The 72,089-nt window shown below is 36.7% G+C and overlaps 1 protein-coding gene across 1 annotated transcript; it reads left to right on the forward strand.

The window, feature by feature from the left end:
- The first annotated feature begins 3,449 nt into the window (after nucleotides 1-3,449).
- fbln2 (fibulin 2) lies at nucleotides 3,450-58,533 on the forward strand. The gene is made up of 17 exons (XM_016253226.1): nucleotides 3,450-3,517; nucleotides 5,666-7,595; nucleotides 24,502-24,604; nucleotides 25,774-25,900; nucleotides 27,177-27,357; nucleotides 33,813-34,019; nucleotides 36,086-36,196; nucleotides 37,890-37,991; nucleotides 44,949-45,083; nucleotides 48,440-48,577; nucleotides 48,752-48,895; nucleotides 49,865-49,993; nucleotides 50,435-50,560; nucleotides 51,400-51,516; nucleotides 51,868-51,996; nucleotides 53,244-53,367; nucleotides 57,161-58,533. The coding sequence occupies exons 2-17, from the start codon at nucleotides 5,768-5,770 to the stop codon at nucleotides 57,516-57,518; spliced, it is 4,059 nt and encodes a 1,352-aa protein (XP_016108712.1). The 5' UTR covers nucleotides 3,450-3,517; nucleotides 5,666-5,767; the 3' UTR covers nucleotides 57,519-58,533.
- Nucleotides 58,534-72,089: the final 13,556 nt, after the last annotated feature.

The raw sequence follows: 72,089 nt of genomic DNA on the forward strand, positions 1-72,089 counted from the left end.
AGACCCGTCATAGCAGAGACCTCGACCTTATTTTTACTTTTATTATAAACATACAGAAATTGATTTCTATCACAGTGGCTGCAAAATTGATTTGAAAACACTATTTACTTCATTCTCTTCTCTTCCAGAGTTTTATGATCTGTAGAATATTGCATGTGGATTAATCCTGCCTCAGCAGTAGAAGTTTATAGCAGCCCTAATTGCAGTCCCAGATGCTCTCCTCCATGCTGAACAATTGGCTTTTATGTGCATAATACACATGGGAATGACCCGTCATATTTTGAGCAGTTTGCGGTGCTGAAAGGTATTTTATTTGTAAAATCAGCCTAAAAGTCAAGGAGACAGCATGATTCAGAAGATACATCTCTTCTATACCAACTTCTAATGAAAGTGCCATGTGCCTCAGATTTACAGAAGCTCTCCATTTTCAGGGGAGCAAGTGTGGTATGTGTTGTATTTATATAAATCCTTTAAAAAAAAAACACCGGGTCATGCTATCGCTTCTTGTTGACTTTTTGAAACTGTGTCTGATAAATTTCTTCTTGAGATCAAACAGGGAATCCACAAATCTCACTAGTATGCCTGTAAGCATGGGTGTCAGATTAACACGGTCAATTCACACAAACACTTTTCTGATTGTTGCCCAAGTCAGTATCACCGTAACTGTCTCTATAGGCCTTCTTTGACCATTTTCGAGTTCAGTTTTATTCGCCAACAAAACAAACTTGCACAATTTCTTGGTAAATGTCATTGCACTGAATGCCCTGAATTAACTGGCACACATAAGCTTTGTAGATGTTCATTACAGCTTTGCATTTCAGCACATTTGCTTCAAGAATTAATCCTACGTTAATGCGGATTTAATGGTGGACCTTTTTTGCTCCAGTTGAGCAAATCAAAACAGAGCATCTAAATGCATGGAGGAGAGTAGACCTGGAAAGAGAAGTATCAATTACAAGGATCAGAGTAAAACTCGTTTATCTTTGCAGCAGAAAGCCTGCACTGCTCTCCTAAAGCCTGGTCATTAGAGGGGCCTCATCGGAGCCCTGGGTCAGAATCCTGATCAGGTCGATGCCTGAGCAACATCATTTAGATCTATTCAAAGACAAAATTCCACCACTGAAATTCCTACCAAGTGACAAATTTATGATACCCTGCAGATAAAAGACATGGCTGTTTGAGTAAAATGTTGAAGGAAATGCTTTTCTTGGCGTCGATGGTGGAAATAATTTAAAAAAGTGTTTCCCAGAATTCCTATGTACCCCCAGCCCCATCAGTACAGCTTCAAAACTGTTTTGCTTTTATTTATTTATTGTAATTTTTTACTTTTTTTACATACATAAATTGCAACAACTTGCATAAAAACCAATTGGTTTGTATATTCTTGAAAAGTTTTCTTTTAAAGAAAAGGAAAACATTTGATATTTATCATGATTAGTTACTAAAATGTATTAACATGCATTAACATGCCTAATATTTTATGTTGCAATTTCTGTACAAAAACTGAAAAGAAGAAAAAAAATGAACACTAGATGATTTAAAGTATACCCCATGTTAGGAATCATAGGTTTAAATTATTTAATTTATTTCCTTTATCAATTTTGTTTGTTTGTTTGTTTTTGTTTGCACGTAAATCTATAATTTTGAAACGAAATTTATGCAGGTAAATATATCTTTTTTTAATATATATCAGACTTTCCATATAGAAAAATAATACTCACTTTGTGTTAAATTATCTCATTGAAATGGCTTTTGGATGTCTTGAAATAGTCAGGACATTAAGTTTGTATACATGATGTCAAATGTTTCCCTGTAATGCATTGTGTACTGGCCTGTAAACACTTGAAATAGGAAATATGGAGTCAGTCATGTGTGCTGTATTTGCTTGGAACAGTTTCTTCTTCCTGCCTGAATTTCATGGCAAAGCTGAGAATTAAATGAGAATTTTGTTGGATTTCTAAGAGGACTTTGTTGAGACTCTGGAGAAACACATTTTAGATCACAAAGTTCTCCTGAGGAATTTTTAATCAATGTGAATAATTTCACTTTATTCCTTTGATGATGTCATGCAGTCTGATTGTTTTGGACCAGTCTCATATGAGTGCAACACGATAATACTTCTGAAGCCAGTTGAATGACCCAATGAGGTGACGACTAATGGGCGTATGCTGGTATAGAATAAATCATTGGAGGTTGCCAGTTGGCTTCTTCATAACTGTTTCAGGTGGCAAATAACACTCTTCACTTCCATTGGCTGTTTTCCCACTGCATCACTGCTCATTTGCATAAGATCTCCTTAACTGTTGCATTACTGTCACTTTTATCATTGGAAATCCAAATTCTCATTGATAATAAATGACTTCAGATCGCTTTGTTGCTGCAATTTGCTGACAGCGTGAATGCTCATTAAAAGCTGTGCTGCTCACCGCTGATCAACCACACTGAACAGAGAAGTAGGATGCACATGATGAGGGAATAATGCATGGCGACGACAAGCACATGTGTGTTTTAAATGGAAATGAATCAAGTTATCAGGAAAGACAGATAAACTTGAGTGCCAGTGTAGGCGCAAGGCCTTTGTTTGAACAAAGATGTCCTAAGAAATACATGTAAGGCTCCTTAAAACAGCGCCTTGGACAGAAGACAAGCTCGCCATGGTGTTGATGTCCAAAAGCCCAAAGCAGGCTTTGCTCTGAAGAGAAAACTACAGTGCAAAAGCTACAATTTAACAAGGCAAACAAAACCAACTCATATGTAGTGAGGAACTCACCTGAGTTTGGTTTGTTTGTGGTGTAAAGAATTTCAAACAAGTGTTTGAGAATCTCAACTGAGACATGATGAGCTGAATGTCTTTAATCTAAGATTATCAAGAGCTACAGCCTGAATTAAAGAATAATGGTGGCTGCTACTATTTACTTGTAAATACAATAAAACAAAGTCTTATAAATAATATTAAGAAGAATGAAATTACAAGGGGCATTTTAATTGATTTTTTAAAGAATGCAATGAGTTTGTTTGTGTTTACATCATCATCATCATTTTTTATTTTTGTATTTATGTATTGCAGTTTGGGTGTCCATCATGTAAAGCACACTTTTCCCTGTGTATTCACGACTACATCAATTTATTGTGCAATTATTTCAATAAATAATTGAAGCAATGTAAAATGTCATTTTGCTAGGATGAATATTAATTCTAAATGTATATTAACATTGCCTAATTAACATTAAATGAATGCATTTTCATGTTTTCAGTAAATAACGTGGTATTTTTTTTATATATAGGTATAATAGCTACTATCAACTGATTAATCGTTAATGGTCTTATGGTTAAGGTTGAATGAATGGGGCTGCTCCAGAAAGTAGGTAGGTAGCCTACCGTACGTTTGGAGGTCTCCAACTTTGTCCCTCCCCTTTACAATTCTCAGCGCTCTCTGCACTGTGGAGGCTTGATAAGACAAGTTAGTTGGCTGCAACTTCTAACCTATGGACGCACGGAAGAACATGACTCCAGCGAGGTAAAACCTCAGTTTTTAACGCTTTTTATTTTGTAACATCAGCAAAAGAGCGCTGCTCACGTTTATTATAAGACATCTATGCTCTGCAAAACTAGTTTAATGTTGCAGTGGCAGATTTGTAAAGTTAGACGACCTACAACATTGTTTTTAATGTTTATTTAGCTGGTTTTACCTTTGTGCAAAAAAGTTGAACTAAAATAGAGGTGGTGCTACTTTTGGTACTTGAGCGCGCGCTTGAGGTGTCTTTCATATCAATTGGTTATTCTCTGACAGCACCTATCATAATTTACCATGGTAACCGCGGATTTCGCCAAAATGTCTATACTAATACTACTGTAAAACAATAATAAATTATTTAGAATTGGCATATGTTTCATTTATTTTCTTTTGACGACAGTGTTGTCTAGTTACCACTTTTCACCAGGTTTTGACGGAAAATGTGTTTATCATAGTATTTTTCATAGTAGAGGCATCTGCAAGGTTTGTGAGGCACATGCCATCTTCGTTGTAGTTAGTTTTAATTTAATTTAATTTGCCTCTTACCATTTTATATGTTTAAAATGATAAAATACACATTCAATCATTTAATCTAAAAAAAAGTTGTTATAGTTTTGGTCTCATTTCTATAGACTGATAAAGGGATAGTTCTCCCTAAACATAAAAATTATTTCATTATTTACTCACCCTCATGTCACTCCAAACCGGACTGTGTTTCTTCTGTTGAAAGATAAATATACACATTTTGAAGACTAATATATTTACCATAAAAATGTAACTAAAGTGTGTCTAATGTACTATTTTTTGAGGTCATATGGTGCTTGTATTAGAAACAGAGCCTAAATGTATGTTGTCTTTCAATAATCTTTCCAAACAGTAAACTGTTAACCACAGCATTGCACCATCGTAGTGAGTTGAACTTGAGAACAGATCAATCTGATTCATGAACAAATCGCTCAATTTTATTTTATTTTTTTAAAGGATCAGACTCATGTTATTCATTTATGAATCAGACATTGCTACTTTAATGAAAGAGATAGGGGAGCTAGGGGAGATACCAAATTGTGTAGTGCATATCAACTGTACTGTATCATGCACACCACTTTTGCTGTATAGCTTTATGGTAAATTATCATCTTTTTAGAAGCTTGACATCTCTAGTCATCACCATTCATTAACATCCTTTAAATTTAACTTTTTGTGTCCCACAGAACAAAGAACATCAAACAGGTTTTAAAACAACTCTCCCTTTAACATTTCATACAGGTTATAGAATCAGCCAGACCTGTTTTTATAAATCAAAGGTAGACTAGACCTTGCAAATGGCATGTTGGCGTGTAGTAGAGACAAATACTTTGCTCAGACTTTAAGATATTAAGGTTAATGGTGTTTTTTTGGAAACAATTAAAGCAGTTCCTTTCATCTGCCATGAAATCTAAACATTCAGGGCCTCGGGACTCCAATGGTTTTCCAAATTAAACAGAACGTGTTTCTCAGCTGCTGAATGGAAAGCAATTCAATACAAATGGCTTACAACGCTAGAAACAAGTCTTGTACTGCTATAGTCTGCTGTAGTCATTGCAACTTCAGAGAAACACAGCTTTGCTGAATTATTTTAAATCCCCTCTATGTTTAACCCACAAAACACCTCATCAGCTACAAAAATGACTTTGTGTCTGCACCGAATGCCTCAATTTGAGTCCTTTCAGTTGGCTTTGCTATTTGCAAATGAGAGTTCAGTATGACTTCCTTCATTACAGACCTGCACTAACTGAGGCAAATCACAGTTGTCCCATAAATGTCAAACAAATCAGAAAAAGCAATAAAAAATAACAGAGAAATTGTATGGCGTGGTAAGGCTTTTAAGACCCATCAAATGGAATATTACAAATTTAATGGCGCTGAATACACTGTTCGTGTGGCGGTCGCTTAATGGTAATGAGCTTGAATGCTGGTGCTTCATGATTAAGGAGAACCTTGCTCATGAGATCAGGCTTGGACAACCCTGTGATTTTAAAATGTGGGATGGTCTTAGAAGGGTGAGCTCAACTGTGAAGCCAGATGTTGGCTTTTACACACTGAGTAAGGGCTGGCTGGAAGAACTCCACAGGAAATTTTCAGAGTGCTCTCTAACTTGCATCTCTCTCTCAAGGTTTCACTGACTGCTTGCCGTTCACAAGAGGAGAGCTGACTGTTTGGGATCTGGAGAGGTTGGACTTTACTGGAGACATTTATCAGCAGGTACCAAGTCAAAATGGCCCGTGGCCTCTTGAACTTGGTGTTTTTGCTAAGTATAACCAGCTGCCTTTGTCAAAGGGATTGCACCGGGGTGAATTGCCCTGAATTGCGCAATTGCATCAAAGAGGTTTTGGACACTGGAGCGTGTTGTGCTACCTGCATGCAAATGGGCTGCATGTGTGAGGGTTACCAGTATTACGACTGCATCAGTGCTGGCTTCAGAACCGGCAAGGTTCCAGAAGGTGAGTCGTACTTTGTGGACTTTGGAAGTACTGAATGTTCCTGTCCTCAAGGAGGTGGACGGATCAGCTGCCATTTTATACCATGCCCTGAGCTTCCGGCCAACTGCATAGCATTGTCGGAACCGTCGGATGGGTGCATTCAGTGCGAGCGAGTTGGATGCGTTCACGAGAAGCAGAAGTACGAAGCCGGACACTCGTTCCAAATTGACCCTTGCCAAGTATGCCATTGCCCAAATGAAGGCGGAGACCTAATGTGCTATCCGGTTCCAAACTGCGACCCAAATCACGCTTCAAAACCCATGCTAACCACAACAGCTGAGGACAGCACATCAGAGAGACGGTACCGAGACCCAATACAACACATTTTTAACCCTCAAGGCTCCAGAGGTCCCTTTAACAAACACTTTTCCTTACACAGCGATAGTAATCGTACTTTTAAGCTACGTATGAGAAACGTAGATGAGAAGGAAGAGAATGAAGAAGACTATGATTATTCACCCACCGATTCCTTAGCTCCATCTCTGCATGATTTTGCTGCTCCCACAGAGTCATCCATCATCTCTGTGTCTCGTTCAGATAATTTTACCCCTCGCCAGGGTGTGCACAGGGGAGCCAAGCAAGAGCTGAGAGAGATGTTTGGTATTCGTAAGTCCACAACAGACAGGCCACAGTTTCCTTTCCATAAGGACATTACTGACAGGATGAGAGTCGGCATTCATAACGACAAACCAAAAAACGAGCTATTCAGCCCTCTGAAATATAAAACAGACCGGGAACGATTCATCCTTCCTGTGGAAACTACACACAGAGTGGGATTCGTCACTCATAAAGATACCTCAGAGATCCAGAGCTTTAGTCTTTATAAAGACGACTCCAATCAAGAGGCTCTAACAGATGACGAACAGCTTGAATTTCCTTCGGAAACTACTGATGGGGATACATATACCTCACAGGAACACACCGCATATAGTGAAATGGTTACTGACTCTCCGATGGCTGTTGAGCAAACTACATCTCTGCTTCGGGAAACCACAACTTCATCGCAGACCGTTTTGGATGGTGTATCCGAGAGTCAAATTCATTCGCTTGACATTATCCCCAATACTGTGGAAACAGATGGCTCCAAACAAGAAGAAACCATATCAAGAGGGTCTAGTAAGGAAAAAGCAGCTGTTTTGAATGAAACTACTAGCATTGATGGCATTCAGAATGAACATATCCTAAGCAGTCCAAGTCCTGTTAAGCAAAGTGTGACCATCCCTACCAAAACTTTGACAGAACATGGAAAATCAGAAGCAGAACTTGAAGAGGAACACAAAAGGCTCTCAGTGGACCACAGAGAACCTTCTGTAGACCACAAACAACATCTTGTTGAACACATAAAACCCCTTGAGCGCCAAAAATCTGAAGCAGAACATGTGCAGACCCTAGGAGAACACAACACAGAGTTTGAAGGGAAACATCAGTGGCAGTTGTTCTCTCCAGCTGAGTTCAGTCCAACCAGCCCACCTTCAAGCAATCAGTCCCACAGTCTGTTTAACTTCAGAGAGGAGGAGGAAGAGGCAGGCAACACCCTCAGAGCTCATTCTAGATTGGAGGAGGGTGAGTTAACAAGCAATGCATGTCATTTATTCAGTGTTTCGAGTGCTGAACTGTTATGCTGAAGAGTTTTAGTGCATAATTAATGCTAATGTGATTTATAGTTGACATTCACCTGGTACTATAAACTCTTTAAATGCTTGGCAACGTGCCATAGACAATCACAGCTGTGTAAAGATGACTGTAATACATTGCCGGGGAACACACCGGGCCTTGCACCCTGCGGTACAACAAGACAAAACAAATAGGCCCCTCTCGAGATGTCTACGGTGGCTTGTTTTCACAGATCACATGGCAGGGTACCAATTAAAGTATTTCTGGTGTCACCTAGTGCTTAGGAAAACTGTTTGCTGTCATGTTTGATTTCAACATGTAAATGGTAAAGACTCTTGCTAGTCCCTGGAATTGTGAGCTGGAGCATAAATATTCAACTCAGAGGGGCCGTCTGGATCGTGAAGCCAAACACTGCACCCGCTGGGAACATCCTCCTGGCTCAGTCATCATATTCACTCACTCACTCACCACCTAACACCCTTGTGTCGTTTATCACGCTCAAAGCTTCAATTAGCAGAAAACGTTGCTAGCTATAAACACACCATTGACTGGAAAATGGCTTGTGACTTTGAAATAAAAGGTGTTTATAGGTTTTGTCTGCATAATTCGTCTTGACTTGTACTGGAACAGAAATATTTAATTGGGTCTTTGAATGAGGCACCAAGGTAACTCAATATATTCCAGGGCCTTCTAAATATCGCGTGACAAAATCACTGGCTTCAGATTTTTTATATTTTCAGATGGTGAGGCCAGACTATAATAGTGAAACATTTTTGGCTGTTATAATAATATGTTGTACTATGACAGTAAATCCAATACAGTGGGTGAATATGACTGAACATGCCAAGGTCATATTTCATTGCAAAATTAAAAGGAAGAAATTATTTAGCCTTTATATTATTACATACTATAATATATATTACATATACATTATTTAAATTGTAAAGTATTAAACATTTTATCGTAGTGGTGTTTCTTTTAGTACCTTTAAATGCTGATGTTTCTCGCTGCAAGACAGTAAAATAAATGATTGTGTTATAACAATGAGAACCTGAAGAGAATCACTATTGAAATAAACTCAACTGTAAAACATCTGGAAGCATTACAGTAATGAGAAATTGGAGTATGAGTATGTTTAATTGTCATGAAAATAATGTCACAATGCAAAAATTCTTGATAACAGGCTTTATTTTCTTTTGGTACAATAATTTATTTGATTTGATTTTGGAGTGAAATATGACCTGGACATGTTTAAATGACATTCAACCGTGTAGTTCAGTTTTAATCCAGAAGTTTCTTTTATTCTCCTATTTCTTGTTTTTCTAGAACTGTTGTTTGCATAACATTGATAGATGTAACCTTTTGAATAGCATCGAATAACTCAATCCGTTATCGTTTCTTATTGTTTAGTTACTGTTTGGCTGCCAAGATCAGACCGATTTGTCTTGTCTAGCTTTCATTGTTTAGGCACGGTCACCCCTTGTCTCTGTAAGATTAGTGAACTGCTATTTTTGTTGTGACCAAGACAAGAAGCTCTAAAGTAATGCTTGTAAAGCTTACCCTCTCAGTCAAATGGATTCCCTGATAATAGTAAAGAGTTAAATCTTAGACTGGAAGGGTCAGTCCAGATCACTGTGACAAGGCTACTTCAACCAAAAGGCAACATTTCACAATTAGTTAGATAAGGAGAAGAATTAGTTATCTTGCAGGATGCCAGTTGGCGATTGCTCAAAATAAGCAGCTCTCACCGGATAGAAACACTTGGAGCTCTCAACAGTTTGCCTTTCTGCATTGCATGAGTATGATAATCAGGGAAAGTGGAGGCACACTGTACTGATAATATGTTTGGCAGGAAAGCGGTTTATCATTTTGTGCAAACCGGCATTACCAACATGTGCACTGAATTTAAAGTCAGAGGTTCAGAGGTTGCAGCCTAGACTGTTTGTGTTGCATGATGCATCTCACCCGCCGATCATGAATCTATGCAATGGAGATAAGCATCGTCCAATGGGAAACTTTTTTTTAGGAACCAAGGTTTTTTTTTGTGACTAAAAAGATGGGGGAAAAAACTGCTTTAGCCCCGTTAAGCCATGGCAAAATCCAAAGCATGACTATATATAAGTTTTTAAAGATAAAACACAGGACAGGGGAGTTAAACATGCACTTAAGGGCTCATGGACTGTCTGCCATGAAGTTTTATTGATCAGTTTCTCCTTGAACCAAGGCAGTTATTAAAGGAGAGTATTTGATGTAATTCCAGCTGGAATATGTGAACCAATTTTTATTTTGAAAGTCGGAGCATCTGTGTTCTCTCGCTATAAGATTGAGCTCCATTATAAGCATAATATGCTAATTGCAAGAATGCACCATTTTAAACAGACTATCAGCAGACAGAATGATCAAACATGGAATTTGTGGAGGAAATCAAGAATATGAATCAAAATCAAACTGCAAGAAAAAACACTGGTCTCCTATTTGGTTGGGATGAAAAGATGCTAGTGCTAATATGTGTGTATGTGCATGTGTTGTCTTGCTATAGTGAGAACTTTAGCACTTTGTTGAAATCCTCTTTTACATCTGAATGTTTACTGCCAGCAGTAATGCAGTGATTTGTGATCCTGTCTTCTCCTCATTCAAATGCATCTAGGCTCTGCTCACATTTAAAGGGGTCATATGATGCGAATTAAATTTTTCCTTTCTCTTTGGAGTGTTACAAGCTCTTGGTGCATAAAGAAGATCTGTAAAGTTGCAAAGACTAAAGTCTCAAATCCAAAGAGATATTCTTTATAAAAGTTAAGAGTCAACCACGCCTACCTAAAACGGCTCGTTCTAACACGCCCCCACATGTCTACGTCACGATGTGGGAAGATTTGCATAACGCCACCCAAATGTTCACGCAAAGAAAGAAGGTGTGACTTTTATTCTCATTGTAGTATTGTTGTTGCCGCCGCCGCCATGTTGTGAAGGCGCGCTGTGTGTTTCGTTGTGAAAGCGAAACTACTTTGTTTGGCCTTCCAAAAGAGGACGATATCCGCTTCGTCATGCCTAGAGCTGATCCGTGCTGGTTGCTGAGGAAATACATCAATTTCGCGCTGTGGATCGCCGGATCGGCTTTCACCGTGGACGAAGCGGAGTCCAGCCCGGGGTCGTCACATGTGTTTGCCGCAAGACCGTCGGTCGCTCCTTCATCGAATCTGCCGACCGCGCCGTTCTCAAGCCCGCCGCCTCTGCTCACTCAAGCCGGCCTTCGCTCACTCTAGCCCGCCGTGTGTTTCGTTGTGAAAGCGAAACTACTTTGTTTGGCCTTCCAAAAGAGGACACGACTAGAAATCAGTGGTTAAGCTGTATTTACAACACTGTTCCAGAACACTTTAAACCAAATGTTCAGATGTGTCCAGCACATTTTATGGAGGACTGTTTCCTGATCCTGGTAGAGTAGACTACAGTGCCGGCTGTTCTGACTCACAGACTGTAAGTACATTTTTTATATTTAAAGAATTTGCCACTGACGATTCAAACGTGAATTTTGAACAGTGTAGAGTAGCACTTGTTTGTCATTTCTCCGATCCCAAATGCAGACATGGTTTTATGTTTACGCAGCGCGATGCAACGCAGTGTGTAAAAAGACAGTATAAGTCATTATAATGCGTAATTATGTCCCCACTGGATGCAACAAATGCCTCGTTTATAATGGGTTTTATTGTTTTTGTTTCGTCGCACACACGGCATCACAATATGGTAAGGGGCGTAACATTTACGTCACACGCTTGAGGTATTCGGCCAATCACAACGCACTGGATAGCTGGCCAATCAGAGCACACCTTGCTTTTCACACCGATGAGCTTTATAAAAATCGATGCGTTTCAGAAAGGCAGGGCATAGAGGAGAAACAATAATGTACAGTATGTGGAAAATAATGTGTTTTTTGAACCTTAAACCGCGAAAACACATTTCATTACACCAAATACACAAAATAATGTTCTTTTTAGCAACATCATATGACCCCTTTAATATGTGGGTCAGATGACAAAGACTGGGCCATAAAGAAGTTCTAAAAACAAGAGATATTCCTGATCAACCCTTTACTTACTCGTTTAAGCCGAACACTCCAGGCTTGATAAATGCGGCCCAGGTCTCCTGCCATTTGTCAATCCAGATCATTTGAATTTCACAACATCAGTGTCTGTCAAAACATAACATGCACAATACACACTAGTATTTATGAGAATCAGAGATCTAGGTGATTTATTGACAGGTGATTTAAAAAAAATGTTTGATCACTGCCTTCTCAGTTGTTTAAAAGATTAAGGCAAATTATCAAAGTTTAATAAATTATATTTAATTTTCCAATAAAAGATTATACATTTTTACATGATTTGTTACATTTAATTGCCCTTTGCAGATTTTATATATTATAAGCAGATTTCTTAAATATGATTTAGTTTCTCTTGTTTCAGTCTGTCTCCATTGTTATAAAAAAATGTAAAACAGTATCTCCAAAAAAAAAGTGATCGATAAAGGGTTTTTGATGCTTTTGATTTGTTCTCTTCCTGGGTGATTCTCACATATGCATCAAAACATATCCAGATCAACCCCACCATAGTCATGTTAATTTACTGTACTTTTACTGCCGTTACTGCTTCTAATTTCAGTCGGTGACTTTTTTACTGTTGCACACATTTCTCAATACAGCATAGTTAGATGGCTTTAATCTGTAATGCGAGTGCTGGATTGCATCAGTGAGAACTTCATGTTAAAGCATAATTGATGATAATACTTTTACCTAAACATTATTAAATAAATTATACACTACTGTTCAAAAGTTTGGGCTCTATAAGATTTTGATCAAAAAATGCAGTCAAAACTGTTATATAGTAAAATAATGTTCTAATTTGAATGAACTGTTTTCTATTTGTATATAATTTGTAATGTAATTTATTCCTGTGATGCAAAACTGAATTTTCAGCAGCCATTCCTCCATTCCTTCAGTGTCGCATGATCCTTCAGAAACCATTCTAATATGCTGATTTGCTGCTCAAGAAACATTCCTGATTATTATCTTGTTTATAACAGTTGTGCTGCTTAAAATTTTTTTGGAAACGGATTTATTTGAAAATTAATTTATTTGAAATTAAAATCATTAGTACTAACATTATAAACATATTTACTGTCACTTTTGACCAATTTAATGCTTCCTTGCTGGATGAAAGTATTGATTTAAAAAAAAGTCTTATGTCCAAATTTTGATTGTTATTATTCATTTAAGCAATAAATCACTATTATAATTATAGTCACAGTTAACAGGTAGTTGCACTAGACTGCACATTCTCTTTCAGTCATATGCATGATGTGAGCGCAGAGGCTGGCATCCCACTAGGGCTGTCAAAATGAATTTGAACAGAATTTAAAAGGCATAATTTCAGTTAGGGGGAAAAAAAGCTTTTGGCTTCTCTCCTGAGGCCACAAGAGGGCGCATCGAGCAAAATATTATGCACGTTTCTTCAAAGCATAATAAAATAACACAACTATCTTTGAAAAAAAGTGCATAATGTTTAAAATAATGTTTATAAACCATATATAATTAATACATTTGCTTAAACAATTAGAAAAAAAAACCAGCACCATGCATGTATGTATAGTTTAATATAAAGAACCGAAAACCAATCACAAAGAGTAGGCTACTTTCTTCATTTAAAAACTTGAGAAACAGTGGGATGGGGGAAAACCACCATAACACTGGATGCAACAAATGCCTCGTTTATAATGGGTTTTATTGTTTTTGTTTCGTCGCACACACGGCATCACAATATGGTAAGGGGCGTAACATTTACGTCACACGCTTGAGGTATTCGGCCAATCACAACGCACTGGATAGCTGGCCAATCAGAGCACACCTTGCTTTTCACACCGATGAGCTTTATAAAAATCGATGCGTTTCAGAAAGGCAGGGCATAGAGGAGAAACAATAATGTACAGTATGTGGAAAATAATGTGTTTTTTGAACCTTAAACCGCGAAAACACATTTCATTACACCAAATACACAAAATAATGTTCTTTTTAGCAACATCATATGACCCCTTTAAGAATTAAAGAGACTCAGAGCCATACAGAGATAATGATAAAGACGGGGATCTGGACATTTATTTTTCCCCTCAAGGCTGACACTTACTGAAGGAAGTCGAGTCTACATTTAAGTTTATACTCAGATTTGATGCACACTCTCATAAGGAAACATCACTTTAGTGACTTTCATCCTGTAAAACCAAATCATCATGCTTGTACTGCATTTAAAATATCACTATGGTAGAGTATTCAACTTGTTTCCATTACTTTAACCAAGGTTTAACTTCGATTTCAACAGGAATAATAACTAAATTAAACACAATATTTTTATTTTTTAAATTGCTGTTAATATACATTTAACTGCAGTTGACATATTAATAATCCTCTGAGAATGGGAATGTCACAAGAGCAACATTTTGGTGGTGCAGGATATAAGTCACATTTCTAGCTTCAAAATCCCATCTGAGTCTCACCTCTAACTCTGTTTATATCTGAAAAGATATATTGCTGAATCCACACTGATTTGATCATTTGAAGTGTTTAATAAAGTCAAGATTCACAAATATAATGCACATAGACAAACTACTAAAGTTGTGTGGTGCATCAAATGCTCATATGGCAACACAATGTGACTCATCACCACTTATAATGTATTACTTGAGCATTAAAATTCCTGTTATTCCCTCTTAACAAATCAACCATGTTTAAACTAGAAAGATGGATACTTCCTTTTAATAATGTTGGCTAATTTTCCCAAGAGCTGATAGAAAAGATTTTGTGGAGACGTCAATAGATTTGGTGATTTCTGAGATGAATGGCCTCTGTGTTTTAGCCAGAGTCCCAAACATATGGAATCGAACAAACAGATCATTGTGGCTAATGTATGCTTTCTGCATCCTTGAAAATATGAGTTTGTGCTAAGATAAATGGCAGCAATCCTCATGCATGGTAGATTTTATGGTGTTGAAATGCACATTAATTTGAATCTTGCCTGTCAGCCTCAAAGCCTGTATTCTGCCCAATGTAAATTGCTGATGATTGACTCTTACACACTTCCATGAATAAGATATCTACAGAGTTCTTTCTGTCCATAATACATGCAGATCCAGATTCAGAATATGACATGTCTTCATATTTTAGAGATAATAGTATAGTTTTGTGTTTTGCAGCCAAAGGTTTCTGAATATGAGAAGACACTCAAAGTAAAATTAGCAAGATACACTTCATTATTGTGTATGCATTTTGTTTATCATACGTTTTATTCTTTGGTCAATGTTTTCCGTCTTTTTGTAACATTAGCCTAGTTTCCATGGAAAAAAAGCATAGAAATTCACGTTTTTATTGTGCTTATAGCTCAACTACTGCTGAATAATGTAGATGAGTTGAGGTAAACAATATGTCCACAGACACGAATGATCAATCATCTGACATCAAGGACACACACAAGGCCGTATATAGGTAGTGTTGTCTGATGGAGGAGAGCTTGGAGATTAAATGTCCAACAGAGACTCCAACAAGCAAAGCCCAGAATCGCACAAAAGACATCACTGTGAGAGTCAGTGGATGTCAATCACAGGTTTAGTGCGATCACATTTTTCGTTTGTGATAAATATTACAGGAGTGTCAGAGTCTTTTGTGGAGTAGGTTTTTGTTTTTGGCCTGTATATGAAAGATTGAACTGAATGTGAGCTTGCTTTTTGGTGTTTATTTGTTCATGTTCGACAGGACTGGGACCAGATTGTCATGCTTGTTACAGCTGAAAAATACAATTAGATCAAGGGTGTGTCAAGTCCCCTGACAAAGTCTGTGTTCTTGACAGTGTATCTAGGCCATACGAAAGAGTTGGATTGGCACGTACTTTATGATTTTGAATTTTCACATCCTATATTGCATGGATCTGTTTTGTGCATTCACATGTTACAATGTCATTTACTGGTCTTTCAGGAGAATATGCTATTTAAAACATCAACAATAGAGAAATTTAAAAACATAATGACATGCAAAGTCCCTGTTTTTTTTTTTTTAAGCCAATAGTTATTAAAGTCACAGTTATGATCTATTGCTACTTGTATTGCTAGTAGAGGTTAGGCAGTATCAGTGAGAGGGACTTCACTTTCCCAAAATTCAAAAATTTGGGGTTGGTAAGATTTTTCAATGTTTTTGAAAGAAGTTGTTTATGTGTAAGGCAGCGTTAATTTGATCAAAAATAAAATTTAAAATAGCTTTCCCAAGTTAAAAAGTAATTTATTCCTGTGATGGCAAAGCTGAATTTTCAGCAGCAGTTACTCCAGTCTTCAATGTTACATGATCCTTCAGAAATCATTCTAATAGGTTGATTTGTTGTTTAAAAACATTTCTTATTATTACCAACTTTGAAAACAGCTGTGCTGCTTAATAGTTTTGTGGAAACATTTTTTTGTTAGGATTTTAGAACAAAGTTCAAAAGAACAGTATTTATTTGAAATACAAATCTTTTGTAACATTATAAATGTCTTTAATGTCACTTTTGATCAATTTTACGAATCCTTGCTTTTTTGTGTAGTACCGGTATATCTGCTAAAAGTTAATTTAGTCAAGTACACTACTGTATAGCCTCAATGCTAACAGAAATAAAATAACTAAATGCCGTAGAACTCCACTTTAAGCCAATGAAAAACTTTCTGGCAAGCAGCAATCAGCCTATGACATTACAGCACAGAGATTTTATCATACCAGAAAATTACAGGCTGCATAGTCTTTGTATTTGGCATGAATTTTCTATATCAGTATGGTATGAAATGAAGAAAAACCAAAAGTTCAGGGCCTTTTGAGTTAGGAGAAATATGAGATGCCCTATTAAACCCTGTCCCTATGCCTAGCGTGACAGGATGATTTGAAGTCACCGTGGGAATACATAATTTCACAGAACGGTTGAAAAGGTCCAGTTATTGCTTCTAGAAGTCAGGCAACTGGGTGCTGCTCTCAGCAGAAGTGATTTCTCGAATCCCTTGGGCCCACAATGCCTCAGAAAACACCATCGTCCATACGTTCACAACCCTTTCTTTCCTAACTGAAGGTCTCCATCCCGCACTTTTGCTTCAAGTGCACACTCATGTACCAGCACAAGAAAACTGACCAATCATGTGTTTCTGATCAAGTAGCCCTTGCTATAGGAAATATGAGTAGGTCTGTGTGTTTGGGTTTTTGCCAGTGTGTCTTAATGTTTTACTGTCCTTGAGAAATTGCCCTTTATTCTCTCTGCACCCTTGGTTCTTTTTGTTCCCCCTGAAATATGTGTGTAATTCTCTATTCTGAGCTGACAGACAGAGTAGAAAAGCAGCCATGACTCTTTCTGAAAGAAAAATATTAAAGAAAGCCTCTGAAGCATTGCATTTAAAATATGAACCCCATATGAGATTTTTTTGGGGGAGTGAGTAATGCCACATTTTTTGATGCCAATTTCACGCACATTCACACCAAAGTTTGATTGTTGGTCAGTTCTGCCTTTGCTTTATTTAAGTTTTTTTCTTTTTTAGCTTATCTGGCAATGCAGTTGGACAAGCATTATGTTTTCCATTTCACCTTATTATGCCTGTTCTGCATATTGCCTGCAAAAATCAGGCCATCATGGGTATTTGCAACTATTTTGAGTTTGATATTAGTAAGTAAAAGGTCTGTTTTGGAAAATCACTCATCAGCTGCTTTAATGCCATAAGAAATCAACATAGGGAGTTGATTGTATTTTGAACAGCAATTAAGATAGCAATCTCTTGCAACAATGTGGAACAATGCTGCTCTTAGCAGGGATTTATCTTCCACAATCAATAACCTAACAAAGGGTTTGTTTATTATATAAGAGGTTAGACAAAAAATGGCTGACATTATAGTCTCAACATCTCAAAATAATGATAGAATGATAGTAGCAGCTCACACAAGCCTCTCATTATAAAGAACTAAGAGTCTGGCTGACTTTGGTCTTTAGATCTCCTCTTACTGAGCTAGAAGTGCAGTTGTAGCTCAATGACAAACAAAATGGTGTAATTTATAATGTGTGTCGCTAAAGTAGCAGGTCTGCCCAATAAAACAGATCTCTTTCTCCTGTTGAACACAGAAGATATTTTGAAGAATGCTGGTAACCAAACAGTTGCTGGTAGCCATTGACTTCCATAGCATTTTCTTCCATACCAGCAGCTTGGTTACCAACATTCTTCAAAATATATTCTTCAAAATAATTGTGTTCGGCAGAAGAAAGATCCTCATATTGCTATGTCTTTGCAGACATGTTTACAAATTATGGTAGCACATATTTTTATTTTTGGGGGCGGTTTCATAGTTCTGAAATTATTTAGGCTGTTGATTTGTCTAGATCCAGTCATTTTATTGGATGTTGCATTTGTGGCAGGTGCAGCATTGTGGCAGACAGTAATCGTTCCCAGGAAATGAAAAGATTATTGGTTAAAGATTCAGATTATGACAGTAATGTAATTCCATCTGCTGAGTCATACTGCCGGTGTTGATGACTTTGTCTGCTTTTATTATAGAACTGAATTTGTGTGCTTGCTATTAGTAGATGCTTACTTTTTTAAAATATGTATCATATATTATTTATATATTAAGTATTATCTATTTGTTATTATATATAACAATGGTCATATTTTATTATAAAATTATACATATTCTTTTTATATTATATTAAATATTATTTATATTTTAAATAATATGTATTGATTTTGTCTATTGATAATATGCCTATTGACTTGGACCAGTAAGACTTTGACCACCTACCGTATCACCTACAACACTAACCATTCTGTTTAAGGCTTTTATATCTCAAATTTTGTTCATTCTTTAAATCATTCAGTTTATTACTGCATAGTATGCAGAAACCATTTGTGTGACGTTAGCAGTGATATCGCTTAGCAGAATAGGAAATTACTTGACCTGGAATGCAAGTGCTGGAATGCAGGACTCCAGACTAATTCCTCTTTGTGCTCTTTCATATTAGCAGAAACGTACAATTCTCTGACACATGCCAGCTATGCCTCAGCCTCTTTCCTGGATGTTCCTTTGTACACAAAATCGTGTTGACGTGTTCCTGAGAGTGATAGATTACCCGACGCGAACAACTCGATGGAGAGCGGTGAACCGGATGGGGATACAGGTCACTGCAAGAGATTAGACTTGTTAAACAAAGAGACTTTGTGTAGAATTTAACCAACAAAGTCCGGCAGTTCATTGTCCCGGGAAATGCGTTATGCATCTGAAGGCTTTTAGTGCAGTTATCAAAGGATGTCTTGAGTATTGTGTCATTTACAGAGGAATTACGGAAGGAGGAGATGCTGAATTTAATAAAGCTGGTTGTTGTTATATACATAAGTTTACATATTTTATAAGAGTTAACATGAGCAAAGAGCTCCATAATGACTTTTAAATAATGAAGCCTACTCAAATGATTTTGAATGTTAAAAAAGTATTTTAATTATTTACATAAATGTGTTTTTTTTTCTATTTAGTTTTTTTCTATGATTTTTCTATGTTTTCTGTTTTTTTAATCAGTTAATTAATTTATTTTTGCTTAAAGGGGAACTTAGAAAGAGGATATTGCTTTTCATAGGCAAGAGTAACAAAAATAACAAGGAATTCATATGCGGCTCAGAGGTATAAGATAAAGTATGAAGCGTTATTTGCCATTACAAGTGCGCCAATTGTTATAATGACAGAATAGAAAGGGATATCCAGAAGATATCATGGTATTGGTTTTGCCTTATGTCCATGTCTAATTTCCATGGCAAGCCATTTATTTTTTTCTCAAACCTATTTGTGCAGTGCTTTTCCATTAGTTGATTTAGAAAAACAAAAAATGGAGACCACTCAACAGGGGTAATGTGAGAATAAGTCTACTAATTTAGAAGAAATACATTTTCATTCATGAGCGGAGAGCGGCTCGGCATGCTCGCTTTAAATTGAAAAGCTTCAGGCACTTGTTCAAAGCGCTGAGTTCATAGATATTGTTTATTTATAAAAAAAACAGCTGTGAGTATGCTGCACATTTAGAAGTACATGGGAAAATGTACGTTTGGGGCCCTGTGCTGAAATGCAGCCAGAAATAAAGCCAGTGTTCAACGCCCCTCCAGTGCTTAATGTCAAAGTGATGTACTTTAGTTAGTGGCCCTGTGTCAGTGTTTGGGAGTGTATTTGTCACAGTTAAAACTGTCTGAGATGTCACACCCAAGCAGTGTGCTCGGATTTTAAATTGTGTCCCCTGTGAAGTGACATTTGTCATTAGTCTCGGAGTATGCAGTGAGGTTTTTAATCATTTTGAATAGGCATCATGCTTAATGTTAGGAAGTCCTGAAGATTTTATATGCGTCTCCTATACCCTCTTGGTTTGTTTATTCAATATATTGGAAAATATACTTATTTTACCATATTTAAATTCAGTCCACAGAGCTCCACTGAAAGTGTCTGGGTCTAGTTAGAAGTGTTTAATTCCTCAGTGTTGTGTTTGAAGTCCAAACAACAGGGAAAATGTCAGTTTTCTTAAAACACCGGCTTGCTGATGATGTACAGTCTTTGTTTGTATATGGAATATATCATAATTATGCATGCACAATGTTGATGTTACTTCGTATTTTGTCTTTTCCAACTAACATAGAGGTTCTCATTGAAATTCCTGATTCAAACAGGAAAGGAAAGATTCGATTGGTGCCATTTGATAAAACAGTTTAAAACAAAACAGAATAAATATTTTGGTTGTTTAACATCTGTTTTTCTGTGGGAATGAACAATGGATCTCTCATTGTCTGCTTTGGGAGTAAATGACCAAAGTCAAGAGCTCTTCAACATGGTTGCCCAGAAAGATCCGACAATTGCCACTAAGAGGTCAAAATGAGACTCTATGACTAGTCAAAGAGGCATACGGTTAACTGAAGTTCAACTTATGACCTCAAGTTCATCATCACAGATATGTCATTGAACACAGGTGGGCCATGAACGCTTTTGCTAAGATTAAAAATGAGATCATTAGGGTGACTGAATCTGCAGTTTGTGGCTGATAATGGCATTTGTGAAACCCAAAAGAGCTGTTCAGCCTTGACGTCAATTTGTAGGTCGACCTAAGCTCATTTGCCATGAGTACCTTTGGGAATCGCGGATGGATTTTTTTTTAGAATGGCAGTTTTGAATTTATGAGTAACATAAGGTTTGTGGTTGACGTTTCTTGAAGAGCTGCTGTTGAACAAATGTGAACAAAACATTAAAGGCTTTTCAAATAATGTTAACCAGATTTTATTTTAGTTATATAAATAAAAAAATTATATTCAAAATAATTGCTGGTTATTTGTTTTTATGTATATAAATAAAAATATAAATATTTTATAAATAATACATTCAAAGCTGAATTTACATACTAAACTGCTGTATTCCAAAAATGTTGATTGATCAATGAAAATACTGAAATGATGAAACTCCAACTGCCAACCTACTGTTCACTGATTCGATCCAAGGCTTTCACAAATCTCCCTTGTTTTGATCCTGCAGATGTTCTGTGACCATCTGCGAAAGAAAAAGCGAAATCTGTCGAGCTCAGAGAGGACCTGTTTTGAAGAGCGCTTTGTATTGTGACCATCTGCTTTACAGATGACCTAATGATGATCTAACAGAGCAATGGCAACAGCTCGCATTTTAGCGCCCACCCCTTCAAGTGAACATTTATCACTATGTGTTATCTGTGAGATGTGTTACAGACAAGCTTCAAGAACTTCAAGATCAATTCCCGAGAATCAGCAGCCTCTTGGGCTTTTGAAAACATACTTGAAGAAAATCCTTAAGATGGATGTTTTAATGAAGTCAAAGTCTACATTAACTTTGTTTAACTTACTGCGCAAGGCCTTCATGCAAAATAAGTCTGGGCTTAATGAGAGGCACGTGTTACATTTTCTGAGCCTTTATTGAAAAGCACATTTACAGATTTCACCATTCATTTGGAGTTGCATATTCCACTGTTATGAATCATCATTTAAAGGGATAGTCAACCCATAAATAAAAAGTCATCATTTACTCACCCTCATGTCGTTCCAAACCTTAATGATTTTTTCTTCTTCTTCTGAACACAAAAGAAGATTGTTTGAAAAATGCTGGTAAATAAACAGTATAGAAAAAAAATACAATGGGTGTCAATGGGAGCTGAAAATGTTTAGCATATGGGTGAGTAAAATGGTGACCGAGTTTTCATTTTTGTGTTTACTATCCCTTTAAGCCCACCCGCTTTTATGGTGTCAAGGTATCCATTGCAAAGAAGGAACATAACAAGTATGCCCTTGTACAAATAAACAAACCCCAATACAATTCAAGAATCGAAAAAAAAGGCATCACTCACGTTTTATGGCTGTGAATGTTAAACAGGAAAGCAGAAGTCTTTCTTTGTCTCTGGAGGCACTTTGCAGTTTCCTCTGCTGTATTTAATATATTTAAAGACAAGCATGGAAGACTTTTTAAGCATTATACAATGTCCTAATAAATATTGTAGTATATACACCCGGTATGAGGAAGATTCCTGCGAAAATGCCACATGACTTACTGCACTCGCAATGCAAAGAAAACTAAGAACATATGGTGTTTCTCCATCCTTTTTATGGTTTTGCTTGTGGAACTTGAGGGATTTGTCATAGTATGGAGGGTAGCAAAAATGTAAACCTTATATATATATACCTACAGTATATAACTTTTTTCTGCTTGTAATTTTATCTTGTTGGGCTTTGGAAACTGAGTTAGACTTTATACAGTATAGTGACCTTTTTGTTGATGATTACTTCTCTGATTTAATCAGAACAATCAGTAATTCAGATGTTTTATCAATGCCAGAACTTCTACTGCTCCATGCACATCAAATGTACTGTAGTAGGCCAATGCATTTTTTAAGGGGGGAAATTTATTTTAAAATGGCAAAGCAGAGCTGACAGTATTATGTGGTTGTTGGCACCTGCGAGCATAATCGAATTAGCCAAAATATTTCAAAAACAAACAGACAAGGGGTATGAAGAACTGTGAATGACAAGCGTTTCAGTTGTTCAGGCTTTTTTTCTGTGACTTCTGCAGACACAGGTTGCGCATTTGACTGAAGTAGAATGTTTTAGTTGTATATGAAAGCCAATCAGACCTTCCACTCTGTTTACTTCTATGTCTGTCCACTGATTAGCTATAAATAGCTTAGGGGCCCTATTGTTTCCAAGATATTTAGTACAGATGGAAGTTTATCACAAAGTTCAAAATGTCACCTGGAACAGGAGATTGTGACCCCTGTCAAGCATTCCAGGAATCCCAGAGCGCTCTGGGCCTCATATCACTGCTCAAGCGATTTTACAATCAGATCTTCTCCAAGTAAATTCATAGATTATGAATGTGTCTGGTTATAGAGGAGATAGGGGCTGGTTGTCACAATTTTACCTTCAGTGAATATTTCTCACGGTGTATTTGTTTAAATTAAAACTTGGTAAAAAGTCAGTTTCTATATAAACACATACTTTAAAGCAGGAGGGTTGAGACCCCAAAATGGGGCACATGTCTGTTCTAATTGGGTTGTAGACAGCAGGGGAAAATTAACATAATAAATAATACAATTATTACTTATTAATAAAAAAGTTTTTATTATTATGATTTTTATAATAAAACATAAAAAATTATATATAGATATATTTTTATAATCTTATAATATATAATAACATGCATATTCTGTATTTCGTCTTGATGATAATGATGATAATGATTTAATAATTAAAATATGCTGGCATATTAATATTGAACTTATACATATTTAATGTTATTATTTTATTGAAAAATAGTTTTGTTTGTTTTTCTAAGAAACTTTTTATATTATATTTTTATTTTATATTGTATTTAAACTTTTTAAATATACTATATACAGTGGGTACGGAAAGTATTCAGACCCCCTTAAATTTTTCACTCTTTGAACACAACATGCTTCGCTAGATGCATTACAATTAAATATATAATTATGACACACAAAGCAATTCATAAAATAGCGAAAATAAGCTTTTAAAAATAAAGTCCTTGTGCCGACTTCTACTTCTTTTGCAGGTGATGGCTCACTCATGGAGTGAATAACTCCATGGGAATCCATTGTTTCTATTCAAAGTATTTGTCACAGCAAACGTTTGCCCTGAATATTAGCATTTGCTATGAAGGGGCCTTAAGACTCACACCTGAGCAAGTTTTTTATTACCCACTTATGGTCTGATAGGAAATAACCCGTGTCAGACTTGTACTTAAGGTTATCAAGTCCCCTCTACATTTCTATACTCTCTGCACTCGTAGAAGTAATGGGATTTAATCATATAAAATTAATTTAGCAGTCACAGCATGTCTGACAAGAAAAGTATTTTTTGACTACATTTATATGGTTTTCATCAATCACTCTAGCGAGCTGATTTTGTACACGTAATTTAATTCAGGCCTTCATTCACACCGAGGGATGAATAATTCAAAATGTCAAGTGTTGAAATGAGTCATTACTAAATTCTTGTTTCTTTGTATCACAATTTATTGAAAAGATCAGGCGGATATGCTCCTCGAACTTACTTTCAATAGCTGGCTTATTGAAATTGGTGCTTTTTAAAATCAAATATTTGAAGGATGAGTCTGTGATGATGCACATACCATGACTGTGTCCCGTCAGCTTTGAGTCAGTCTCTCTGTTTTCCTTTATACAAAGGCTGCAGTTACATCTTTTATGCTTTTTCTATGAATCCAAGTTGATGTATGAGATGTTTGTCATCTTGGCGCTTTCACCTCCAGGATTGGTGGAGAGCTGTTGTGTGGCCGGGCAGAAATGGGCAGAGGCGAACCAGCACTGTAACCATATGCCTGTCAAAACAGAAGACCTCAACTCTGTGTGTGGGTAAGTTGGCTGACCATTTCTATGTCTTGGTTATGCTCTTCAATACACCACAGAATCCATTTTATTTGCAGTTATATGTCCTCTAACCAGTAAAGTATATGCTGGTGACCCAAAAACCACTGACCACAAAAATCAAAGGGATAATTCACCCAAAAATTAAAATACTGTCATCATTTACTTTCCAAACCTGTATGAGGTTCTTTCCTTTGTTGAGCACAAAAGAAAATATTTTGAAGGATGTTGGTAACCAAACAGTTGCTGGTGACCTCTGACTTCCATAGTGTTTTTTCCTTATTATGCAAGTCGATGGCTACCATCAACTGTTTGGTTGCCAACATTCTTCAAAAAACATTATTCTTTTGTGCTCAACAGAAGAAAGAAACTCATACAGTTTTGGAACATCTTGAAGGTGAGTAAATGATACAAGAATTAGCATTTTGGGTGAACTATCCCTTTAATAGAGATATAAGATACAGGACCAGTTGTGTGTGGCTCATGAGATTCTTTAAGTAGTCAGTCAAGCAATAAGCAGGGTGACTGAGAATAGTCCATATTAATCTTCTCTGCATGCAAATAAAATGTGAAAGGCTACTGCTGATTGATCAGCTGCAACTAGTATTTTCCAAATCTGTGGTCTCTTTAAACCAGGGGTTTAAAAACACCCAGTTTTTTACAATAAAAATTAAAATATTATTTTAAAGAATAAAAAATATAATAATAATATAATATAATATATTATAATACAGTATACACTACGGTTTAAAAATGTGGGATTGGTAAAATTTTGAAATAGTTTTTGAAATAATTTTGTTATGCTCACCAATACAGAAAATACAGAAATATCAAAAATTAATACAGGAATATTGTGAAATATTATTACAGTTTAATGTAACTGTTCTTTTAGCCATCACTCTTCAGTGTCAAGTGATTCTTCAGAAATCATTCTATTATGATGATTTGGTGCTTTCTTAATTTCTTTAAAAAACGGTAATGACCTGTAATTTTATTTACACAATGTTTCATAAACACTTTACACCTTTCCCTAGCACTCTTTTTTTGCTGCCCCCTGGGGTCCTCTGCTCTAAATAACAATAAGTACATCTGATGAGACAGCCTTGGTTTGACAGCCTTAGTTTTATAATCAGGTATTAAATTCTGTCTTTTGTAAGTGTTGTCCAGAAGCAGTGCTGTTCAGGTGCTCTGAGAGACAGCAGGTGTCAGGCTGGCATGAATGCAGCAAGAGCCGGACATGCCTGTGAGGGAAGCAGCCCACTCTGCGGAGAAGATTCCCAAACGGTAAGATCTTAAATAGTGGCATCAAACAAGACTGCAAAATAATTACTGTTTTTAACAGTCCACAGAGACCACAAAATAATGACAGAAAAATACTGATTATGTATAATCTCTGTGGGATTCTGCATGTTTGGAAATAGACATTATTTTGGCAATTCAAAATGATTTACTGCATACTATCTGGTCATGTGAATGGCTGAATATTACATGTCCAGACAAAAACCTAAACATTTTTGTCTTAACAAGCTGTGAACTCAAAAAGAAGCAAGACATTTTGTCTTTATATTTCTATTTTACCCCATTATATTTCATTAACCCTTATAATTACTGTACACTACCACTCTTCAAAAGCTTGGGGTCAGTAAGGTTTTACTCTTAGCTCTTATGCTCAACAAGACATTTATTTGATCAAAAATAAATACAGAAAAATTGTGAAATATTATGATGATTCAAATGATCTGTATTCTGTTTTAAAATATTTGTATTTAATTTATGAAATGTAATTTATTTCTGTCATGGCAAAGCTGGATTTTCAGCAGCCATTACTCCAGTCTTCAGTGTCACATGATCCTTATCTTTATCAATGTTAATAAAAGTTGAAAACAATTCCAGCTTAATTTTTGTGTCGCAAATGTGATATATTTTTTCAGGATTCTTTAATTAATATATAGAATAGCAAACTAATGAACGTGTCTTTGTTCAAAATAATTTATTTGAAATAGATGTAACATTATAGATGTCTTTACTGTTACTTTTGATCAGTTTAATAGGTCATTGCTGAATAAAAGTTTTCATTTTAATAAATTAATTTTAAATCATTTTAATATTATTAAATGTGTTAATGAAAAAAAGGTAACACTTAGAGTATAGAGACCAATTCTCAATATTGATAGTTGCTTATTAGCATGCCTATTATTAACATATTGCCTGTTTATTAGTGCTTATAAAGCACATACAGTATTCTGCATGATCATAATCTGCATCCCTAATCCTACCCAATACCTAAATTTAGCAATGAATTTACTATTAATAAGCAGCAAATTAGGAGTTTATTGAGGCAAAAGTCATAGTTAATGGTTTGTTAATGGCGAAAGTAGCACCTTAAAATAAAGTGACAAAAAATTGTTCTGATTGGCTGTGATTGACATGACATCACATGACATCAATTTTCACTTTTAGTGTGGAAAGCACTTTAATTAGCTAAGCAAATTACTTGTTACATCATGACTGGTTAGAACTTAAAATTAAACAAAATGTAATTTTTTGCTGTTTCATGTAGGATTGCTGTAACTGCTGTGCGCTGGGTATGCGTTTGCGAAGGGATGGTGAAGGTTGTGAAGTGCATCAGCACCTGAGCTACCCTTGCGGACACGTCTTCCTCACCTGCTGCGAGGAGGGTCTTGCTCCGCCTACGATCAAGAAAAAACAGAGGCCTCAACCGACCGTTCTTCCTGAGAGAGGTGAAATACTTGTCTTTTTCTTACAGCAGAATGCATGGTTTGCAATGTGTAACCTGTAGTTTATGGCTGATTTCCAGTGGCTGGAGTCTGGGGTGAGTGAGAGTTCATATTTTATTTTGACGAACCGATCTAGACGGGCTGTCATGCCAAGAAAGCGTTGTGATGGAGACACACCATATGATGTGAAACCACACGAGAACCTGGAATGTCTCGGTTTTGAGCTGCATTTTTAACACAATGTCCCAGTTATCTCTTCATCCCAGTGACTTTTGACTTTATGTCTTCATATTAACATCAGAGCCTCAGTCGTGATTGTGCTTGTTTGTTTTTGAAGCCTGGATCATATTTGGAAGCATCTGAAGTCTGGCTGTGTCTTGGCATTCAGTTTCACATTCAAGTTCGTCACACTGCTGGCCGAGAGGTTGACATTGATGGATCAGAGGAAAGAAAGATGCCCAGAGCTGATTGGTCAGGTGTCACGTTACCGTTCAGAATAATGCACAAAGATGCTGCCAAGCTGGGCTGAATCAGAAGCAGATGGCAAAGCAGGCTGTTGCCTCTCTGCCCGTGCCAGCAAACTTTCCTTCTGTCTCAAATGTTTCAGCTGACTACTTTCACTCATTTTGGCAGGATTTGCATGGAAACATTCTCTTTTTGGATTTCTGTTCATCCTGTGAATTGTGCTATATGTTTACACTGGGACAAGACCTGATATTAGCTTTAGGAATAGACTGTGTACACTCCAAAAATAGATTTTTGCTGCGTTTTAAATTTAATTTATTAAAATGAGGTAATGCAACCCAGTTCTTTTGTCTTAACCTGATCTCATTGCATGAATTGATTTTAAATTTGGAAAATGGATGTTGACTTGATCCTTTTGTATTGGGATTTTCTCTGGTCAATGGAGAAAATCCAGCAGAAATCCCGATCCAGACCCACACAAACACAGAACTGAGTCAAGCTTTATTTATTTATTTGTTTGTTCGTTCATTCTAACATTGCCTGTGTAAAATATATTTTTTCATTTTTAAAATATCAATTTTTTCTTAACTTGTTAAATGGCATCTAATATAAAAATATATAAAATATTTATATAAAAGATATAGCCCAAAGCCATGTTTGATGAAAAAGGCAAGAATTAAAAAAATCAATAAAATGTGTAATATAAGTTGTAATACTTGTAATACTTGGATTTTTTTTAAATCTAAAATTACCTGCCTGTGTCAACACCGATAGCCTTGTGGGCAGTACACTGTTGCACTAGTTCGAGTCTCGGCATGTGAACCTCTCTCTTCCACTTTACTTTTGTCCTTTTTGTAAAGGCAAATACCCCTTTATTAAAAATAAATCTTTAAAATTACCTGCCTGTGTAGTTTAATTTCATACTCTACTAAATTAAAATATTTTATATTATTTATATTTAAAACATTTATTTTTCTTAACTTGTTAAATGACATCTAATATAAAAATATAAAACTTGTTAAAATAGTTTGTATTAAAAAATATAACCCAAAGCCAAGCTTAGTAAAAAGCCAAGAATTTAAAATAAAATGCATTATAATGTTTAATAAAATTAAGTTTAATATTTTTAATACTGTTTTGAAACATTATCAGAGAAACATAAGCAGTGCTGGAAAAATTCTGTGGAAATTTCCCTCGGTTTAATTAAGTACATTAAACTTGTTTGTGGCTTACAGCTGAATAAAGTTTTCCAACGCTGTCCTGGCTTTTATTCTATCACTCTGAGAGCCATAGTGCCATATCAGTGTAATGGCAGATGTTCATTGCTCAACTAGCACTCCCGCAGTTATCAGCAAAGCCCCAGTCAATAGACCCAGGTCACTATTCCTTTGAATGAGACATAAAACCCAGACTTCACCTCTTGCTTTGTCTCAAGTGGCACATTCCTTTGGCCCAGTGCCTTGCTTCCCCTAAAGAGCCTACCTGATATCCTGAGGCAAGGTGAGATTAGCTGTGGCCGAGTCAGTACACTAGGGCTGACTTATTTCCTTTTCGTGGTGCACACACAGATGATGGAACGCTAAAATAGGTCCAATTAAATTGCCTCCATGCATAGAGGGACCCGCAGAGATGCCTTTTCTTTCTCTTTTTAAGGAGACTATTGCTAACTACGTAAGCCCTCTCGGTTGCATCAAAGGTTTAGGCGATACAAAAACGGTTGAGAGGTAATTATTTCCATCAGGACCCCTGCCACCTCACACCCATAACGTGATTAATTATAGCGGAAATGTTTAATCTCTTTCTCCCTTCATTGCATTTACATTCAGTTAATGACTGTGAGAAATATTTACTTTACACCAGCATGCTGTGTAAGGTGAAGCCGAGCCTGTTTATTATGTTTAGCCAGTCGTTAATTGCCAAGTCAGTCGAACGCCTTGCCAAATTGCTGCACGATGTTGGAAAGCCTGTTCATTAACTCCGTTTGTTGTTGTGTAGATTGTGGATTTGGGATTGATAGGAGGTGATTGGCAGATGGAGGACACAGAGGGTGTGGCAGGAACAGCTGGCGGCGGTGAAATAACAGATGTTGACTGGCGTATTGCTTTAATATGTATTATGTTTATGTACAAGTAGTCCTTCATTGCCATGTCATTCTGGTTGACATCTGGTTTATCCTTCATCAGAGACACTAGTGGAATCACATTATGTATTATTAAATGACATGAATGTATTATTGAAATAAGTTCAGTTGAGAAACAGTATCGACTAATCAGCATAGCAGAAAGTCTCATCTCGATACATATATCATTGATAAAAATAATGCATCTACTGAACACAAAATCTATTCTAAGATTACTTACTAAGAATAGTATTACAAACAGTTTACACAGAAATGAATTCTTCGTAATGTTTTTGTTTCATGAATAAGACCCAATGGCTTTGGGACAATGAACAAAGTTTTAAATTTTTGTATTTTATGGGACATTAAGTAAAAATATAGGTGTTATGATCCTTGGATTGTATTAGAGGAAAAAAGTGCTTGATTTACAAAATATATTATAAGTAATGCAAATAAAAAATGAAAGTGAAAGAAGTTTAGTTAGATATTTTTAAAGAAACTTTCCTGTAAATCACTTTCCCAAAAGTCCCCTTCCCCCAAAACACGAAATAATATCACAGAGAGGACCCCTGTAGACTCTAATGACTGTCATGCCATTTCAGATGGCATAAATGATAACTATTTAGGGCTTTTTGAAGGGAAAACAATCATAGCAGCTGTTGATGTAGTGTCTTTCCAGTGCCAGAAGTGCTCAAAAATAACTGCTTCAAAGGGCCCTTCAAATCAAACGCTTTCTGTGAGTCAAAGTCCGTAAGTCTCTCAAAATAACAGTCAATTTATGCTTTTTATGATATGAGAAGGTTAGTTCAGGTTCACATCAAATGGTAGCACTCCAATAAAAAATTTAAAAATAATTTATACTTTAAATGTTAGGTTAAGAAATAATGATTGAGGTGTGTACATGTATATATGCTGTCATGTTAGTTAATTAAATCAAACCTAAACTATCATCAAATACACACGAAGCCATGTAAAATTAGCATTGCATTTTCAATTTTTTTAAATCACACTTTTTAAAATGTTTTTCATTAAATCCTCATTTTGAAAGCCAGTAGTAGAGATCTTCTTATTTATGTGTGTTGGCTAATATACATATTTAATTAATTTACTTCCATTTTGTCAGACAAAGTTTAAAGGATTAGTTATAATTTGCTGAAAATGTTCTCATCCTCAGGCCATCCAAGAAGTAGATGAGTTTGTTTCTACATCAAAACAGATTTGGAGAAAGTTAGCATCACATCACTTGCTCACCAGTGAATCCTCTGCAGTGAATGGGTGCCATCAGAATGAGAGCTCAAGAAGCTGATAAAAACATCACAATAATCCACATGTAATCCAAAAACAGCTTTTCACTTCACAACACTGCATGAAAAGAGCTGTATACGGACCAGTAAACTCCTTTCAGACAAATCTGGGAGTATTACTGACCAGACACGGAAATACCACGGATCCGTATACTGCCAGATATGTACCAATTCAGATGTATGTTACTGAGGTATTCTTCCGTGCAACAGTCATTTGTTGCCATGACAAGTAATCCCCTAAATGAAGGGGGCATTCACACCTTTGTGCCACTGTGCCCTTCCCTTTTGGTCATTCGGTCGCACGTGATTTTTCCAAGTAAGTCATGTTCCTGGATCAACATCTTTTGTTGATCCTGGATCAACATTACTGTCCAAAAATACAGACTTAACCCAATCCCTACCTCTAAACCTAACCTTACCCATCATTTATTCCTAAAATCAGTGTGAAATGATAGCTGATTAACAAGGGTGTAGAAGCACCTAACCCTGATTGTAAGTCTAAAACTGACATTTCCTGAAAAGTTATCTATCAGTTCTGATTGGTTGATTGGAATGATGTTCCAGGATCAACAAGGATGTTGATCCAGGAACATGTTGTACTTGGTGAAATCACACTCACCTTGGTCATTCATGTTAAACTGGATTGGTTGATTTGAAACTAAACCCAGCCCTAAACCAGACAGCTATTTGGCCGCTGAGCACACAGACTTTCCTCAAAAGTCATTTAATTGGTAAACTTGTTATTTATCCCACCCAAAACCCTTACAAAAGTGACTTTTTGGTTACAATATCTTGTTCGACTTCATGCGGCGGCGCAAAGATTGGCTGCCGCCTGACAAAAGCAATGCATTCTTGTTAGAACATTTGTCCGACTTTGATAGGCACTGCAGTTATCTTGAGTCATTTTTATCAAAAACTCCGATAAAAGCATATATACCCACACTTTATAGGTATTTAGTAGCCTATGTTTATGCTGAACTTTATTCTTGAATAGATGGCTCTGTATTAAGCATTATATAAAAAGTGTTACATCATGTCAATTTCTAAACTCACTGTTGTCTCTCTGGCTTTTTTTTTTTTGCCACAACTGTGATTGAGTGTTTCAGCTGGGCCTTTCCGGAGTGAAACTATGAAAACGTCTTCCTCATAGCCTCGTCATAATTCCTGCAGAATACCTAAAAGACATCAAATGTGTTTAGTAAAGGAACATATTTAATTGGATAGGTGAAACAATACAAAAATGGATAATAAAACATTGCAACAACCGTCTGACCTTATGTTACCATTTATAATCTCAGAAGATGAGTTGACCCAGTCTTGTGTGTAGGATACCGAAATATCTGAGGAAAATTACAGTATAAATATAATTTTGACATTAAATATATTAGTTTTACACAATATAAATAATTAATCTTACCTGGTTTGTGCATGCTGTTGAAGTGGATTCTTCCCAGAACTGTGCAATCTTACAAATATTTCAGTCTGTAGCTGTTGGTGTCCTCAAGAAGTGTGACCTGAGATCAGGTCAAACACAAAAGTCTTAGCCGGGGGTGGGATGTGTGTGTGTGTTTGTGGGAGGGGATCATTTATGAAGAGTTAGATATATTGGAGACCAGTGCTATTTGACACACTTTTTACATAAAATATTTATCAAGGGAGATATCTTTTGAAAGTATTGTTTGTCTATATGTAGTTTATAATTATAATTATTTATACTTTTTGCTAGTTTTGACTAAACATAACTATTGAACAGTTCCACTGTTGCCCAGGAAAAGATACACATCATAACTCATAACACACACTGACTCTTTGGGGGTGCATTAATCACTATTGGTAGAGATACTGCTAGAGAAACCACTTCTCTTGATACACCAGTAATGGACCAGGTCATAATTTCTGTGAAATAATTTGAAAAGAATGAAACTGGGGAGAGAGAATGCCGTCAAATCGTAAAACATACATAGATATGTTCTCTAATGGCTTTGTCAAAAATAATATGGCTAGCTACATTTGAGTTCAATAATATTAAGCTTAATTTGAAGCTGTTTTGTGAAACTTCCCTGGCTCACCCGTCCCTCCACCTGAAACAAAGTAAGCACCTTAACTGCTGGTCATTAACATATGAAAGGTCTGACAGCCTGCAGTTCTCACAACCAGCAGTGTTTCAGCTGTATATGTCCATGAAACTTCATGGATTCCTGTATATGTCCGTGGACACCGGAGTACATGGGTATTTCTGGAAATGTACTGTTCTGTGTAACTTGACTCAGGTAATTTCCACATACATCCAGCAAACCTGAAATTACACGGCAGTTTACCATGGCCAGATATGACCAGATTTGACTCTTTTCATGCAGTGCAAGACGTTAATTGTTGGACTGAATTTGTGTTGATTGCTTGTGGATTACTGTGATGTTTTTATCAGCTGCTTGAACTCTCACTCTGATGGCACCCATTCACTGCAGAGGATTCACTGGTAAGCAAGTAATGTAAATAATGTAAACAGAGTCACATGCAAGAGATATACAGCCATATCAACCTTTAAACCTACTATCTCTCCTCTTCCTCAGTATCAGACAGTCAGTTTCCGAAGCAGGCGTTGTCAGTTGGGGATGTGGATCCTGCAGCTAATTCACTGGATGATGTGGAGCATGATGACAGGTGCCAGAGATTCGCACCGCTCTGCCATCACACCTGCATCAACACTCGTGACTCCTACCTGTGCGCCTGCCACCCTGGATACACACTCCTGCAGGACGGTCGCACCTGTGAGCCAGGTAAGATCATTGTATAATGACTCAAACAAATATACAACAAAAACCCATGTTCGTGTTTCTTGCTGTATATAGATACAGTTTTGTATGTGTTAACCATTTTTTAAAGTAAGCAGGTGTAGTTCAGTGAAATATCCTATTTGGATATGCCTAAAAGTTGTTGAGAACCTGCAGGGTTTATGTTATTCATAGATTTTCACAGCAGAGATCTGCTTCTGTATACAACATAGCATATGCAAGCCTCATCTTTATGCACTCAAAACACACACTATCAGCCCTGCATTAAACAGGGGAATTAATCTTAATGCCTGCTCAACATCCTGTCTGCACTGTGTGTGTGTATGTGTATGTGTGTGTGTGTGTGTGTGTGTGTTACTTAGATCTGAGCCGGATTCAAAATGACCTCAGATAACTCTTTGTATGCTGTGAGTGCTTTTAGATGCGTGCCTGTACATACAGCAGTCGAGTGAAGATTTTTATGATGAGTCAGTGAATTAGACATCCTGATATATTATTTTTCAAACCTTTGAACTCAAAGGAACCACATGAATAATATTCATTCATTATATACTATAGCATACATGATTTTACATAAAGCTGAAATGAAGTAAAATTGCCATCAAACATTATCCAAAAATGAAAACGTTTACTCACATCTCATGGTATCAGTGTTACAATAGTATTGCATACTAGTACTTATTAATGTTTAGAATTAGCTTTTATTTTTATATTTTCATTTTAATTTGAAATGTTAGCAGTTGTGATATGTGCTTTTGTCTTTTGTTAGTTTTTTAATATTTCAATTTAGATTTTATCTTTAATTTCAATTTTAGTTTTAGCCATTTAAGTAATTTAATTTAAAATTATAGTTTTGTTCATTTTATTATATTTTAGTTAGTTGCAAAGTCAGCATTTCTAACTTTTTGAAAGTTTTTTTTTTTTTTTTTAAGTTTTACATTTGTGACCATGGATCACAAAACCAGTCATAAGTGTCAATTTTTGCAAAAAAAAATCAGAGAAAGAATCTCCATTAAAGTTGTCCAAATTAAGTCCTTAGCTATGCATATTACTAATCAAAAATTAAGTTTTTATATATTTACGGTAGGACATTTACAAAATATCTTCATAGAACATATTTACTTTTTGGCATAAAAGAAAAATCGATAATTTTGACCCATACAATGTATTGTTGGCTATTGCTACAAATATACCTCTGCAACTTATGACTGGTTTTGTGGTTATGGGTCACATTTTTCATCTAATATTTAAATTTTATTCCAGATTCATTTCAATTAACAAAAATGAGTTTTAGTATATTTAGTTTTTGCAAATAGTAACAACAATGCATGTTATTTTAAAACACAAAACATGAATTTTTGAAGAATATCCTGCACAGTCTTTTCAATATTATAAAATATATAATTTCTTAGAGAAAATTAGCTCTTTTATAGAGAACTTTATAGGAGAACTGGAGCTGTCTTGCTGAAAAAGCATCATAAAAGTATCCTAAAATATCTTTATTTTCCAAGCCCATAAGTAAATAATGACAAGAGTTCATTTTTGGGTGAACTATCCCTAGATAGAAGTGATAGACTGATGTGCAGTCTACCTTTGTTTTGCCTGATTCACTGCTGTTTGTAATTATTTGTCTCGTTTCCCTGGTTATACGGCCAAACCCTAACAACGCCAAGGCGTGATGGGATTGTCATCATGTGTCAATATTGTTTTAGTGTCTCTGGTGACATGGAAGTGTTGATAGAGATAGTGTTGTGCTGCTCCAGTGTGAAACCTGACTCATGATCTCATGTCAGGAATGAACTAATGATACACCACAAGTAACTTCTCTCCAGCAACCTTCAGCTGACTTTAGGAATGGTAGGAATTCTGATGACAAGATATATGTTGGCAAATGTCACAAATCAAAGCACTTTCCATAATTTCTCATCTGGTCATGATTAAGTGTTGGAGAGAAACTCTCCATCATATGCAGTTTCTCTACCAAAAATACCATCTGACAGGATGCAGAATGAAAAAGGATGACTCACTGCTTTCTCTCGCTTTTTTCACAGAGAAAAAGGAGGAAGACAACAAAGTTAGTGAGGAAGACAGGCTGATAACTGTACCTCCAGCAAGACAAGAAACTACTACTCAAACCCTGGTCTTACGTAACCCATGTGCTGGTGTGTGGTATACAATTTAGCAGTGCATTATTCACTCTCTTCAGGAAATAAAAAAGGCCCTGTTTACGCCTGGTATTTGGCTGATCACTAGTGGACGATGCTAAATACAATTGTGAATGGGGACACACACACACACACACACACACACACACACATACTGTATATATATATATATACTGTATATATGCTAATCAAGGTTGCATTTAACACAATTTATTTTACGCAATCATTCAGTACATATTAAATATGTAATTTCCATAGTTTTTTTACCTTATAAAGTATTGATGTAACGTATATATAACAATATGTATAAAAATACATATTTTTTTCTTAGCTTCATTCATGATGGAAAAAAAATTATGCAAATGTTTTGTGGTTGGCAGAACTCAGAATCCTCTATTTGAAATGAAGTGGTTTTTGACCAGCAGCCAGTCTGTTAGTCACATCTTGGCATAATGGGTTGTTTTGATGTGCGCATAACATTATTCTTTCAATTGTCATGAGACTGACACAATATTTCAATGATCTGTGAAATTCTGGCCCCATGACAGAGAACTAAATTCCAGATCATGAACTGTAGCCTCACAGGTACTGTATGGTTGATCTGATGTTCTGCACTACATATGTTATCTTAATTGAAACATGCTTAACAGAGGAGAGAAAAAAATCTTCACTGACTCCTTTCCTCCTCATTCAGCAGGCCATCCAGAAGATATAGCGCTTTACAAGATAAGTCCATACGCCACAAGGTTTAATGTATATCTGGTTTGGGATTGATGGTAGACATTTAAGGACTTGAGCATTTACTGGAAGTCTGTGTCTTGTCTGGGCCACTGTCGTGTTTCTGTGCGATGATCTGGATGTATCTGGGTGACTCATTAAGTCATACTGATTACAGTTTAATTTTTAACTAAATCTGTTAGTGCCATAAAGAAGTCACACACTCAGCCTGATATCTAGGCTCTTGCTTCTATAATTCAAACTAAAACTAAAACCATAAAAAGTGTCACTGCTTGGAAAAAAAAAGTAAACTAAAATAAAAAAAAAATATATATATACAAAGTATTTCAGCTAGTTGCCAAAGCATCATTGCTCATTTTCTTTTAGTTTAACTTGATATACTAAAATAACTAAAACTGAAATAAAAGTATTAGGAACTATATAGAAATATTAAAGAAAAAAAAGACAAATGAGAGAAACACAACAAAATGACTAATACTTAAAGAAATATACAGTATATGTATATATATATTGAAATACTATTATATATATTTATATATATATATATATATTATATATTTGATATATATATATATATATATATTAAAATACTATTATAAACTATAAACGTATATCAATTTTATTTGATAAATTCTTGTATTATTTTATGTTTTTTTTCATGACAATTGACCACTCTCTCACACATCCTGGAAAAGTCAGAAAAATTTACAAAATCACATTACCACCCATTTCTTTTCAGATTTGAGGTATCAATCATGTCTGTAGCACAAATTATGCCACTTTTAATAAATAGGCTTAGGGGGTTGTTGAAAAAAAACGTATTTTATTATTTATTTTATTAATATTTATGTTTGAACTATAATAATAGTGATCCTTGGCGTAGTACATATAATGTAATGTATAAAAAAGAAGTGTGAAAGATGCATTAACTGAATTTTGCTACGGTCTGCAGGTAATGGGCCTTGCTCTCAGCAGTGTTCTGTGGTTAGAGGATTGGCCCAATGTTCCTGTTTCCCAGGATTCTCTCTGATGGCTGACGGACACACTTGTGAAGGTAAAGTACTCTAAACTGGTCCAAAACTGCATATACATAACCTTTTCTCAACGCAGCTGTCAGAAAACACTGATAAAACTGTCATACCACACTAATTAGTCCCTTATTGGACTGAATCATGTATATCATTTAGTTATACCCAAAGGATTATGACAAGAGATTTTCATGGCCTGAACATCACAGTCTTACCTGAGGATCTGCTTCCTTCAGCTTCACTGATCCACGACCAATTACTTTCCTTCAGCCCTGACTACAATAATAAACGGTGACCTCAGTGACCTGATCTGTCTGTCTGATCTGACACTTTTACCACATGTTTATTTACAGTACTGATAGTGTTGCAGATTATATATTTCAAGGTCTTTCCATTCCATATACTAAACTTGTCATGGAGGGTACTAATAAAATTGCCATGCGCAGCTGTTACTACACCGGATCAGAAACAAAATATTTTGTTGGTGGAGAATTATTTATTTAATTTACAGTATATAGTATACAGTATGTGTGTGTGTGTGTGTGTGTGTATATATATATATATATATATATAGTACAGAAAAACTGTTAATGTAACATGTAATTAATTAATTAAATATAATAAAATACATAATTAAATGCAATTTAGAAACATTCAAAAACATTTTTAATCTCTTTTCAAGTTTATCGAAAATTGTTTTCTTGTTTTAATGATGTTTAAATATTTTTATTTTCTAGATTTTTTTTTCACAGTTTTCTTTACTGTAAAATGAGAAATATAGTGTTTATGATAAACGATAAATACATTTTGATTAATTACTTTTTATGGATTAATTACATTTTCAATTACTTTTCTATGACCCCCCTCCATGACTTTTATATTGTGCCATATTAAATTCCAGTGAGGATATCAAAATGTGACATGAATTAATATCGTTAAATGGGCTGTCAGTTGTGACCAATATTAGCTGTATATCATGTAGTCTGGCATAAAATACTGTTTATGTTGCGCTGTCTGCTTGGCCTTTACCCAAGATCTCACTGGGATCATATTCTACAATCTGACAAGCAGCAGTCGTAAAGGACAGAAAAAAAATTGCACAGTGTACCAGCTTTTTACTTCTACAGCAAATGTAGAATTAATAACTAGCCATTTTCAGCTAATATTGAATTACTGTGACGTTCGACAACAAATAATACTGTTTATTGGATTGAAACGTGAACTGCCTAAAGGCACAACATGAATGTCACATTTTACTTTATGTTCACCTTGATTCAGGAGACATAAACTGTAAATCAGGGCAATTTTTGCGTGTGAGAACAGTTTAAGGGATGATATAATCGAAATGGCTTCAGCTGAGAGGGCAGTTTTCACTGCTGAATTATCTCTGTATTTCAAGAGTTTATTTCTTTCTCTCTTTCCGTGTCTCTCCGTCAAAGCGTTCCCATATGCTGAATGCGGGTGGGCAGAGACCTTGATTTCATTTTGGCAGTAACAAAATCAAGCTTGACTGGCTTTGCTGGAGCCAAAGACTTAAGTCACACTCTACAGGAAACTGGATGGATTTTTTAAATGAAATGTTTTAGTGTTAACTTTCATTCAATTCATGATCAACATTTACACTTCCAGATGCACGTTCAAAATATGAGACTGTATATCCTCCCCGGAGTTTCTCTAGCATCTGTTTCTTTTCATAAGCCATATTCACGTGGTAAACATTAAGTGTTATAGAATCATAAAGCCAGACATGCATGCGATTTCGCCACAAAGAAAACCAACTTCAAACAACAATAAAATGGTTGATTAATTGAGAGCAAACCTCACTATTAGAAACAAAACCTGATCTGATCTCACACCTCATAAAATGCTAGTACAACTTTATGATGGTGGAGGTGGCGTGTATGTCTTATGTGTGTGTTCTTTCTTCAACTAAACTGTTATGTGTATCATAGATGTGAATGAATGCACGAGCGGCAGACACAATTGCTCTCGGGACGAGGTGTGTGTGAACCGGGAGGGCTCCTACCAGTGTGTGATGCTGAATGAGATGTGCGATATAGTACAGAAAAACTGTTAATGTAACATGTAATTAATTAATTAAATATAATAAAATACATAATTAAATGCAATTTAGAAACATTCAAAAACATTTTTAATCTCTTTTCAAGTTTATCGAAAATTGTTTTCTTGTTTTAATGATGTTTAAATATTTTTATTTTCTAGATTTTTTTTTCACAGTTTTCTTTACTGTAAAATGAGAAATATAGTGTTTATGATAAACGATAAATACATTTTGATTAATTACTTTTTATGGATTAATTACATTTTCAATTACTTTTCTATGACCCCCCTCCATGACTTTTATATTGTGCCATATTAAATTCCAGTGAGGATATCAATCACAGTTTTATTTACTGTAAAATGAGAAATATAGTGTTTATGATAAACGATAAATACATTTTGATTAATTACTTTTTATGGATTAATTACATTTTCAATTACTTTTCTATGACCCCCCCTCCATGACTTTTATATTGTGCCATATTAAATTCCAGTGAGGATATCAAAATGTGACATGAATTAATATCGTTAAATGGGCTGTCAGTTGTGACCAATATTAGCTGTATATCATGTAGTCTGGCATAAAATACTGTTTATGTTGCACTGTCTGCTTGGCCTTTACCCAAGATCTCACTGGGATCATATTCTACAATCTGACAAGCAGCAGTCGTAAAGGACAGAAAAAAAATTGCACAGTGTACCAGCTTTTTACTTCTACAGCAAATGTAGAATTAATAACTAGCCATTTTCAGCTAATATTGAATTACTGTGACGTTCGACAACAAATAATACTGTTTATTGGATTGAAACGTGAACTGCCTAAAGGCACAACATGAATGTCACATTTTACTTTATGTTCACCTTGATTCAGGAGACATAAACTGTAAATCAGGGCAATTTTTGCGTGTGAGAACAGTTTAAGGGATGATATAATCGAAATGGCTTCAGCTGAGAGGGCAGTTTTCACTGCTGAATTATCTCTGTATTTCAAGAGTTTATTTCTTTCTCTCTTTCCGTGTCTCTCCGTCAAAGCGTTCCCATATGCTGAATGCGGGTGGGCAGAGACCTTGATTTCATTTTGGCAGTAACAAAATCAAGCTTGACTGGCTTTGCTGGAGCCAAAGACTTAAGTCACACTCTACAGGAAACTGGATGGATTTTTTAAATGAAATGTTTTAGTGTTAACTTTCATTCAATTCATGATCAACATTTACACTTCCAGATGCACGTTCAAAATATGAGACTGTATATCCTCCCCGGAGTTTCTCTAGCATCTGTTTCTTTTCATAAGCCATATTCACGTGGTAAACATTAAGTGTTATAGAATCATAAAGCCAGACATGCATGCGATTTCGCCACAAAGAAAACCAACTTCAAACAACAATAAAATGGTTGATTAATTGAGAGCAAACCTCACTATTAGAAACAAAACCTGATCTGATCTCACACCTCATAAAATGCTAGTACAACTTTATGATGGTGGAGGTGGCGTGTATGTGTTATGTGTGTGTTCTTTCTTCAACTAAACTGTTATGTGTATCATAGATGTGAATGAATGCACGAGCGGCAGACACAATTGCTCTCGGGACGAGGTGTGTGTGAACCGGGAGGGCTCCTACCAGTGTGTGATGCTGAATGAGATGTGCGATGAGGGCTTTATTCACAACCAGAATAGAGATTGTGTGGGTAAGATGTTTCAACTGGCACCGTGAGACTGTTTCAGCTCACTGTTGGACATGTTTGTCCAGCACTTGCCCAGATAAACACTCACTAACACTCAAGGAGGAAATACAAAAGCTCATCGGCATGCTCTTACAACTAGCTCACATACATATGGTTGCATTATGGGTATTATGTTTGCTCCGATTTCTCACCAGAAGCTGTGGGGCCCCGCCGAATTTGTGTTGCCTTCCTCCAGACATAACCAAAACATAGCAGGCATTAGTGGTTAGCATACACAAATGTCTCAATCTATTAAAAAACAATTTGATTCTTGAGGTGGTTAATGGGCATCTTGGATCGGCCCCTAAACCAAATAGGGAGCAGCTAGACAGAGAAGTGTGGGATTAGGCTTTGAAAATTAGTTTTTACATTTTGAAAGTTTTTTAATGGTGTTGTTAGGTTCAAAATTATTGATAATAATACTAATGAGCATGCATGTTAAACATATGCTCTTAAAGGAACAGTGCTCCAAAAATGAAAGTGCTGTCACTATTTAGTCATTGTTTATTGATAAATCCCACCCTCCTTTTTTATGTTATTTATTATTTATTTATATATTACTATTAGTGTTATAACTGAATATATAATCTATTGTTTAATGCTTGAATGCATTTTAATTAATTATTTTATATTTTATATATAATATAATTTTATTTATATATTACTTCTCAGTACTCCCATAATGAAAATATGCAAATGTGTGTGCATGTCCATAATGTTATTTTAGTATTATTTATATCCTATTATAATATTTATTAACATTAGCTTTATCAGCTACATTAGTATTTATTATAATTAGCTCTATTTTTTTAATTTTCAGTTTTCGTTTCAAATTGTTTATGCTTTAGTAATTTACTTTTACAAACTTTTGTTTTTCCTTTTAGGTTTTTTAATTACTTCTATTAAGCTTTTATTTTTATTTTTATTTCAGTTTTAGTACTTTGACTTAATCTTATTTATTTCAGTTAATTACCAAGGCAACATTTAAAATTTTTGTTTAAATTTTCTAATATTTTTATTTTACATTTACATGCTTTTATCCACAAAAGCAATTTGTCGAAGAGGCCGTAATATTTGTGATATACAATATATTATTTCAGCTTTATTTAAATTAATAAAAACAGTTTTAATTATTTTAGTTAAAACAACAACACTGAATTTAGACAAAAGGTGAATCCAAGCTTGCAACCATCTTGGGCGGTCATCATCACCCTCTCATCTTAACCCCTATCAATCATGCCAGTACCACTGATGTAGAAATAATGTTGACAGACCATAATCCTGATAGCTTGCACTGCAGTCACATCCCTTTACAATAGCACTAACCCACTCCCCTTTGCCTCCAGTCTACAGAAATGCATTATTCATCCCATACATATACTCTAATGCATTTCAGAGCACCGCATTTTGAAGGCAGTTCACCATATTGTTATGATAAAGCACATTTTTTTTAATAAGTGTCACTGCCCGTGTATGTTGATGAGGCAGCTTGTTGACACTTTTGTGCTGGGTGCAAGACAGAGTGCAAGAGTGTGTCAGTGATGCTTTCTGTGTGACTTTTGGGGCTAAATCAGGAACCTTTAAAAAAGACTCACAGAGATCTCATAGTGATCTCACTTACCTGGCAACTAAAGTGTGGACCTTTAAATGTGTGACCTTGATTGTCAACTCAAAAAAGAAAATTCTGTCATCATTTACTTACATTCATGTCATTCCAAACCTGTATGACCTTTTTTTTACTGTATAACATAAAATAGATAAAAAATAATATCTCAAAATATCATCTTTATGTTCCACATGGAAACAAATCATACAGGTTTGGAATGACACAATGGTGAGTAAATGATGAGATCATTTTTAATTTAGGGTGAACTATGTCCTCTTGTCATGTAAACTGTAATAAATGGTTGTAATTTTACTAAAGAAAATGCTACAGTAAAAACCTGTTAACTCCATAAACTGTAAAAAAACACGATATGATGAAAAATTATAAATGGTTGAACACTGCATTGTAATGTTACTGTAACTTAAAAAATGTATAAATTACTACATAATTTACTGTTTAGACATGTAATAATGAACAAGAACATACACTTAGAGAAATTTTTTTATTTGTAAAAACAAATATGTGCCACCCAATAATCTACAGTGAAAACAGTAAATACATTCCCAGAAAACATTATATTTTATCAAAAACTTATTTTATTTTTTATTTCTGGCAATGCAGCTGCCATTTACAGTAAATTGAACTGTGACTCATTAAAAATGCCCAGAATGAGAGGAAATTAATGTGGAAACCTGTTTGAAAAATGAGTTTGCCTTTGAGTTTGGGATATTCAGCTTTTTCTCTCCTTTTTTCACCTTCTCCTTATTTCTCTCAAAACACCTCAACAGACTTTTACATATTCGCATGCTTAACACATATTCAAGGCCATGTATTGTGATCTTTCAAGTTGTTTTAGACTACAACACAATTTGCAATATGAAATATTTTGAAATGACTTCAGCCTGAACCACTTGTAATATTTGCATACTTTGCGATTGGTTTTTGACTTCCTATACATATATAAAAAATTGTAGCTGCCTTTATACTACACAGTGACTATTATTGTGTGGTTCACAATGTGTGGTCACTGTCATTACAACAACACTGTACCTAAAACACTAGTTTTTGTTTCATCCTGGAAATGCAAGTCCAAAAAACTTTCAAACATTCAAATTCAGTGTTCTCTGGATGGTGTTACCTGCTGTTGTGTGGAACAGATAAGGTAGCATGTGCTCTTTTTTTTCTTTCCTGTCTTAATATGGCCAGGAGAAAGCACAAACATTTCCCCTGAAATAATTTACTCTGGCAATAACATGACAGATTGAATCCTTTTCTTGGCCCACAAATCAGCCATTGTCTAAGCTTCAAGTAATTATTTTCTCCTCTCTCTGGGCCGTGCTCACCGTCCAATCTTGTTTAGACTTTTTTCAACTTAGTCCAGAGTTATTGCCTTTAATAAATGGAAACACACAACGGGCTCTGACGGTTTTTTTTTTTACACTGCTGTCTCACCTGCTTGCTTCTCCATCAGCTTCAGCTTCTTCATTCCAGGTTTTTGTGGATGTACTGTAACTCTCCATTTGTGTCCCTGGCTCTGTGTTAGGATGTTACACTTTGGAGCTCAGAAAAATAACACTGTGCTTTTGCTTTGCAGATGTGAACGAGTGTGTGACGAACACACACACCTGCCAGGCCGACGAGCGCTGCGTGAACACGGTAGGAGGGTTTGTGTGTGAGAGGCAGATCTTATGTTCGAGCGGTTACCAGCTGAGGAATGGAGTATGTGAAGGTGGGTACAATATCAACAAATGCTCACATGTACACACACACATAACACACATGCAACATCATTTTGTTTTCCTAATTTACCTAAAATTTTTCGAATTTTAATTAATGACACTTTTAGTATTTTAAGGATAATATTTAAGGAAATTTACAATTATTTGTGCAAAATATTAACATGGTTTAGAGAAAGCATAAATGTAATTCAACAATTTGCATTCAGTTAAAATTGTTTTACTGTATATGTTGTCAAAAATGCTTTTTTTGTTGTCAAAAAAGTTTTTAATCTAATGTGTATCTTACCTACAGTACACTGCCATTCAAAGGTTTGAGGTTGGTAAAAAAATTTTATGTTTGAAAAAAGTCTCTTATGCTCACCAAGGGTACATTTATTTGATCAGTAATATTGTGAAACATTCCAAAGAACATTCAAACATTTTATTTGTAACAATGTAAAAATCTTTACATTCACTTATGATCAATTGAATGCATCCTTGCTGGATAAAGGTAAATTTCTTCAAAAAATAAATAAATGTACCTTAAACTTTTGAACAGTAGTGTAAATTTTGTCATGTGATTTAAGTTGACAGAAGTCATTGTTACTGAATAAGAACCAGATTGCGTTTTCCAACCCTGTTTAGCAATATATGTTCAAGCAATATTGTGACTTTGGCGTTGTCACCAATGACAAACAGAGAAGTTGTCAGGAAAGCTGTTTGAAAACAGACGTTATTTGTATGTTCAGCTAGTTGTGCAAAAATGACCCACTTAAGCTTTAATTTCACTAAAAGTCCACATAGCATTGTTTTATTAATTAAAATATGCTGAGAGTTACATCTACGTGAAATTTGCTTTTACATGAGATCAAATCAGCAGAAACATGGCAGCGGCCCAACTCTCCCCCAGCTATCGGAGTTATCCGGTAATGCATATGAACAAAATCAATAACAAATGGTCTTCCGTCTTTGTCAGGGTCCTCTAGCCCACACTACTTCAGAGATCTCGGACCAGTGTCTTCATCATCTAAACACACCAATGTCATCGCTGTAGAGAAGAACCAGAAACCATGCGTCAATCTGGGCAGTAAAATGCAAATTTTGCATTCGTACTTCGCAGTTCGAAAGAGGCCACAGCTGACTGCCTCAAGGCTCTCGCTTGTGAACATCTAAAGCATCCCGCACTCTGTTTTTACACAAAGCAGATGCCTAGACACATCTAACCATTGCCTTTGCAAGAGTCTTTGATTCTTGTCAGGACTTGGCCTGGTGTATGCTTAAAAGTGTGGAGGGATTATAATCAAAATAAGTGACAGAATGGGAATAGTGGATTTTAACTAATTGCAGACTTTGGAGTGTTGAAAATTCATGCTCTGTTGCTATAGTGCAGATGTAGGATTTGGAAAGACCACCCTAAACCTGAGATTAAGGGCTCACTAATAGCCATAAGTGGATTTCATGTTGCTTAGGTAATGGTGCTAAGAAATCATATTTTACCTGAGTTCTGAATATTGAATATAATGCAAGGAAAAATGGTGTTCCGGACAATATCAAGAAACATATTTTTGTAGACTTGTCCTTGGGCTGTATGCTAAAGCAACATACAACATGATCAGTGCAGTCTGATAAACAAACAATGAGCTGGTTCAGTGCAGTCTGATTCCTGAACAAATGACTCATTTGAATCACTTGTTTTTAGTGAATCAGAAACATAGAACATGACCATTTTCTGATTTCTGAACGAATCATTCTTATATGCTCGCTCTTTTTAGTGAATCAGAAATATACAGTGTGACCAGTACAGTCGATTCATGAACAAAATACTCAGTATAAGCCAGTTTTTTTTATTGTAAATCAAAAACATACAGCATGATCAGTGCATGAACAAATGACTCATTATGAGCTGATTCTTTTTTGTAAATCAAAAAATATCCATAAACATGGTAATCTGACTCCCGAACGAATCACTCTTATGAGCTGGTTCTTTTTAGTGAATCAAAAACATACAGCTTGACTAGTTCAGTCCGATTCACAAACAAATGAATCATTATAAGCCGGTTCTTTTTATTGAATCAAAACATACAGCATGACTAGTGCAGTTTGATTTATGAACAAATGACTCATTATGAGCTGACTCCGTTTTTTTGTGAATCAAAACATAAGGACATGCTCTGATTCCCGAACATATTACTATTATGTGCTGACTCTTTTTAGTGAATCAAAAACATACAGTGTGACCAATGCAGGCGATTCATGAACAAATGACTCATTATGAGCTAATTATTTTTTGTGAATTAAAAAATCTCCATGAACATGGTAATCTGATTCCCGAACAAATCACTCTTATGAGCTGGTTCTTTTTAGTGAATTAAAAAACATACAGCGTGACTTGACTAGTGCAGTCCGATTTACAAACAAATTCATCCTTATAAGCCGGTTCTTTTTAGTGAATCAAAAACGCACTGCATGACTAGTGCAATGTGATTCATGAACAAATAAGTCTTATAAACTGATTCTTTTTTATGAATCAAATGATGAATGTATCAGTCAATGGTAATTCTCAAATGACTGACTGTTATGATTCTTATGGTTATTTTAATGACTATGAGTTCAAAAAGACAAGATACCAGTTTGAATACTTCTTTGTACTTTCCATCATTTGACTCATTTACTGAACTGCAGGTTATTATTGCTTTCAGTCATGTCAAGTCACCTTTATTTATATAGCGCTTTTAACAATACAGATTGTGCCAAAGCAACTGTACAGCATTAATTAGGAAAATATTGTGTTAATAATGCAAAATGATAATAGTAAACACTCAATTTTCAGTTAAAGGCAGTTCATCATTGAATTCAGTTCAGAATTCAGTTCATGTCTATATCAAAATGAAGAAAGTTTGATGTCAGTACTATTAACCAGTTGTGAAATACAAAATCATTTAGTTTTTACTTTTAATAGCATGCAATTGTGGATGACTGAGGAGAAACTAGGGTTTGATCCTGTGAGATCATCTGCCTTGAAGTGTGAGCATGCTTTCCCGGCCTGTTATTGAGCCACAGTGCCACCTACTGTGAAGTTCTAACTTGTAATTGAGTACTGTTGTGATCTCTGTCCAAGCCCATCTCCTCCATCAGATGTCTCAGATGAGCTCTGTCTATTCATTATGCTGCCATGCTTGCCAAATTTGGTGAGATTTACAGAATTTCCGGAAGGTTTTAAGAGAGGAAACTTCATTTGTTTGGACCTTATAACAGCATCGGTCTCAAAAGCTAAACAAATCTATCAGAGCAGGAACCCGACTGGGTGGCGTCTTGCTGTCCGGTCCACTGGCCTGTTTTGACATCTGGTGCACTCTTTCTGTTCTAGACATTGATGAGTGTGTTATGCGAACCCATAACTGTGGGATGGGCTTCCAGTGCCAGAATACTGATGGCTCCTTCACATGTAACCTGAAGCAACGCTGCCTAACAGGCTTCACTCAGGACTCACATGGCAACTGCATTGGTAAGAAAGTGAAAAGCCAGCTTCAGAGTCACTCAGTGCCCCCTAGTGGACAGATGCATGAAGAATACCAAATCAGCAAAGACACTTATGAACATTCTTACAAGAAAGTTGCATTTTTGTTTAATTTTCCTTCAATTTTTTACGACTTTCATGCTGTCTCTCGCTTTATTTTAGATATAGATGAATGCAGCAGTGTGAGTGAACCATGTACGACCGGCTTTAACTGCATAAATACTGTGGGCTCTTACACCTGTCAGCGCAAGATTATCATGTGCAGTCGGGGTTACCATTCCAGCCCTGATGGAGCAAGATGTATTGGTGAGGATGCACATAAATATACACAACTATACCTTAACCCTACAACTTCCTAAACTTAACCCTTTCAGACACATTTTTAGTTTTAAATTAACCATTATTATATAAAGTTTGGGGTCAGTAAGATTTTTAAAGAAACTAATAGTTATTTAGCAAGAATTCATTAAAGACTTTCAAAAGTTTTATTTTATTTTTTTCAAATAAATCCTGTTATTTTGAACATTCTATTCATTAAATAATCCTGAATCCATGTATCACAGTTTCCACAAAAATATAAGCAGCACAACTGTTTTCAACATTGATAATAAGACATGTTTATTGAGCACCAAATTAGCATATTAGAATGATTTCTGAAGGATCATGTGACACTGAAAACTGAAGTAATGATGCTGAAAATTCAGCTTTGCCATCACAGAAATGACATTTTAAAATGTATTAAAGAGACAAATTAGATTTTTAAATTGTAATACTATTTCACATTATTGCTGTTTTTATCTTTGAATAAAATAAATAGTGAGCATTAGAGACTTCTGTCAAAAATATTACTGACCCCAAACGTTTGAATAGTAGTGTACAGTATTATATAAAATATTATTTCTAGATATATATCTGTTATACATGTTATGTATAGAACTTTATATTTTATTATTTTTCTGTATTTGAATGGTTCCCACAAACTTTTTACCTAACATTTCTTCTGAAATTTGGCTTGACAAAAGACAGTTCTACTTGTTTAAACAGCATACCTAGGAAATACTGTGGCAATACCATGGTAAATGATGATTATACCATGCTCAAAAAATACCAAGCTACTATGATACATGTCCAAAAAAAAGCTGTTTGAACCATGCACAAACAATTATGAATTATGAAAAACCACACTAGTAGCATGGTACGTTTTGTTACCATTTCTGTTAGCATATGCTAACAGAGCCTGAAAGAGCTATTAAGACTGTTGAATATGTACTACAGATGTAGATGAATGTCAGATGGGCACCCACCGCTGTGGAGAGGGCCAAATCTGTCACAACCTGCCCGGCAGTTACCGCTGTGACTGCCAAACCGGCTACCAGTACGACGCCATTCGCCAGCTCTGTGTGGGTGTGTATTAACACACACAACAAATACACAGCCAAACCACACATCTTTAGTCAGAATAGCAAGCTCACACACTCAGTGACACAGGAAAACTGACTTCTGACCTAAAACACGTTCAAGCTTCAGACATTTTTTGAAGTATCTTAAACCACAGCAGCAAAATAAAGCACTTGAAGGGTTTAAAAAAAGTTTGGATACCATGACTGAATTACCCAAAGGATGTCGTCTTCTCTGTGGTTAGCCAGACTAACAGCATGCATATAGATGAAGCTGACAGCAGCTCATGCTCAATAGAGCGTGCAGATTATCCTAATCTCTTATCTCTTCTGCTCCTATAGCAGAGTGAAAGAAGACAGCAAGGCAGGGGGAAAGAGAAAGAGATGCTCCCCAGACTACAGTATGTTTGTAAGCTAATGCAGTTCTCTGCATCTTTTCTGCTGGCAGATGTAAATGAGTGTTGGCGGTACCCGGGTCGTCTGTGCGCCCAGACCTGTGATAACACGCCGGGCTCCTACCAGTGCTCCTGTACCACTGGCTTCTCCCTGGCCTTTGATGGCAAGAACTGTGAAGGTACATCCATTTGCACTAGCAGAATTGAACACGGATCAGTTCTGCCTGCGAAGAATGTGTTGTGATCTGACAGTATGAATGTTCTTTCTTTCCAATTAAAGTGAGACGCAAATAGAATGCAAAACAAAAATAGACAAGTGAGCTGTCAGCTGAAGAGTTTTCTAGGGGACTGAAGCGCACTTTTTTTTTTTACTAGTTCCATCATGGCCAGATCCATTCATTTATTCAGAGTTTGTATCAAGGACTTGGTGGCTGAGATAGCCTGAGGAACTTTTCTTGAGGTGACTTTCAGTTTGGTTTCAGAGGGACAACAGTATGTGCCATTTTGCAGAATTAGTAGTTTAATATGATAATTTAATAAATTTTTTCTCATGAACATTACAGTTTGAGTGAAAAATTTAAACCAAATTGAATATGAAAACCTGATGGTCATGTTCTTCAGCATAATCTGAGAATGATCCAGAAAGTATCTTGTACTTCAGTGGAGGAAGAACATCTGACTATTAGTTTACACACGTAGTGTGTCAAAGTAATTTGATTAGTGACCTAGAAATAGTGCAGAGTTATAAATATTTCCTTTTTTATTATTTTTATTAATTAAATCTATTATTCATATTTAATTTAATTTTTCTGTACATCTGCCTCACTCCTTTTCCCAGATTTTAATTAGATTTTGAATCCCAAATTTTCAGTGTGGTTTCAGACTTTTAGACCCCACTGTATATTTGCACTGATATGACACACCACCAATGTGCACAACACTGTAATGATTTCTGCAAATATGTACATACAAACCATTTTTAATCCAAAAACTTGATGTTTACTGTGTTCTCTCATAGATGTTAATGAATGTGACAACAATCCCTGCAGTCAGGAGTGTGCAAACATTTATGGCTCTTACCAGTGTTATTGCCGAATGGGCTACTACCTGAAAGAAGATGGGCACATGTGTGAAGGTGAAGTGTTATCAATGTCCTCAAGACGGGAAATAGATTAAAATTAGTTTCCATCATTCCATTCGTAGCCATTAAGGATTAAAACACAAGGACACATTTACATTATACAGTACGTTGATTAAAGAAATTATGGGGATCATCTGATGGGGATATGAGATCGATAATGCCTTGAGTATTTTAATAAGGATGGATTTTTTTTTTCACCACAGTGTTGCATTTAGTGCATTGTTGCCACATTTTCTTAAACACATATTTCTGGTTAATGGACAAATCCATCTCACAGTGGTTTGTTCTTTATAAATGGTTAGTTTTCTTAGTGATAAAGATGAAATGCTCTTATTTGTTCTCTAGATATCGACGAGTGCTCACAGAGCATTGGAAATCTCTGTGCATTCCAGTGTGTGAATGTCCCAGGTAGCTACAAATGTGCCTGTCCTCCACATGGTTACTCTATGTCACCTAATGGACGCACCTGTCAAGGTAACACAAAAGTGATATATTACTTTTCATATTACATATAAATCTTTCCTTCATCTTCTGTATAAATAAAAGCACATAGCATGAGACTAAATGTTTAGGATTTAGTTCTGGATAGTCCTCCCCAAAATGAAAATTCTGTCATCATTTACTTACCCTCATATTGCTACAAACATTAATGCATTTCTTTGTTCTGCTGTATACAAAAGAAGATACTCTGAAGTATGCTGATAACCTAACAGTTTTGGTTCCATTGACTTCCATTGTATTTTTTTATGTTATGATGTTGTTATTTTGTGTTTTATGTTGTTATATGATGTCTTATTATGCTATATTATTGTTTGATTTTTGGTTTTATGTTATTATTATTGTCGTTTTACATTCTTAGCAGTGACCTAAGTATGTAAACAGGTATTTTATGGCAGTGTTGCAGGCAGTAGGAAAAATGCAATTCTGCTGAATATCTCTTTTGTGTTTTGCAAAAGAAATAAACATATTCAGATTTGGAAGACACAAAGACGAAGATAACCGAATTTTTGGGTGAACAGTTCCTTTAAACTGTGGTTAATATTCTATCCAACACCTTTCTAAAGCCAAATGCTACAAACTCAATTCAGAGCCTTAATTTCTCTAATTGGCACATTGTGTTGCGAGGAGCTAACCTCAGGTTCAACACAGTGCTGCTCAGTGTCCTCCATCACTCTCTGAAAGATCACGAAATTGATGAAACTCCCTCAGGCTTTCAAGATACGAAAGTCGATGAGAGGTGAAGAAGAGCCTGTACATGCTCCCCGGAGGTTAGTGCTAGCCTGCACCAAATGAATTAGTCTGCGGATTGGAGCCGGCGAGCTGTAACGAGGACTTTGCTTTTGTAAAATGAGATGCATAATTAATTACTTCTGGAGGGGTCAAAATTGACTCCTACCAGAATGAAGCCTGGCGGTTAGTCACCGCAGACATCAGTCGCCCCTGACAACCCTGCTAGCATTGACTGAGACCGGGTACAATTTAACATGCGCTGCCATTTGATATTTATTTATGTAATAAAGCCTCACAAAAGTCTAAGAGTTTAATTTTGATTCACTATTGAATTTCCATTTACTCTTTTTTATGTAAGAAGTGAGAACTAAAAAGAATACTTAGGAAAGGAATAATGAAATTAAAGTTTTAAGCAGTCTCAGACGTCTCAGTTTTCGATCGAATGGTTATATAATCATCTATTAAGCTGTTGTCTTCCCTTTTGTTCTCAGATATTGACGAATGTGCCATTGGATCGCACAATTGCTCTGCTTCCCAGACCTGCTTCAACATCCAAGGAGGCTTCCGTTGCTTGTCATTTGCATGTCCAGACAACTACAGGAGAGTGTCAGACATGTAAGTATGGCCTGCTGATTTTCTTCCCAATCACATTTATCATGCAGAACACATGTGGGCTCCAACAGTGAACCTACTAGCATTGCTGGACCTTGTCCAACCTTACCAGACTAACCAGAAGTTTTATAACACTTAAAGTGAAAGTTCACCCCCCCCAAAAAAGCTAATTCTGTTATCATTTAAGACCCTTTCAATCCAAGAACAACTAGATGAGTAAAGCTCACAAAAAAGCATGTTGCTAGCATGATTAGTATGTTTTTAGCATGATTAGCATTGTTAGCATTTTGCTGCCATGTTTCTAACACGATTAGCATGTGCTAAGATGTTTTTAGCATGATTATCATGTTGTTAACAGGTTACTAGCATGCTTTAGCATGATTATCATGTTATTAGCATATTTCTAGCATGTTGTTAACATGATTAGCATGTTGCTAGCATGTTTGTAGCATTATTAGTATGATTTTAATGAAATCATTGAAAATGGAGTAACCAAAACACAAAACTGTAAAAAAGATCATACATGTGACATAAAATCAATCCATATTAATCTAGTGGTTTAATCTCAGTCTTGTGAAGAAAAATTATAGCTTTATGAACAGATTTAATTTAGGCTTTTATGCACATACACATAGAGCATGTCATTTATGGTTAGCACAGAAGCGTGTGTGTGTGTGTTACACAATAGAACAAACCTCATTGGTTCACGCACATGTTTACCATATGTGATGTGCTCTATATGTGTTGATTATTTTTTAGAGGTTAATAAGAGCCTAAATTAAATCTGTTCATCAGTTATATACAGTGATCGTATCTCTTCATAAAACTTGGATTAAACCATTCGATTTATATGGATTTTTTTAAGACACCTTTATTACCTTTCTGGAGCTTACAAGTTTTGGTTACCTTGACTTCCAATGGGAGGGCAGAAACCTCTCAGATTTCATTAAAGTATCTGATTAAACAAAGTCTGGAACAACATAAGGATGAGTTACTGATAACAAAATTGTTATGTTTGGATGAACTGCCCCTTAATGCAAGAAATAAATGATCTTTCAGATTTTATCAAGAAATAAACTTTTATTGCAAAATTGTGAAACTGGAAATCATACAGATGCACATGCACACCTTCTGTACTGGCTCTGTACATCTGCACTGAGCATTAGAGCATAAATACATTCACTACAGCATCCTTGTGCCATCTGTATTTGACGCTGGCTCCTTAGAGAGCATGGTTTCTGCTAAGAAAAGGGAATGGAGGCAGATTGCTTTGATTAGGCAGTAGTTCAAACACACACGTCTGGCCAGTGTCAGCATGGACTCTGATTGGTGGGAACTCCCACTGCTCACCATCAACCCTCCTGAGATTCGCAGCTATATCAGAGATTTAACAGCACCTAGCAGTCAGTAGGTCCAAAAACACCTACGTTGACTATGATGTGGTCGTTTTAGGAGACAGTATCACCATATTACTCCAATGTTACCTATGTTCTGTATGTCGTGCTGTACAACATATTTAGTTAATCTGTGGAACAAGACAATCAAGTGAGGGTGTTTCAGGTTGGTTGTCCTTATTGATCTAAATCAAAAGAGCCTCCCCCTAAGTGTCTATATGGCTCTTTCAATGTAAGTTGCTTGTTTTATCACCAACCAGGTAAAAATCACAAATCTGATCATTTAGAAAAGTAACAGCACACCTCAACCTTCAATCTGTACAATTTGAGGTATCATTCAGCACAAATGTTGTGGGATCAGTTACAGGCTGAAGTTTTATATATCAAATTAGGCTTTTTCTTCAGTGCTGAAATGAAAAATGCACAAAAATGAAAATTCGGCCATATTTACTTACCCTGTCATTCCAATGACTTTATTTCTTCTGTTTTATGATGTTGATGTTTTCTTGATATTGTGTTATTATTGTTTTATGCTCTATATTTTTTGTTTTGCTTTGTAGCAGTTACCCAAATGTGTTATATTGACTTTTTTTCTGTGGAACAGAGAAGCTATTTTGAAGAATATTTCATTTTGTTTAATTTTTTTGCATAAAAGTCAATGAAGTTTACAAATTAAGGTCAGTGCTACATTGGACCCCACTGACATTGATTTTATGGAAAGAACAACAGTAAGACATTTTTCAAAATTGTATCATCTTTTATGTTCCACAGCAGAAAGTAAGTCAAACAATTTTGCAATTATGTGATATTTTGGGTTGAACTAGCACTTTAAGAGAGTCTGTTAATGTCTTAAGATCCATTTTAGATGTTTGACTTTAAAAGGATTCATTCACTTCCAGAAAAAAAATCCTGATAATTTACTCACCCCCCTCGACCTCACACATTATGTAGTCAAGTTGGAAAGGTCACGCGTGACGTATGCCCAGTGTTTACAAAGCGAACGTGCAAAGAAAGTCAAATGCCCTTTACAAAAAGAAGTAAAACTATACTGGACAATTTAGAAGTTGGAGGCGAAAATGAGATGCAGTTTTATGCCCCACCCTACCTTTTTGAACCAGAGTACACAGACGAAGAATTAACCGCAGTTGACCTTTACAGCGTGATTATTTAATGTGCTTAATATCACAGACGCGCATCGCAGAGCTAGTGCAAGATTATAAAAATTATATAAATTAGTATTTTTCTTATAGAAAATGACCGATTGTTTCGCTAGATAAGACCCTTATTCCTTGGCTGGGATCAGTAGAGCCCTTTGAAGCAGCATTGAACCTGCAATTTGGACCTTCAACCCATTTAAGTCCACTACATGGAGAAAATTCCTTGAATGTTTTCCTCAAAAATCTTAATTTCTTTTCGACTAATGAAAGAAAGACATGGACATCTTGGATAGTTAGTTAGTTAGTTAGTTAGGAAGTGATCTAATCCTTTAAAACATGACTTCGGCCAGGGTCTTTGCAGAACAAACTCTTAGGCTGATGATACACGGGGCAACTTTTTGAGCAATGTTGCTGGGCAACTTTGGGAAATGTTACCGTCAACGGGCAACCAGGTGAGACACAGGGTCCACGACTGATCTAAAATATCCAGATAGAAATGTGTTACCCATTCTCAATGGGAAAGTGCCCAAAGCAACATTGCTCAAAAAAGTTGCCCAGCAAAATTGCTCCAAAAGTTGGCGTGTATCATCAGTCTTAAGGCTTGTGCACACCAAGACGATTATCACCTCGTGACTAAACAAAGGGCGCCAATGTGATTGTGCACACAGGCATGCAATACGGCAGGCGTAAAAGCACCATTTTTAATAAAACGCCTCGGGCTCGTTTTTTTGGTTTGACGCGCCGCGTTAAAAACTGGCCGACCAATGAGATTGGCGCTTTTGTTCACGTGCCTGGAGCTGCTGAAGTTACAGTAAAACACGACTTGGTGGTGCTCAAGCACAAAACGGTCTTGCCGAGCACACATTGATACCTAACGACGGAGAGGAAGTAAGTAGACGAAGAAGAAGCATCGAGGCAAGATGAATGTAGAGCTGTTGGTCTCATTGGTGTCTGAACACAAAGAGCTTTATGACAAACACGACAGAGACTACAAACATCTCGATAAGAGGGAGTTGTTATGGAGAGGAATTGCAGATCAAATAGTATTCGATGTGTACCGGGGTATTTCTGTTTTTCATTAAGTGCCATCTAATGTCAGGGAGTGAATTTGCATGTTCGCTTGGGTATGAACACACAAGAAGAGTCGAAAAACGCTGGTGATAAGCGCGTGCGATAATCGCCCCGGTGTGCACGAGGCTTTACACGTTCTATTGACCAAAACTCTGACCTCTCCCATGCTTTTAGACGCTGCGAGCGAGTAAGTTGCCCCAACTTCCAGCAATGCCAGACCATGCCATTACGGATCACGTACTACCAGTTGAGCTTCCAGACCAACATAGTCATCCCAGCTCAGATCTTCCGCATCGGACCCTCGCCCGCCTACTCGGGTGACAACATCATCATCAGCATCCCGCACGGAAACGAGGAAGGCTACTTCAGCACACGGAAGCTCAACAGCTTCACAGGCGCCGTGTACCTGCACCGGCAGGTGCGGGAGCCACGGGACTTCCTCATCGACGTGGAGATGAAGCTGCTGCGTCAAGGGACTTTCACAACTTTCCTGGCCCGCATCTACGTGTTCATCACAGCAAACTCCATTTGATATTACTCTCGTCTAACGACGCCTTTGATTCCGCATGGTGCTAAACTCTTCGAGCTTTTGCCTTGAAGTTGTTTGTCATCTGGCAGATCTTTAGGCTTCTGTTTGCCTAACCGATTTTGCTCAGAGAGACTTTGATGGGACTCTCCCACTGGGATCCAACCGCTTGTTTTTAGTAGAGTGAGAACAAACAGGATGGAGTACAGAGACTGACAGAAACATTTGGCTTTTAAAGTCCTAGTTCTTTCCTCTTCAAAGTATTGAAAGTACTCTACACCAGATGCTATTTATGCTGCACCAATTTATCTAGATTGCCTGAAACTGCTTTTTATAGCACTTCGTTACTTTTCTAACAACATTATGTTTCTCCTCGGGGGTTGGCATAGTAGAACTGAGGTAGAGTTACACATTTGTAATGGCTGTCACAATTCCTCCATAGGCCAAACGTCTAATCATTTCACAGCTCATTCGAAACAACTAATAACTGTATTTGAAAACGTATCCGTGATAATACACATGAGTACCTCCGATCACACCAGCCTGCGAAAGAGAACATTGTGCGATCATGTCTGTAATCATTGCGTTAAACACTTGCAATTAAAAAGGTGTATGATTGTTATGTTTGTTTCAAATGCGTTCACTTTGTAGCTCTTGGTGCTAATATACCGTTTTGGAAATGTTTGACACACATACATGAAGAGTATGTGAGCTCCAAAGCAGCACTGAGAATGTTTTCATTGTTATACGTCTTTTCGTATGTCTGTACTTTGTAATACTGGACCTATTTTGATGTATTACTGTCTTGAAAATCCATCTCAGGGTAAAAGCATAAAAATCATCTCGATATACTCTCACACACAGCATATCTGAAATCCTTACACAATTCTACTCATTTCTGAGAAACATATTAGGTATCAACATAAAAGGTTTCATACTCATTAAATTCATGGAAGAACCAAACGCATCAGTATAATAATGAAGTACATATTATCTGCCTTACTGGATTAAATTCTTCAATAAAGCATCATTAATCCTTTTATTAGTATCTTAGTGATTACTTGAGATTTTTTTCACGCCATTTGTTTGTTCTGTTTGGTTATTTTATTAAAAGTAAAAGATCACCTCCTAGTGGTGAGAAGAGAAACTTGCTTGTGTCCTGAGGTTCACTTTGCTTTCAGCATGTTGCATTAGCTATAAACCACCATCAAATTTTATGATTATATAATTTCACTAGTAATGAAGCATTTTATTGTACTATCAAATGCATTTAAAGTCAACATAGAATCAAAACGGAATCTCAGTGCATGTTATTAAAAAGAAAAAATGCTTGAAAGCCTTTCAATCAAAAAGCAGTAACTTGCTCTTCCTCTGAAAGGACTTTTCTTTGTGGGCTTTTGGGAATGTTAGTCAATAACCTATGGAAGCTTGTTTTTGCCACATAATGAAAAAGGGATAAAAAATGTAAATTCTGTATATCTCACAATTCTGAATTTTTTTCTCACTATTGCAAGTTTATATTTCACATTTCAGACTTTTCTAAGAATTGAGATACAAACTCAACTCAAAAAAGTCAATTGTGAGATAAAAACAGTCGCAATTACCCTTGTTTTTATTTTTATTTTTTTATGGCTAAAACAAACAAAATTGTGAGATGTAAACTTAGAATTCTAAGAAAAAAGTGATAAACATGCCATTTTTATATCTTGCAATACCGAAAAAAGAGTCAGGTGGAAAATGCAATTGGAATAAAATAATAGCCAATTGTTTTAGCAAATTTTCATTCAGTTTCATTCCATTCTGGTAAAAGCCACTTTGCACAATCTAATTAAATATCAATGGATAAAAATGGTCAACCCCATATTTTCTCATTAAATGTCCTGTTTCTCTAAGAAATACGTCATAATATACATGTAAAATGAGTTGCAAAAACAACTGTGGAAGGTGGGCTGCTTTCAGCTTTTGGAACAGCCTGGAGAGTCGAGGTGCTTTGCTCTTTACTCCTCTCATTGTGCTTTCCATCGCAATGCTCATCAGACCTCAGCGCTATCATTTTCTGTCACACCCTGGAGGCCGCTCAACCCTGCCTTTCATTGTGTAGGTATCGGAAAAGGGTGTGCATTATTCAAAGCTGGCAGCATGGTCGTGTATGTAGTACATCCCTACAGATAACCTCTGGCTGCTATCGGCTAAGTGGGATGAATGATACAATTCGTCAGCTCAACAACATGCCGTAAATCACACCTAAACTAGCCTGGTTTAAAAAAAAACACCAGTCAGGAAGTATGTGTGTAGTAATTGCTGTCGAGAGCATGTTTATACCTAATAATGACTTTTTATAAAAATGACTAAATATCAAAACAATTACAATAAGATTCATATATCACTCTGACAGTAATATGACCATAGATCACTTAGTTGCAATAAGTTCTATTTGATGGTGTCGCATGGATGGCCCCTGTCCTCCCTGTCGACAGTCGAGGCTCAAACACTTCTGCCCATTGAGATGCCATCCTACACACACTTAGGAGTGTGCTGCTTACAGATTATCGTCTTCCCTCTTCATGCTTATCAGTGAGGCTAAATATACATTATTGTGTTTTTGGGAAGCAAGTGTTCAGCCCAAGGAGGGGAAGCCAATGAGAGACACACAGGCTATTTCTATGATAAAGATGCTCACAGATGAACTTTATGATAATATTCACACCAAGTTTTAATGATTCCCTTACATTGTCACTGATATCATTTTGGGCGATAAACAGGCTTTATACAGTAGTAAAAATATTTAGATTTTATTTTAAATGTATGAATGCCATTGTAAGCCATTCTTATTTTTGTTTTATCATTCTATTAATATTTAGAATTAGATTTTTGCTTTTTAACTTTAGTTTCATTTTTAGTATTTTTTTTATGTGCTTTTGTTCTTTCTATTTGTTTATAGGTTTATTTTTTATTTCAGTTTTAGTTTTTAATTATTACCAGCTTTTTAGTGCTTCAGCTTATTTCAGTTAGTTAGTTGCAGCATTTTTGTTTGCTTTAAGTTTGTCATTCAGTTTTATATTTTATTTTAATTAACAAAAATGTTTTAATAGTTTTAGTTTTAGTTAACTATATTTGCTTTGTAAACCAAGTAAAATGTGCAAATGCATTACAGTATGTTAAAGCCTTTCTCAGAGCCAGCATCTCTTTCAGAGCCTTTTTTCCATTTTTTTCCTTTAAGTGCACAGATGTAGTTCATCACAGTCTGAAGTTTGAACAAAATATATATTGTTTTATATTTTAAAACTCAGAAAATTAATTTTAGTAAAATGTTTAGATTGGAAAGAGCATACTGCCATTACTTACTATTTCTGCCATTTTTATATAACAGTAGTATACTAGTGTGTTTTTTCGGAAATGGGACAGTTTTTTGAGTGAATCAGATTAAGTGAATGATTAATTGACTCGTAAGACTCAAAGTCATTTGTCGCCACCTACTGGTAAATGATGCAAAATGTCACAAAACCCCACTGCACTAAAGCAAATTGGCAGTCTGTCATGTGTCTCTTTTATATTACATGTTGATACTGAAATGGATAAAAAAAAAAAAAAAAAAAGTCCTAGTCAATGCTTTGCTTTTCTCTAAAATCGTAAGAACTGTCAGCCCCAATATCTGGTACAATTAATTTGAATGGCTATTGAAAATGAATGTCAAACCTCCCAAAATATAAAAATAAATAAATAATAAAATAAATAAAACTTATGTAAAATGCCTATCTGAGATCTGCAAGTGCTTGTGCCAAAAATGCAAGTTAATTACTGAAGTGGATCATTTACTGTTCTATCCCAATGCCCTTCAGCAGCATCTGCTTTGATTCTTTGATGCCAATCAACCGACATTTACATCTTTAATCTGTGTGCCTTCAGCTTCACAATTTAGTTCTTTTCACCCTTGAAGCTTACTTGTTCTTCATCCTTGCCTCCAATCAATGAACCTAGTAAACCATCTGAGCTCAGTCAATATGAACTTAAAGAGGTAGTAATTAAATGAAATGGAATTGCACAAAGGCAGTTTCTGTGTGAGAGTGTGTAGGAAGCTGGTGCTCACTCCGAGCTACCCTTTAATCCAAAACGGGAATCTGAAGATAAAAGGCGGGATCATTACCTGTGCGTGGTCAGCTGGGTCAAATCAAAGGCTTTCATCAGTGCCTGGTCACAAGTGTTGTACTTCAAACACATTGGAGACATTGGTTCCCCTCAGATGACCTTCCCATGCTCCTCAGGTCAGCATTAAAGTAGGATTCTCAATTGCTTTGGCTGTTGGCACTGTCAGTGACGGGCTGTCTGGCTGACTAACATCAGAACAAGGGCGTCACTATTTGTTTATGTCTGCTTTCATCAATCTGTCTGCGTGGTAGTGATGACAAAAACATGCAGGATGTTGGAATCCAACAAACAAATATACAAATTCAACAAATACAATTTATTTTGTTGTTGTTTTGAGTAAATGCCATATTAGCTAGACTTTTCTTATTTGTTTAATTGGTTGAGTAAATTAATTAATGACTCAAACAGACAATCAGTTGTTTTGTTTCAAAATTAATATAAATTTTTGAACGAATTGGTTAAGTGAATGAATCAATGACTCATTCAGGTATATAGGCTACATCACTCAGTCTACATCGCTAAATGTATCAGCGGCTGAATTTGGAAAAACATTACTAATAGAAAGAATGCCATTTTTCATGACTAAAATAATCAAATAACAAACAAAGAGGTTGTATGAATATTCACTGAGTCCTTCAATACACTTTTAATTTCTGAATAAATCAGGATATTGAACGAATTGTTCGAGTAAATGGTTAATTGATCGCCACCTACTGGCTGATTGACATAAGATGCTGAAAGAGTCACTCAGAAATTTCCACCAATAACTTTCCTTTCGCTTTTTTATATTACACTTTGTTACTAATTAAAATATAAATATTTTTTTTAAATACTGACGGTCTAACTTGAATGTACAAATACTAGCCAAATTAATACACTTAATATGCCAACAGTCACGCAATTGTTATAAGACTGAAAATTAATCTACAATGACAGAATTCCTCCACTATTGGAAATCATTCATAAATTGCACAGTTTCTGTTTCTTTTTTAATCTGTCTGTATCAAGAATGGAAAATACTGAAAAAGGTAACTGATTCTGTCATTGGTTATATATGGATCAGTCATAGTCATGTTGTTGTTATGTTCTGCAGGCATCTGCAGATGTGTCTTCAAGTGCAGTATGTTCCCTTTCAGTCGGTCACTCCGAGTCACGTAGGTGACCGACGAATTGGGATCTCGCTTAGAGAGACCAATCCACTTCGAGTGCAAACTAAATGAGCCAATACACATTGGCATGCAATGATTGCATCCAGCTGCCGCTGATCACAGCGTGAGCATAAAAAGGCAGCTGGTGCAACGCATACCAGCTTTTCGCTTCGGAGCCGAGCGACAACATCGTTCTGCTCCTACCAAGCTGCTTCGTGTGTGACGAGTCTAGCAAGCTCTCGGGAGCTTTTTGTGTTGCCGGACAGGGCGCTTCAGCGGTGGTCGTCCTGTGTCGAGTGGGATGCGCACTTCAGGCTGCAGTACCCCCTGTCGTGCTGCAAACGGACGTTTCCCCTGTGAGTCTCAGCACGTAAAAGAGCATTTCCATAAAAGAGCCATGCATGCGGAGATCGCAGTCCTACTGGCAAAGGATGCGATAGAGCTGGTCCCTCCAGCCGATATGAATACAGGGCTTTACAGCTCTTACTTCATTGTACCCAAGAAAGGCGGTGGGTTATGACCAATCTTGGATCTGCGTGTCTTTAACCGGGCCCTTCGCTGGTTACCGTTCAAAATGTTGACGCAGAAACGCATCTTCGGGTACATCCGTCCCCGAGATCGGTTTGCAGCAATCAATTTGAAGGATGCGTACTTTCATGTGTCGATCCTTCCGTGCCACAGACCATTTCTGCTTTTCACATTTAAAGGATGAGCATATCAGTACGAGGTCCTGCCCTCCGAGCTGTCCCTGTCGCCCCGTGTCTTCACGTAAGTTGCAGAGGCAGTGTTCGCATTCCCAACTACTGGCTCATACTAGCTCAGTCTCAGCATCAGTTGTGTGCACACAGGGACTTGGTGCTTTCGCACCTCAGCCGGTTGGCCCTTCAGGTCAACTGGGAAAAGAGCAAACTCTCCCCGACGCAGAGGATCTCTTTTCTTGGTATGGAGTTGGATTCGGTCGAGCAGACAGCACGCCTCACAGAGGAACGTGCACGGTCGGTGCTGCCTGCGCAAGTATGCGTTTCCCCCAGTGAGCCTTCTCGCACAGACACTGTGCAAGGTCAGGGAGGAAGAGGAGCAGGTCCTGTTTGTGGCGCCGTATTGGCCCACTCGGACCTGGTTCCCCGAACTAATGCTCCTCGCGACAGCCCCTCCCTGGCAGATTCCTCTGAGGAAGGATCTACTGACTCAGAGATGGGGCACCCTGTGGCACCCACCCTGAATGGGACACGGAGGTTCTAGGTGACCGACCCCAAGAGGTAGTTGACACCGTCACTTCGGCGAGAGCACCGTCTACGAGACACGCATACGCCTTGAAGCTCTGTTCATCGAGTGGTATTCTTCTCACCGAGAAGAACCCCGGAGATGCCTGATCAGGGTCATGCTTTCATTTTTGCAGCAAGGGTTGGAGTGAAGGCTGTCTCCCTCCACCCTTAAAGTCTATGTCGCTGCGATTGCTGCTAGCCATGACCCCGTAGAAGGGAAGTCGGTAGGGAAGCATGATCTCGTCATCAGGTTCCTTGGGGGGCCAGAAGGTTAAATCCTCCCCGGGCCTCCTCTATACCCTCTTGGGACCTGTCTCTGGTGCTTAAAACACCACAGCAGGGCCCATTTAAGCCTCTGCAGTCAGTCGAGCAAGTTTCTTTCAATGAAAACTCTGCTCCGGCTTGCACTGGCCTCCATCAGGAGGGTAGGGGACCTGCACGCATTTTCGGTCGACGATTCTTGCCTAGAGTTTGGGCCGGCTGACTCCCAGGTAATCCTGAAGCTCCGGCCCAGCTATGTGCCCAAGGTTCCCACTACTCCTTTCAGGGATCAGGTGGTGAGCCTGCAAGCCCTGCCCCCGGATGAGGCAGACCCAGCCCTAGCTTTGCTCTGTCCTGTCCAAGCCTTGAGATGCTACGTAGACCGGACACAAAGCTTTAGGACCTCAGACCAGCTCTTTGTCTGTTACGAAGGCCGGCAGAAGGGGTATGCCGTCTCTAAGCAGAGGATGGCCCTCTGGATTGTGGATGCCATCACCCTGGCTTATCAGGCACAGGGTGTGCTCTGCCCGCTCAGGTTGTGAGCTCACTCTACTAGGAGTGTTGCATCCTCCTGGGAGCTGGCTCGTGGTGCCTCGCTGACAGATATTTGTAGAGCTGCGGGCTGGGCGACCCCCAACATGTTCACTAGATTCTATAGACTTTGTGTGGAGCCGGTATCCTCCTGAGTTCTCGCCTCAAACACCAATTTAGTGTCAGCTTGCTAAAACTGCTCCAGAGTGTCCGTACTGTAGGCCCTGTCGAGCTCCTTCATCCCCTCAGCTGCCAGACGTGGCGGAACGTCCTGCGCCAGGCCCTCACTCGCTGAATCCGTGAGAACCGGTAGAGGGCTGGGTTCCATATGTAGAGGCCTAAGTGGCTCCCATATGTGTTAAGTCTACGGTATAGCCTCAGAGCCCGTGTTTCCCTGGCAGACTTCTCCCATTTCCATGAGGGTTACAATCTTCCATATGCACCTAAACGGATGTCATATGTGTAAGTGATTCTGAAACCTCCTTCGGGAAGAATGGGGCTTCCGAAACGTTTCTGTTCCAAGTGGCACGGTTATGTTTTCCCAGTGTTATCCAATCTCACTGAGTGGGTAGTGCTATGACAACAGTGACTGGTCTTCTAGTTGCGAGCCCCGGCCTACACCACAAAAGGGCGCAGGCGGCTCGCACAGGACACTGGAAGGGGCAGCATCCATGGCGCTTTGGTAGGGATCCCAATTCGTCGGTCACCGACATGACTTGGAGTGACCGACTGAAGGGGAACGTCTCGGTTACGTATGTAACCCTCGTTCCCTGAAGGAGGGAACGGAGACATCACGTCCCGTCGCCACGGCTGCTGTACCACCGCTGAGCGGCCGGGTCACCAGCTCGGCTCCTCAGCGAAAACCTGGTATGCTTCGCACTGGCTGCCTTTTTATGCTCATGCTGTGATCAGCGGCAGCTGGATGTAATCATCGCATGCCAATGTGCATTGGCTCGTTTAGTTTACACTCGAAGTGGATTGGTCCCTCTAAGCGAGATCTCAATTCGTCGGTCACCGACGTGACGTCTCCGTTCCCTCCTTTAGGGAACGAGGGTTACATACGTAACCGAGACGTTACGTTGACATCTAGCGGGTGAAATGGGTACTGCAGTCCAAATTCTAAATATTGATGAGAGTTTCTCCAGCCCCTTTCTCCTCAGATATGAGACTAACACGGGTTGCCAGATTGACAGCACACAGGAATGAGTGCAATTTGACAGTGGAAGGTGATGATCCTCCACTGTAAATTGATGAGTTGATTTATCTGTGTTTTAATATGCTATTCAGATGGATGCCGAGGCTTTTTAGATCGGGTAGAATCTGCGATCCCTGACCCAGTTTATTTGCTCACTTCCTTAGATGCAAAATGCTGTGTTTTCCATCAACTGGCAACCTGGGGTGTCGACATACTATTGGGTAAACTGGCAGTGGGCGGAATCACAAACCAAAACAAAAACAGATATTCCAACACCGAACCCACATGTCAAGAATGTGAATTTAGCATGTTTCCTAAGTATCTGCAAACATATTGTGGTATTTTTAAGCTTTGGTGCAGTAAAAAAAAACAAAAAAACATGCAGCACCTTTCAGAGTGTTTGTTTGTGGTTGTACATATCCATGCATGACTGTGGATGTGTGAGAGTGTGTTCAACATGTCACCGCTCTACGAAACGTAGAGTCTAGATGGTTATTAGTAGGTGTCTTTTGATAACTCAAGTGGTCAGCACCTCAGGGGGTGAGGGTACAACATGAGGCAAGTAAATGCTAGTTCTGCTCAGAAAAGCTTCCAGGGGAGACGTCGCCAGAAAATACACCAGAAACATATATATATAAATGGTTTAAACTCTTTAGTTGTATCTGAATCTATCAGTGTCCTATATGCATCCATAATTAAATGATTTAAACACATTGTCTCTTTGTTTTGAAGGAAAGTTTAAAAATGGCAAGATATCTTACACTTTTCTTGGAAGTTGATTTTTCTAAATCCACTGAGACAGAATTATAATAAAGCTCAGATCATAAAGAGAGAAGGATTTGCTTTAAAGGACAGTATGTTAATTTAATTACTATCCTGTGGCTGGTTAAGGAATGCTCACTTGCACAACACACTTGCGTAACCTGTTTTAGTGTCAGCCCATCAAATACTATATGCTCACATTTTCCATTCCAGCATGAGCAAAAACACAGTGCCTGTATAAAAACATCAGAGAGCACAGAGTTCAAACCTTTGACCTACTATAGGGTGTCAATATCTTTTAGGATCAAAAATTGTAATAAAAACAAAGATATACAGTCAGCTTTTGGTATAATGACTAGTCATTTTTGGCTGTTTTGTCCATCTAGTGAGCTTTGTTATATGGTTTTTATCAATGTTTAACATAGCAACACCATTAAACCCTATGCGTGAGAATAATCCATTTGTTTGTTGTTATGTTTTAATTAAACAAGGATAATCTGATTTATCTTCCTCACAAAGCATTCATTTGTTACACAATATTTCTTTCAATAATACCTTTGCGTTTTGCAATAATCCATAATAATTAATCTAAAATACAGCTACAGTAAAGTCATGTTGTGTCAGATACAAACAGTAAGTCAGGGCTCCCATTTGATTTTTATCTCTTTGTAATAGGTATAATTACACCGATTTCAGTGGAGGTAGTGAAATATTATTCTTGGAGAGGGCCATAGTGGAGCAAAAAAAATAAAAAATCCCCTAATTTACACACGTATGTTTTTTTTTAAAGATACAAGATGGTATTCTGAATAGAACAGCCTATTACACAAAGAAAACAGTTTATCTGTTATCAAAAGCATTTGCAACGTGCCATATTAAATAAAGAAGAGACTCACTCAAGACACTACATGTACTGTAGAACATCCCAAAGATGAAATCAGAGAACTGAAAAGCACACTGTGCATTTATACACATTTTATACACTTAGATGTAAGAGATGGCTAGCAAAAAATGTAAAATAATATGTATTATTAATTGTTATTTAATATAAAAATATATAATAATATAATAAACATAACTGATATGATATCTCAAGTATCTCATAGTGTTTCTAAACAATAAAAAAAAAAACTTACCTAATTGTCTTTCCCGCCATGCTCTAACAGAATCATGTGGGACACTAAATATTACATTTTTGGTCATTAAAATTTGTTTAACATTACTTGTGTAGACCAAAAGTGTACAATATTGTGGTGAGGGTGTGCATGACAGTGTGGTCGAAGAGCAAGGGACAATTTGAGAGGAGTTTGCTCATGAGGAAACACATAAATAAATGGAGCTCCTTCATTTGAGTCACTGTATGTGTGTGTGTGTGGGTGTGTGTGCATCTTCTCAGGTGCGGTTCTGGAATCAAATCTCAGGCGTTTCATTTATCCAGTGCGGAAGTACAACCGATCTGAGATTATTTGTAAATTGGAGCAGGATTGAGGCATGGGCAGTGTGAAATTGTTATTGTAATGCCTATATGGGCTGATTTTCCTTATCTGTTCCATCCAGCTGGCGTGGAGGTGTCATGCGTAACACAAATGTATGCATCATAGATATTTCGCAACCCATCTCTTCACCTGTTAAAGTAAAGCGAGAAAGATGTTTACAGGCATCCATCGAAGACAGGTGACACATTACAGAATATTTCACATCAGGAATAAAAACTGACAAGAATGATATCCTAAATCATTGAAAAAAAAACAAAAAACATTTAAGGCAGGTCCAGTTTATGCACATTCTAGAGTAAACGAACAGAAGATGCCTCTATGAAAAATGTGATTGATACTTTTAACTGTAAAGCCAAGTATGCATAAGCTTAAATTCTAAACCGTTCTTTGGATAGTTTTGGATAAATGTCTTCCTGGAGGTCTGAATCCGAGTTATTCCACAAAAGACTTGGAATTAATCCATTTAGCTACATCCATGCTTTAGCTAATAAATCTAGCAGTATCTTGGTGGTCTGCAGCAGATCCTCAGCTGACCATGATCCCACAGGTCAGTGCATCAGTTCACAGAAATATGGTTCAGAGCTGAGGCCTCGGTGCGGCCTAATATAGCTTAACATTATGCTGGTGTACTGAAAGCTCGTCATTTAATCAGGCTTTGATTCATCATCTCTGGATCTGTGAAGTCAAACATTTATTATAGCTTTTTTTGTCTTTTATCATCTCATCTTTTAATATATCTTCTGATGGATAGGTTACTTTGATTTCCATGCACATGTACGCTCTTATCCTTTCTATCTTTTTATTTATTTTCTATGAATAATTTAATAACTTTTTAGATTTTAAATAAAGGAAAAATTAAAACATCACAATGGTCTCTCTGTAGTTCTAAAATGACACTAGGGGAGGACCTCATATTTTTTATTTAAATGATTCCCATAAGTTAACATGCATGAAATAACTAAATAATAAATAATTAACTGACCTCTGAATTAATTTTACCATCAGGTCAGTTAATTAAATATAATGTTTTGCTATTTATTTTTATTTTTTGCATAAGTAGGCACCACAAGAGAGGGAAAAATAACAATAACAGAGAAACATTACTGCTTTCATAGTATTTAATAAATGACAAGAGCTTTATGGAATGTATCTCAAAAGGTTTTCCGACAGCAAATCATGTCAACAATTTTCCTTTCATATCTAATATTTTTCTATGCACAAGTGAATAATTATTATCTTTTTCCATGTTTCAAGGATCTTCATTATACCCACATTCCATTCCCGTTCTCTCAACTATTCCATCTTTAATTAAGTGAGAAAAATAGATTTTCACTCACATCTTAAAGCTGAAAGCATCCTTGAGTAAATGCATCACCACTTATAATTATAGCACATAAAAAAAATAATTTATTTAATCTGTATTGTTGGGGTGAAATAATAGTAAATTGCAGTGAAATGCACAGAAACTGCTCCATATTACACAAATATGTCTTTTTAATTTTTTTTTTTTAAACAGAACTTTTAAGACATAGATCAATTGTGTTCCCTCATTAGTGTCACAATACAACCGAATAATAATGATAGAGAGCGCTTCATTGGTTTCAAAGATCTCTTTTTAATGCAAGGCCTAATGCAGTTTTACCACTTTAGGAAATGAGTATCCTTTAACTTATATAACAGTAGATACTTCATTAGACAAATAAAAATATCCTTTGTTGGGTTCGATAATTGCAATTTACGTGTGCACAATTCATAATACAGGGCATTGTGCTACTTGCTCAACTTAAAAATAATGCTCAGGTATTGGAACTGATTTCTTTATCTGAGGTAGACAGTATGAAAAAGACAAACAAAGCCCTTCAGCTTTTACTTTTAATATGTTTGGCTTGATTACATTCTCTGTGCACTTAATGTAGTTTTATTAATGAGCTTGTGCTAAGCAGAATGCCCAAGAGTAACTAAGAAGGGCTTTTATATTGCAGAAATGATGCAAACAGCTTCAGCATGGCTCCTTTGATCCCTATTCAGTGAAATAATTGTAAGTCTGAAGCATGAACTATAAAGGTTGTTTTGGACATTGTCCAAGCTAAATAAATTCAAGGGCTTATTTATATCATCACAGACTCATCCGTTTGAATCTGTCACACAACTATTAATGTAAACAATGTGTCAGCACTCTTCATTCCATAATAGATGGTTTGTGCTTTCAACTAGTGGCATGAAACAAAAAGAATGATACTGCAGTTTACAATTTTTTATATTTGTAATGTCAAGAAGTGAGGACAAGTGTCTTATCAACTTTGTTTTGAAATCTTTATTTGCACTCGGACAGCTCTGAAAATGATTTGCTTTGTCTATGAGCATCCCTCACAGTCAAATCCATGAATAACAATCCCTAGTGTTCTGTAAAACATGTGACCCCTGGTCCCTACACATGCAATTGCTTATTATCGTATCTGTAAGCAGTGCATCCATGCATCAGCATATCTGTATGTGAATGAGGCATTGATTTATAGACAAACACAGCCGTGGCAGAACTAGTAGACAAACAGTGTTTTGTTTGTGTTCTTCATGCTATAATGAAAATGTTTTCGACCATAAAGTGTCAGATTGATTGATGGGTGGGTGTATACTCATATGTCATGTACCGGACCTCCCATCTGCGCGATAAGATGTGTTTGTTAGACTGATGGGTAGAAACGTTTGAGAAGTTGAGAAGGCAGAACCATAGCAAACGGCTATGCTGTTAATGATTGGAATGTTCCAGATGACTTCATACTGTCCAGTAATCACTCTTTGCTTTGGTTCTCTAAAATAAAATAAAAAATAAAATAAAAAGTTGGATAATTAAAAATACTGTAGGCCTATAGGAAACTAATTAAAACTGATCTTTAATAAAATAAGGATAAAAAGCGGTCTATAGCAAAACAGTACATTCCAGGATAATAAAGGGATTAATTGTGTCTCCTGCAATGTTATATGCATAGGCCTTTATACGACAGAGCTACTGTACACTTGGCCACTAGAGGGAGCTCCACCAATACCAAGAGCACCAAGAGATGCGGCCAAAACCAAATAATCCCTGTTTGAACTTCAAATTCGAGAGATGCAAAATCACTGTACCACCTCAAATAAAAGCAGGTGAGGCCACTCAAATTACGAGTCCATTATGATCAGCATGTAATAGGCTACCGGTGTTGTGCCGAATTCTGCACCCCTGCCAGATTATGCACCCCCTCGTTGATGTCGCTACCTGATTGCCTAATCCCAACCCCACCCCTAATCCTAACCCCTCCCCCACACCTACTCCCAAACCTACCAATACTAGGGGGGGCATAATCTGGCAGGGTGCACATTTCGGCATTACACCTGTTCACTGCAATCTCATGTAGACAGATAAACAGACGAACCTCACTATCAAACAAACTAATTTATCGTCCGGAAATGACACTTTCAGTTCGTTTCTACTAGGTTGACGATTGTTCAGCCTGAACCTAATGTTTTTATTACAACTTTTAAAAAATGGTATCTTACAATAATAGTTCATTCAAAGGGTATCTTATATCAGGCCAGTGTGAATGTTTACTCCAACCTTTTTTAACACTAGTAAACAAGGGAAAGCCTTTTTGCGCATGCGTTCAACAAAAGTGCACCAATATTTCGCGCCTGTGTGTTTCTTTAAACACGGGCAGTTTTGACATTGTGATCTTTTAGAAACCAAAACACATTTTAATTTACCCCTCACTAGTTTATTTTTTAACAATGCCCAACAT

Source organism: Sinocyclocheilus grahami, unplaced genomic scaffold, assembly GCF_001515645.1.
Source record: "Sinocyclocheilus grahami isolate Dianchi unplaced genomic scaffold, SAMN03320097.WGS_v1.1 scaffold3.1, whole genome shotgun sequence".
Taxonomy (NCBI): Eukaryota; Metazoa; Chordata; class Actinopteri; order Cypriniformes; family Cyprinidae; genus Sinocyclocheilus; species Sinocyclocheilus grahami.

Coding starts and splice junctions, on each gene's coding strand:
- fbln2 (XM_016253226.1), top strand. CDS start 5,768: ATGGCCCGTGGCCTCTTGAACTTGGTGTTTTTGCTAAGTATAACCAGC. Junction 45,084..48,439: donor GAGGAATGGAGTATGTGAAG/GTGGGTACAATA, acceptor TTTCTGTTCTAG/ACATTGATGAGTGTGTTATG. Junction 49,994..50,434: donor CATTCGCCAGCTCTGTGTGG/GTGTGTATTAAC, acceptor TTCTGCTGGCAG/ATGTAAATGAGTGTTGGCGG.